Raw genomic sequence first — 54,108 nt, 5'->3', positions numbered from 1 at the left:
AATGGCTGTCTTTCTTTTAACCCTTCCGGGCACTTACCGGCCTCAGCTATCTTTGCCATCTCATACCCACCTGTCCGTGCAGCCTGAATCTTCCCCCCTCCCCCTCATAAACTAGTGAGTCATCCCTTAGATCATAGCATGGGGGGACAGAGAGACATCTGCTGTGATGCTTCACTTCAGGAAAATGTGAGTATATTCTTTTAGTAAAATCTGTATATTTAATATGTATATATGTGTACATTTGTTTACTGTATGTGTCTTGTGTACAGTATGGTTGTATACAGGTATGTATGAGTATGTATAGTATGTTCCCACTCCCCCGCTGTGTGACCCACCTCCAGCGCCCCCCCCCCCCCCCGCCTCGTTGGCTTGCATCCACCGCAGGCCCCATCCACACCATGGTGTCCGCGTACCCCTAGCCCCATCCCTGCACTACCAGCCCCCCGCCTTCCTCGTGTGGCAACGTACTTACCGGGCGCAGCCAAAACAGTGTTCGCGCGGCCGTCCAGTAAGGCTGCTTGTCTGTCACTGTCCCAAGTAAGGCTGCATGTCGGCTCCTCTCCGAAGAGTGCGTGGGCAGCCATTTTCTTCTGGCTGCAGTTGGGCCATTAGCTCCTCCCACACAGCAGCGGCAGCTAATCGGGGAAGAGTTGAAGGGCCTGGGATGACGTCAATTCAGGTCCTTCAGTTTAGGGGAACAGCAATTCGGCGGTTGTGGTGGCGAACTCCGGCCTTGTAGCGGCAAAGTAATCCGTTCAGCCGTTTTCCCGTGATTGAGGAACAAACATCCAAACACACAAACTTTCACATTTATAATATTAGTAGGATAGGAAGGATAGGATAGGATTAGTAGCATGTATGAGTGTGTACAATCCCATCCACACATTGCAGAAAAATACACGCAGCGGACACACTGCAATTTCCAAAACTGTTTTCGGTTTTGGAAATCGCAGCATGTCACTTATACCTACACAGACATCGGCGGTTTCCCTATAGGTATAATGGAAGCAGAAAAGTCCTCAGAGGAATTCACATGAATCCCATCCTCTTTGCAAGTACTGTAAAATGCCGCGATTTTTCCCATGGTGTTTCCGGCCGTGAGGCCCTGGCCTAAAGAGGGTTTTGATGACCAGTCCATCTTTTACTGTTCCATGATCCAATTCTGATGGAAATGTTTGATGATGGACAGAAGACATTATGGTCAGTATGATCAGGCTCTCCTCATAGATAAGGTACGATTCAGGGTAAATGTGCACCAGGTCATAGCTGCCATACTTTCTCCCCATCATTTACGCCAGATTTTGGGTGTAAATGATGGTAAATCTGACAGTGTCTCTTTGGAGAAGTGGCACAGGCAGCCCAGAAACAAATTTTAAAATATATTTTTTTTGTGCAAATTGCCTTTTTGCACAAATGGCTGCGACTTTTATGCCATGTATACCAGAAAACTGCCACAACTGTGTTTAACTGAAACAGGCAACATGGTGTGAATGCAGCCCAGCCGACAGACACTTTATAGCAGCTTGTGCTCCAGTGGTTTTTCTCTGCAGTCAGACCAGGCAGGCGAGCCTTCACTCTTCACATGCATTGATGAGCTTTAGGTTCCCATGACCCTGTTGCTGGTTCATCACAAAGTGGGAAATTATCAACCCCTTGTGCTTATGGCCAAAAAAGTCACAAACCTTGGATTTGCAATATTTTTTTAAACAGTTTTTGCGCAAGTAGCCTCTTTTACGCCACTATTGGCACTTTCTGAAAAGGAGGCAGGGTGTGGCTAGGTCATCAATATTATAGCAGCTGGCCCGCTCACATATCAACGATATGACACCGGGCCCCCCTGACATATCGGCGGTAAGACAACGAGCCCTCCTCACATGTTGGTGGTATGACACCGGGCCCCTTTCACATATCGGATAATCACATCAATCACGTGGCCTGGTTACAGTTCACTCTTACTCAAGTGACTGAGGCTGAGCTGCAATTCCAAGAACAGCCTGGACATATTAAAATGCGAGGCGAAGTGACAGAAAAACAGCATTTCTGCTATAGAGTTTTTGCTTTTTCTATGGCAGTCATCTTACTGTATAAATAACATTACATTTACAATCTAGTGGACTAAAAGACTTGTTCACTTGTTGCAGATTTCGAGCGGTTTTCTGAGCAAAAACCAAGAGTAGCTACAGAAGGAATGTTAAATATATAATCTGCAACAAAAAAAGTTATGTTTCCGCAATGTGGGGCCTTAGCCTAAGAATCTTAGTTGATTAAAGGGCCAGCATCTTCTGAGCACTTGAACAGGGTTTATCAACTACCCCCAAGGATCAGTTCCAATTGGCAACAAAATAAGGAGATCGGGATGTATGTGGGGTATCCAAAAGATTGTATATCTCTTCTGGGAGTCTCCCAGACATTCCTGGGAGAGATGACAAGTATTACAATGAGGCACACTTAAAGGGATCCTATCATTAAAACTCAATTGTTTGTCCCTAACTCATAGGAATAGCTTTAAGAAAGGCTATTCGTCTCCTACCTTTAGATGTCTTCTCTGAGCCACCATTCAGTATAAATCCCGGTTGGTATAAATCCCATTGGTATGCAAATGAGTTCTCCTGCAGCACGGGGGGCGGTCCCCAGCGCTCAAACAGCACTGGGGGCATCCCCAATGCTGCGAGAGAACTCTCCAGCTCTGCCTCCATCTTCTTCAGGAACGGGGTTGGCTTCAAACATCTAGGTCTCGGGCCTAGGGCAAAGCCGACTGCGCATACCCGCCGGCCACAAGAAAATGACCGCTTACACAGTATTGTAAGTGGCCATTTTCTTATGGCTGGCGGGCATGCGCAGTCAGCTTTGCCCTAGGCCGAGATGTTTGAAGCCAGCACCGGAAGAAGACTCCATTCCTGAAGTTTGAGCGCTGGGACCCGTCCCCAGTGCTGCGAGAGAACTCATTTGCATACCAGTGAAAATCGGGATTATACCGAACAGCGGCACGGAGAAGACATCTAAAGGTAGGAGACGAGTAGCCTTTCTTAAGGCTATTCCGATGTGTTAGTTAGAAAAAAATTAGTTTGAAAGATGGGATCGCTTTAACCAGACTTATGTTATGTCGGTCCATGTGTGACATTCGCTTTAGCCTGACTGACCGCACCTCATCTGAACTAAACTTACTTACGTCACAGGGCCTGTAAAATGGAAGCGGTTTTAGCGAGAGTCACTGCAGCTTCACACTCTTAATCAAAGCCCCATGGAGTTTAAATTAATCAGATAAGTCATCAATAAAAAGCACCAAGAACATGAAAAGCGCTTTGGAATACACTGGCGCTATCAAAAAATATAAATAAAGGAAAATAAACCATTTAAATGACACTTCTGTAATTGTATTTAGTTTATCAAACAGACTAAATCCTACTGGGCAGAGGGACCTGGTCCTTGTGCTCAAAACTATGTACATGTAGTTCGGCAGAGGGACTGCTCCTTCAGCCCAATAGGATTTAGGCTCAACCGTTCTGTTCCCTCTGCACCTCCCCTCCCGCTCAGAACAGTCACGTGGTGTATCGTATCCCCCCCTCCTTTGGTCACCTGTTAGACTCCGCCCTTGTTGAGTTAGTGGGGGAGGAGGAGGAGGGCGTGGTTGCGTCTGCGCATTGCAGCGGAGCGGAGTAGGCGCGCTGAGAGAAGATGGCGGCGGCGGGGGAAGCGGCATGAGCGGCCTCACTCATTGAAAGTGTGCAGCATGGCGTCCCCGGGCGCGCAGGTATGAAAGAGGCAGCCAGCGGCCGAAAAGCAGGCTGGGAGCAGCCGGGGCCTCCAACACTGCAGGCATGAAGAGCTGGGGGCTGGTGACTCTAGGCCCGGCCTCATTTCTGCAGCCTCATCGGGGCCCGGGGCTCCGGATCACACGTGGGGCCTGGAACTGGAGGCCATGTCCTGAGCACCAGGCCAGACCTTGGCCTATACCTTCCCATGGTCAGTGCAGCCTCGGGGGAGGGGGTGTCATGTACACTGGTTGGGTGTGGGGAGTATGAGGGAGGTGACTGCAGGTTAGTGCGTGCTCTATAGGAGAGGTGATGGGGAGAAGTATGGAGGATTGTGCGGGCAAACAGGAGAGTATGTGGGATGGTAGGGACTCCTTGTAATATATCATGGGGTGGGGAATCCTAAGATTTCAGGAGGGTATAGGGTGCTTTCTGTATAGGAGGATGATCTGTTTCACGTGGTGCTCTGTTCCTTCACATCGGGGGTTATACCTTCTGTGGGATGATTGGGGGAGGGGATTATAGTTAAGGTACACATGACAAGTGAATATATATATATATATATATATATATATATATGGGCTCAGAAATTTCTGTGAACTGATCATAGTCTGACCAAGGTCTCGCTGCTGATCCAGTAAAGATCTGAAGTATCACTACCTGTGGATCACTGTGGTGTCCATGTTTGCACTTTGGTATAATAGTGATACATTTTATTTATATAGGACCATCATATTCTGCAGCAATGTACAATGTGTAGGGTTCAAGTGCAAACAAAAAGATACATTTCAGAAGGGTTTACGTTGTATGGTGTTCAGTTTTTTGTTTTTTTTTTTCTAAATTTCACACACTAACCTGCCCTCAGCTATTTTTTTGGCTGGAATCCCCCTTTTAAGTTGTGTGTTTAATCCAGCGATGCAGCGTTTTGGCTAAATACAGGCTGTATTTAGCCAATATGTCGTGTCAGTACATTACACACAGGACTTGTTCTACTGGATACATGTGCTGCTTTTCTTTAAATACTGTGTGAACATGGGAAGCAGGGACTAGGCCCATCAGTAGGTGAGCAACATGATTTTACTAATCGGGCAGAAGTACCGCCCTATTAATTTTGAGCCATTTTGGGTTGACAGATGCAGGCTGTAGGGCATGAGAGTACAATCTGTTTCTCCCAGTTAGTAAGGGTTCACATGGTATATTTATCTATCAAAGCATCTTAAAGGGGTTGTTCAGGAATGATAGTTTAATGCAGTGAAGCCAGGGAAGATGAATACTCGCCTGTCCCTGGCTTTCTGGTGTCCCCGTTGATATCTGATCCGCTGGCACCCCCAGGGCTTCTTCCCGGGAAGTCCTTAACCACAATGGTCACATGCTGTGTTCAGGGGCTCAAGGAAAGAATACAGGGCATCACATATTCGTTACTTGTGACGTCCCATGTCTTCTTATTGGCCTCTGATCACATGTGGTGAGGACTTCCACTGGACCGGACTGCGGTGAAAGATGCCTACCTCCCCCGGTGTCCTTGTGGAACACTGTATTTCCGGGACAACCCCTTTAAAGCTGTGTACCAACATAGACGCAGCTTTAAATGTGTTACTGTCAAAAATGGCATGGATTATTCAGATAAATGCCTGCATAATGGTGCGATAATTGATGGCCACACGTGGACAGTTTTCTCTGCATGTTCTAGGCAGCCTAAGAACCATGAAACTGCATTAATAACTAGCACTTTTCAGCTGTAAGTCCACGACAACTTATGAAAAACAGGTTTTTTTTAATGTACTTTGGGATTCCTTCGGCTGAAAATGCAACAATGTCAGATTTTTTGGCTAGCCAGAAATATCAGTGTCTGTCATTATTGGCTGAATATCAGTCAGCTTGCTCAGGCGTTTTCAACTTTTTTCTTGTACACCAGAAAACTGATTGATCAGACTTTTTTTTAATGTCGATTGTGAGCCCCATATAGGGATCACAATGTCCATTTTTATTTTTCTTCCTATCAGTATATCTTTGTAGAATGGGAGGAAATCTACGCAAGAACATACAAACTCCTTGCAGATGTTGTTCCTGGCGGGATTCGAACCCAGGACACCAGTGCTGCAAGGCTGCAGTGCTAACCACCGTGTTGTCCCTGATTGATCAGACTTTTGAATGGTGGCCCTCTAAGTTCTAATGTGTGTGGCAGACTCTGGTGCCCATTATTTGGCTCGACTGTCGAGCTCACACGCGCTGATCGATAATATAACTCAGCCACTAGCACAGGCTGGTACAAAGAACATGGGGGGTGGGGGGGGGAGAGAATAATTGCTACGGTGATTGGTCTGTGACTTATCAGCCTCGTATCCCTGTTTACATAAGGCAATGTGCTGCCGATAATCTTGCATCTTTATAGGTTGCCTAAAATATGTGATCCGCTGACAAATTACAGTTAAACAGCCCATTTGTTGGGACTGGTTGTGCCTGTAAATGCTTGTGACATTTTTGGGCCCTGTGTGTGTGGCGAATACAACTCATTGCTCCTTATTAGTTAATTCAGGCTACTTTGTTTCATGCGTGTCCAGTGCTGAGAACTTCAAGTCTTGGTTCCATTTATATGTGACCAAATCAGCTACCTCTCTTACCACACACCAGCAGGAGTCCAGGGCTTGTTGGGTGCAGGCTGGGCCCTTAAAGGGATTCTGTCATTGCGATTTTATGATTTTAGCTTAAGTAGCCATTAGAAAGGCTATTGTAGGCACAGCTTTTATTTATTTGGCCGTAAAATCCATATTATTGTTATGCAAATTAGCTTTCTCAGAACACGGGGGCGTTCCCTCTGTGCTCCGAGCACATCCATGTCATCAGCAGGATCTGCATCACCCCGTCCCCTTCTTGATAGAAGTTGACTCCTTCTGCTTCTCTTAGCTTCCTTCTCCTCAGCATGACCGAAATCTAGTGCGGCTAAGCATACAGCGCATAGAGTGTGAGATATTATTCACACCAATGGGAGGAAGAAGCTAAGAAAAGGAGCAGAAAGTCAACTTCTATCAAGAAGGGGGCGGGGTGATACAGGACTTGCTGATGACGTGGGTGTGCTCGGAGCACAAAGGGAATAATGCCCCCTGTACTCTGAGAAGGCTAATTTACATAGCAATAGTCCAGATTGTTCAGGCAAACCTCTGCAACAATCTGCAAATAAAAGGTCAGTAGACTTTCTACTTGAGTATAAGCTTAGTTAAAATGGTAAAATCGGAATGATAGAATCCCTTTAAGGCTAAGTTCACGCGGGGTATTTTGGTCAGGATTTTGAGGCTGTATCCACCTCAAAATCCTGACCAAAAAGACGGCTTCCATTGAAATCAATGGGAGTCTATCAGTTCTTTTTTCTGGGAGCCGTTTGTTCTGGCTCCTGGGAAAAAGAAGCAATGTGCTCATTCTTCAGGCGGATTCGCTTCGTAACATCCGACTTAAGACACTCCCTCCCGATTAGGCCCATTCATTTGGGCCTAATCTGGAGTGGGGTGCACGACTGGATGCCGGTGCAGTGCAACAGCATCCAGTCGCAGCTACCCGTATTTTGGTCCAGAACCTGAGACGCCCTCCGCCTCAGGTTCTGGGCCAAAAAAACACCAGGTGAGCTCAGCCTAAAGAGGTTGTCTGGGCAAAAATTTTCCCCCCCAAATAGTAGGTGGGAAAAAGAAAGAAAAAAAAAAAATCATACTCTCCTTTCCAAGTGTCTGGTCCTGCTGCTCCAGTGTCTTCTCATAGTGAGACTGCTCACCGACTGATGTCCTTGATCTCTTCTGCTGATTGGCCTCAGTTGTCATGTGACCAATCATTGGCCTCAGGAAGATACCACTGGTCACAGGTGGTGGTGTCATGTGTCCTTCACTGAGGCTGCTGATTGGACTTAGCAGTCTCACATGGAGGGGACTTCTGCCGGAAGACAACAGACTGGGAGGACTGAACTGCGCTGGAAGGCCTGAGGGACAGGTGACTTTTTTTTTTTTTCTCTTTTCTCCACCCCTGGCTCAATTAACAACCACTTTAACTGGATTTAAAGGGGCTCTATAACTGGGAAAAGTCATTTTTAACTAATCACATCCTTGCATAGGCTTTAGAAAGGCTACTTCACACCTACCTATAGTATGTAGATTGCCTCAGTGGTTTCTGAATAAGTCCGTTTTTATTCATATGCTAATGAGCTTCCAGCCAGTACAGGAAGTTCACAGCAGCACTTGTCTCTCCTATTATCTCCTATGTGTGTCAGGCAAACAGGAAGCTGAGTCATCATCACCAGCCTGTACATACGAAACAACAGGAGAGGAGTGCAGGATGTATCGTGCACCAGTCTAATTAGCATATGAATAAAAACGGACTTATTCAGAGACCACTGAGGCAATCTACATACTAAAGGTAGGTGTAGAATAGCCTTTCTAAAGGCTATGCAAAGATGTGATTAGTTAAAAATGACACTTCCTAGTGATAAAGCCCCTTTAACTTTCTTTGTGCTATTGAACTGTTTATAGAAGTCAAAGATGCTGATATCACTGGCTGGAGCCATACTGGCAAAGTAGTCGGAAGTGTCTGTGTATTCACATTCTACAAGATAAGACCCCATGTTACGGAAAAGCTTTTTTGTTTTGCAGATTTAATTGGGATTTTTTTTTTTTTTTTTTTTTTTTTTTAATGCAAACTTGCATAAAAAAAAGTGGCTAACAAATGAATGGGATATACAAAGGGAACGCCTTGGCTCAAAAAAGTCAGCAAAATCTGCAACAGAAGAAAATGCTTGCAAGTTTTATAGGATCTTTTTCTATATACTAGGGGAACCATTTTTTTTTTTAACCAAAAGTGGCACATTCTTTGGTGCGTGGACGTTTTCTCCAAAAATGCTGCACTTTGTTTTTCTGACCAGAGAAAAATGGGTGGCGTGAGGTGGCGACACCTCAATCTGACAGTGAAAATGCACGAGACCTCCTGAGATGTCACTGAGAAGTTGGAGCCTCTTAATTCTGCTGATTGGCATAGGAGACAATTCTCTCCACCCCCACCCCCCACTTAAATATAAACCTGCTACATTGTCTGAGTGATAGTAAAGAGTGTTCATGAAGAAAACTGCTGGATTCCTTATCACCAATAATGGAATGGGTAATTTCTGCCTGTATCATTATTTACTTTAGGGCTGTTGCTAGGTAACAGTGACTCTTATAGCTGGCAATATGGATTTGCTTGCTTAAAATGCCCCCCCCCCCCCCCCCAGTCATGTCACCTCTTTCTGAATTAATGATCCTGAGAATTTAATGCAGCTTGGTATCTTACATCTGTACACACAGGGAAAGTGAAGAGTAATTAATTTTCTTTTTTCGTCCGTGGTCTACCTACAATGGGATTCCATTGAAGGCGCAATGGCACCCAGTCACAGCTTTTCGCTGTTGGTTAGGCCATTATGAATAGGCCTTATCAACAGCGAGTCTTTAGCCACAGAAAGATCCGCAGCAAGATCGAGCAGAATGCTTTTTTTTTTTTTTTTTTTTTTTTTTCAGCATCCTGCTGTTTGACCTCTGCATCCCATTGAAAACGCCCCCAAATCCACAGCAAATTCCTCTGTGTGAACTTTTATGGCTGCATACATAGGGCTTTTTTACATGACCAAGGCTCAGGATGCGGAGAGACAGATCTCTACTGTTCTAGTGATCTATCATGCTAGTAGTTCCTGTGAAATGCAGATAATGGTAGGGTGCTCCTTGAATACTGCTCAGGTTGGTAATCTGACATACACAGAGTTTTATGGCTGAGACTTGGTCATGTTAATTAAGCTAAAAGTCTCTCAGTAGCAAAAAAAAAAAAGTTCTTAAATTAGTATCTTTGTAGTTCTCCGAGCCGCGGACACAGCGCTATAATCTGTTTGTAGAATGGCCACTTAATTTTGATGAAAATCAACTAAATGCATGGGAGGAGTGTTCTGGGCAGCTCAGCATCACGACAAGATCTTCCTCTTGGGGGGAGGCGGGGAACGCTCCAAGTACGTCAGTGTTGCTGAGGAGGGTGTTGAATGGGAGTAATAACTTGCTGCGGTGCCCAGCTTCTGTAGACCCCCCCCCCCCCCATGCACTCTTAGCTCATTTGCAAAGGGTTGAAAAGCGTCAAGTAGTCATTCTACTAACTGTAGTCACTATAAAGGTGCTGGGGTTGGATTAATAATGTTTGTGCTGGTAAACGCCTTTAAAAATGCATTGCAAGAAATGGCACACAATTTGTAGATTTTGAGCAGTTTCTGAATTCCAAACGTGAAACCCTTTTAACTTACTTTACCTGCAAAATCAAAAAAACTGCACCATAATAAGTCAGGCACCTTGTAAGTGTACTCCAAGTCACCATTACTATTCATCAGAAGTGCAAGTCACAGTGATTCATGCGGATGGATTAATTCACCTTCTGTAAGAATTTATCCCCTGCCAGGGACTGCCCATTCTTCATATTGGCTGTGGTTTAACCCTTGTACTGCTGGGAGGTCGCCATCTTCTGCGTCACTCATTACTAGTTTGCATTGAATGGGCAATCTACCCGATTGAAATCACTATTGAGTCTCAGCTGCGGTCCATATATATGCATTGTGTTGTATACAATCTTGTGTTTTAAAGCTGACACAAATTTCAGAAAAAATCTGTATTCACCAATAAAGTTGGTCCGTTCTCCACATTTTTCAGAGGGTGACTGGACTTACAACCTTGTGTAAACCTCACTAATTCTGAGATGCGTGTGGTGACATGGTGAGATCACACTGTCTATAGACTGTTCTTTAGCTTGCTCTTCATCTTTCTTGCTTGTGTTGTGCCCAAGCGGTTTACTGCTATGTAGAATTTCAGGGTTTTATTCAAAGACGGAGAAAATGATCCCAAACATATTACAGTCTTGTAGGCATTATTGACTTGCGTTAGTTTCAGTGCAACTATTGGGTCCTTGACTGCAGATGGGTAAGGATTAGAGATGAGCGAATACTATTCGAAACGGCAGTTTCGAATAGCACGCTCCCATAGGAATGAATGGACGCAGCCGGCGTCTGGCCGCTTAACCTCTTGTGTGCGCCGGCCGCTCCTATTCATTCCTATGCCGTTTCGAATAGTATTCCCTCATCTCTAGTAAGGATAAATCCCAGTATACAAACTAAGGCCAGTTTCACGGACCATACAGAGTATTATGTCATCTTAATTGCCCGCATGGGACAATAGAATCAGCTTAAAAAGCAGATACCTGAGGACCTCATAGACTATAATGGGGTCTGCTAGTTTTCGCCTGATTTTTTTCCCCCAAATAAGATAAATCTTGCTTGCAAGCAGAATGGGGGACGGAATCCCCCAATGGAAACCAGGCAACGGTGTGAACCCCGTCATATTTAGTCCATGACATACGGACCATTATTTAGGCGCCATGTTTTGACATGCCTGTATCTGCTGTGTGTGCGCTTCCTGATGGTGTGTGCCAACAGCTCTGGCAGTGAAGCAGCCACACACTTAACCCTCTACCTCCCTCCTTGGCTCCCAGCTACCTTGTACCATGGGTGTAATATTATCTAGCCCCTTCTTCCTTTCCTGCATTTGTCAGTGGGAATAGAAATCTCAAACTTTGTTTCTGTGATAAGATGAGGATCATGGGATCACCTGTATCACAATATTGTCCTATCCTGATGAAAGGCTGGTAATTATACAATCCAGAACTTACAATAGTCATCTGTTTATTTTTATTTTACAACTGTAAGGCCGGGACCCCACGGGACGTAAACGCCGCAATTCGCCCGCAGCTGAAACGCTGCGGGAAAAATCGCGGCGTTTTACAGTGCAAGCAAAAGGGATGGGATTCATGGGAATCCCATGCCTACTTTGCGGAAAAAAACCGCTGTGCAGACACACTTCGATTTTCAAAACCGTTGCGGTTTTGTAAATCACAGCATGTCAATTATATCCACGGAAATGCCGGCGGCTTTCCCATAGATATAATTGTAACAAAGTCCGCGGATAAAAACTCTGCAAACTTCCTGTTGAAAGCGTTGCGGAAAGAATTGTGATGCGTTCATGCCGCAGTTCTTTCTGCAGCACTTTAGCGCTGCAATTACAGCTCGTGGGGCCTTAGCCTAAAGGTTAATAATCCAGAAATAATGCAATACAGATCAGTCACTGTTGCATACTGTCCTCGTAGCATTGTATGATCAGTAAGGACAAGATGGCGTGGATAGAAATCTGGTTACAAATACAAAAGGCTTTATTGGCATAACCGAAAACACAATTGGCCAAAGCAAAGAGTGGTTGTGGTGGGTGGTTTGGGGGAGTAGTCTTTGGGGTCTCTTCATTCGGGTTTGGTACTTGTGGGTATGGGTGGGCGTAGGGTGGGTGGTCAGGTGACGATAAAGGGTTTTAATAGTCTTTTGGGGTCTCATCTTCCCCTCAGTTGGTGGCAGGCGGACATGTATTGGGCAGCGATCTCCACAGTGGCCTCCTCTTCTCCCAGTAGGATGTAGAGTTTCTTCTTCTCGTCTGCAGATGTGAAGTCTGGGATGTGGGCAGAGAGTCTTTGGTAGTAGACGGCCCTCACAGCTGAGTATTTGGTGCAGTGTAGCAGGAAGTGGGTCTCGTCTTCTAGGACTCCTTGGTGATAGTGTTGGCACAGTCTGTTCTCCCGTGGCTTGTACGACTACCTGTGTCGCCCTGTCTCCATCTCCAGGCTTTGGGCGCTCAGTCTGTACCGGCTCAGGGTCTGTCTGTGTTTGGGGTGGGGTATTCTCTCCAGGTAGGTGGCCATGGTGTAGTTCCTTTGCAGTGACTGGTATATGGTGAGTGAGACAAGTAACATGCTTTCTGTAATCTACTATCTGTGGGACCTGGTGGATTATAAGGACAGTCATGTAACTACAGATTGCTCTCTGTACATGCATAGACACCATACACACTTGGTACCAGGGAAACCTACTTTGAAGGGCCATCAGGTTTGCAGAAAGTGGTCAGGCACCAGTGGAAGTGTACAGCCATCTGTGTAGTAGTAAGACGTGTTGCTCTTGTGGACCTCTTGAGTTATATATTTCTGGTTTACATGGCACATGTAATAAAGCTTTGCATTGAGCTGAGATCAGGGGAGCGGTGTGTATGGGTTGTCCATTTATGCTATCACTGCTATGACCATAGTTTGGACCTTTACTCAATGTAACAGATCCCAGAAAGGTCTGTCTGTTGTAATAGGATTTGCTGGCGCTGGGCCTGTGGATTACGGTCGTTTGTATGTGAACACGTCTATTGCTGAAATGGCATTACTGTAACAAAGAGCCCTCCATGCTGCGGTTGCACTTTTCTCTGGATGTTTGGAGCGGGTTACCATCTCAGGATTAGATTACATTGTACAGGACAAAGTTGCTTCCATACAAAATCGCCACTGAACTCAGGGGGAGAAGTGGGGGATGGTGTGAGCCATTGTTTTTGTAGAACTTTGATCTGTCCTTTATGGCACACAGCACACACAAACCTGACATACTTGGTGGAGGAGGGGCGAGTTCTCTTAACAGAAGATGTGCTGCCTTGAAGGGGGATTCTTGGACATTTACGGAAATACTCCTTTAAGGCTTCCTCCTCAGTGTGCAAAATCTAAACTTTTACAAGCATTCTCAGACTTGTTTTGGTTTGTTCCTATTCATAGTAAGGGCAAGCAGAGAATCCAGAAATAGAGATGGCTTGAAGCAGAGGGGCATGTAGTATGGCGGTCGTAATACTTAGCTGCATCGGGATTAAGAGGTGTACAGCTCTTAATTATTTTGGCAAACCTTTGGTCTTTGGAAACCATTAATATAATTATCATCTTCTGTGAATAAATAGTGTATTTAGGGTTTTTCTTTCACTGAGTTTACTGTGCACTTGAAAGGACTGTTCCCGACATGTTGTTGTTTGAGTCAGCACACACCATACTGATACCGAATTTCTATAGTTCATTTTTTAATACGTTTCATATTTTTTGTTTTATAATATTACAAAAATCTAAAAATTATTTTTTTTCTGACCTTTAACTTCTTTCTGTGGTGATGTGTAAGGCTATGTTCACATCTGCGCCGGAGCCTCCATTGGAGACTCAATGCAATGTCTGCAGAAGATAAAGTCCTGCGCAAAGGACACTTTAGGCTGGTCTTACACGTCCGTAATGATTTTACGGTCCGCAAGTTGCTGATCAGCAACATAGACGCCCGTGCAGTGTTGTGAATTCACGGCCATTACGGACCTGCTCTATAAATCGTGGACCTCGGTTGTGGCCCGACACAGAGGGCTTTATTTTTATGGTTTTTATTTTTGAATGTGTTTAAACTTTTTGTTTATATCCACGAAAATATAAACAGAACAGGAGGGAAATTGTCTGGTTTTCACTTTTTAAAAAAAATAAATAAAAAATAACACAATGTGCTACTGAAAAACCATATAAAAAAATAGTTTTTCCTCTCCGTTATGGTAACTTATTTTGTATGGTGCCATCGGGGGTGGGGCTATAACCTTTAATAACTGTTTTTATTGTCATATTTTTTAAATGATTTTATTTACATTTAAAAAACATTTATTTATTTTTCTTCAGATTGTCTCATAAGATACCTTTGGGGATATCTGATCACTTTTTTCTTTTAGGGAAGCTGATTTCCCCTGCAACTGAGGCTGATTACATTTAGCCCCATTTGCAAGAGGAATACAGCTGTTCTTTAGACTTACAGAGCTGATCTGGGTCCTGTAGGACCCAGCAGCTCTTGCAAGACACTGAGCCTGGCGGATCACGAGTCCGCCGGGTTAGAGGGCGGCCGCATCATGGCAGTGCCCATAGCGGTGTACACAGGGCTCATTAAGCGCTGTATACACAGCGATAGAGAAGGCAGGGACGGTAGTAAACCTTCTCTCTGGGAGCTCCAGCTGAAGTTACAGCCGGCTCCCAGTTTCAGCAGGTGCATGATCTCGTGCAGCTGCTGTGTTCTGATTGGACGTTCCGGTACGTCCTGTCAGAACAAGGCAACTGCTTTCCGGACGTAAATAATCTATGGGTGGTCTGGAAGTGGTTAAATAAAAAAAAAAAAAAAAAAACCCACACTATCGTTTATCTTTTTTTTTTTTTTTTTATGACCTGGGAGCCGTCACATTGGCATCTTACAGTGAAGAAAGACAGGCTAGATCTGCATGTGTCAGAGTCTTTAATTATACTTAATGCCCATGGACACTGATTGTGGACCTTAGTGCCAGGTCTTCCAGTGTGTAAAAGGAGGCGTAAAGACCCAACCATCTGCTGTAACTGTATTGTGGATCTCAGTAAGAGGTGATTACAGAACGATAACCTGTTCTTTGCTATTGGTGAGGAACAGGTTACCAGATGCTGTAATTGATTAACTCCCGTGTACAGCAGTGTCTGGTCCCTGCTGGTGACAGAGCTGCTGGGGTTTAGGTGTTCAAATACTGGGAAAAGCATTAAGCATATTTAATACACATGATATTTTTTCATAGAAGTCTGCGTCTACAGGTAATGTTGCAACCTCTGTCTATACCACTGGAATACCAGGAGGAAAGGCGACAACCTGCATATAGCCAAGGGAGAATAGATGTACGAGTCCTTGCTGTCTTGGTTGGCAGTCGTCACTAGTCAACATGCTATATACTTTTTTAATTCTGACTCACACTTTTTTTCCTTTTTCTTTCAGTACATTTTTGGGGAGTTCAGTGATGATGAATTCCGGCAGTTCTTCATCAGTGCTCGCTGCACTGTAGAGGTGAGATATTGAAGTATAGAGCATGTTAATTCAATGTCTTTGTTTTTAATGAGGATAAAGTTCTAAGCTGTTACTGGTATATAGCAGTGATGGTGAACCTTTTAGGGATCGAGTGCCCAAACTGCAACCCAAAACTGAATAATTTATCAGTGTCATCACGACAATTTAAGCTTAATACTCTGCCGATCCTGAATTGTGGACAGTTATGGACCCATAAAATACGCTTGTGTGACTGGGGCTTTACAGAGCTTTCAATAATACAAACAACTTTGTACTGAAAGACAGTAGTTTGCATTTGACATAATTTTAAACAATGACTGTTCACTATTAACATTGTACAGGAACTGTTTTGTAGTGGCCGTGCAATGTTATGGCCTGTAATAGTATCACGTCTGCTATAAAACAGATACTGTGTAATATAAATAGTGAAGGGCCCCCACACAGTACCATCTGCTCCACAGTGACCCCCACACAGTAATATCTATTCCTCAGATGATGAGTGACCACAGAGAGGGCTCTTGAGTGCCACCTCTGGCGCGTGTGCTATAGGTTCGCCACCATGGGTGTATAGGCATCTGGAAGGTTTAAGGTATGTTGAAATGGTGGTGTTTTGTTCAGTTTTTGGATTTAGTGTTTTGCTAAAAACTGGACTGTACTGAAATCTAGAGCGAAAGATTTCTGTGTTTTGGTCTTTCTAGTCTTTGGCTCTCAAATACGGATAGAAAATTCTGAATAAATATTGTGTGATTGAACCACTATAGACTTCTCTCTGGGATTCTGATATAGATTATCAAATACCCCTGTTCCTTTGATGGCATCGTAAAATAAAATAATACGAATACGCAAATAACTAAAAACTATATTTATTTTTTTGTAGTATTTTAGACTTAGGAAAAAGGTTGAAGATTTCATAGGAATGTGATTAGGCAGAAGCAGCAGAGTTTCTGAGCTTTGTTTGTATCTTGGGGTAGATGCCTAAGAACTCCTGTATACCTTGCAGGAAGACTTCATTCCACCTGCCCTTGAGTTTAAGAAATCCCCTGTTGTGGTGTGTGTGTTTTGTTTTGTTTTTATTTGGTGGATTTCAGCCTGATGTTAGTATATCTTAATTTTTTTTTGCAGTTGCCTCCTTTTAATGAAAGCGTTATATATGGACCCCAATCTTCAAGTGATCTTCAGGATGGTAAGTTCTGATGTTGTGTGTATTCATAGATATACTATATCTGTTAATGTAGTCTAGTGCAGTGGTACCAGGCAGAATCTTCCCCCAAAATCTCCTACCAACTCTGTGGGAGGTATAGATTTTTTTTTTTCCAGCTAAAGGAGTAAGAAAAAGGTCTTGATCTATCTTCAGGCAGATTCAGTCTTGCACAGCCTACTACTAGCGTTTGTTCTGCCTTCCATTAATTTCAATTGAGTTTGTAAGACAGCTAGAGGAAAAAAAGTCTGCTGCTGACTTCCAATGAAATGAATGGGAGTGTTAGGAGGCGCTTTGAGGCAGATTCTGCCGGCAATAAAACTGTTTGAGCTTACCCTATTGTATCTTTGTTGAGACTGTCCAGTTTTCTGGTGAGATTTATAGTAAATCTGTTCAGCTGCGCTGCCCCACCTGCCTTGATCTCTGCCTGGTCAGTCAGTCAGGATTTTTGCATAAAAGAACCTATATTAGTAAGCCTCTCTTCCTCTGCACCTAATATCTTTATTTAGTGTGAAGACATGGTAAAGTGGTAACAAAAACAGCAATTGTAGCATTGTTTCTCTTTTGTTTATGGCTTTGGCTGTGTGGAATAAGTAATGCTTTATATTTACATTATAGGTCACTATGGTTGTGGTGACGCCGCTTCTTACGCTAGGTTCACACTACCACTGGCTCTCTGTTCAGGACTTTCCTCCACCGACTTTTGGTAGACTCTGCAATGTAGACTCTGCCGCAGATGTGAACCTAGCCTTAAAGGGGTTGTCCACTTTCAGACCAATATTGAGAGACAAATGTTATGGTTTGTATAATAAAAACCTGTACAATTTTCCAATATACTTTCTGTATCAATTCCTCACGGTTTTCTAGATTTCGGCTTGCTGTCATTCATTCTGTTACTTCTAGTGGATAAAAGTCTGACCATGGTCATGTGATTTACGGTCCATGGTCATGTGATGAGTACACACAGGTGCCGTTCGTTATCATTACAGCACAATAATCAGACATCTGCCTGGTAACGAGCGGCACCTGTGTGCTCATCACATGACCATGGACTGTAAATCACATGACCATTGTCAGAGTTTTATCCACTAGAAGTAACAGAATGAATGACAGCAAGAAGAGATCTAGAAAACTGTGGGGAATTGATACAGAAAGTATATTGGAAAATTGTATATCTTTATATTGTACAAACAATAACATTTGTTTCTCAATGTTGGTCTGGAAGTGGCCAACTCCTTTAAGCATTTGTGGATTTATTTATCAAGTCTTTTGGGAATGGGTGATGGGGGGAAAAAGCTTGTTTATACCAGTTGTGACCTCTTCTGTGGATAGTGCCAGAAATCCATAGCATACATGTAGATCACTTGGTTCTAAATAGTGCCAGCACTGTATATGTACGATGGTTGTCACCAAGTCATTGAGTGCTGGGAATGGTGGATGTCTACACGTAGAACTTCTGCCATATTTTGGTTCTGTATTGTGCTGTTACTTTAAGGCTTTTTGTTTTTCTTTCTCAGGTGATGAGTATCAGAGAATAGAGTTTGGGGTCAGTGAAGTGATTGGCCCCGATGCTGCTCAACTCAGCAACTCGGATTACAGTATTTCCAGCACGTTAAATCCCCAGGCTCCGGAGTTCATCCTCTCCTGTAGCCCAACACAGAAAACTCCAGACGACCTCCTCCATGCAAACAACTGCGACGCCATTGATGGTCAATACAATGAAACTGTTGTCCCCGACAGCAGCGGCAATGCAGACAGTGATGGTACATCTGGACAGAGAGAACGGAAAAAGAAGAAAAAACGACCCCCGGGGTATTACAATTACTTAGAAAGTGTTGCCGATGGTAGTGTCCCTGCAGAGACCCTTGTGAATGGGCATGCCACCTCTGCTGGACTTCACAGTATAAGCACAGATGAGCCTGAGCTTGCAGAAGATGTTCGGGCATCTTCAGCCTCTCCTAGGACTTGTTACAGCCCAGAGCCCTCTGTGGACTTCAGTAATGAGGCTGTCACTGATGACAACACTTCTGTACCTAATGCACTAGACAATGGCAGGACTGCTGGTCAGCCTGAGGAATGCATGGCTTCAGACACTGGGCGGGAGAGCCCGCTAAGGACAGCTGAGGAGCAGCCATCGGCTGTCTCTGATACTACTGAAAAGCTTGGTGTAACTAATGGACAAACACTTGAAGCCACAGAGAGCGCTCTGGCCTCCAATGGGATGGATTTACAACTTGAGGCCGAGCAAGTAAAGCCAGAGGATACATCCCTGTCTCAGGCTGTGAACCAGGCTTCTTCTTTGGCTCCTGGAAATGCACCAGCTAAGTCTTGGGCTAGCCTCTTTCATAATTCCAAGCCGTCAACAACCCCTCTGGTGGCTTATGTCGAAACTAAACCTGCCCCTCCTTCTGCAGCCCCTCTGGCCCCCGAGAAGCAGGTTGACATAAAGGAGGGCCCCGTTCCTGTGTCAGAGGACCCTGTAGCCATAAAGATTGCAGGTATATTATATTCACCAGAGTCTACCGGGAAGCATTTATGACTGATGGTTTTTCTCAAGCTGATATAGTCTTGTCATATTGTTGTTCATGGTATGCCACAAGGGGGCAGCACAGACATCCTGAGTGAAAGCAATTTGTAACTGTTACATCTAGATTTATTTGGAGTGCATTATTCCTCTAGGTTGTATTGCCACCAGATGGCGCTCAAAGCTTGGAGTAAGGGCCAGACCTACTTTTGTTCTAGTGGAATGATCCTATTTATTACGATCAGGGTAAAGCACTGGCAGTGCTCAGGAGCAAGTACTATTGTAGAAAGGTCAAAAATGTCATTGGAATGATTTCCTAAACATTTCCTAATAGAAGGAATTTCAGTGTTTTCTTAAAAATATTCCAGATTTCAGCTTTGCTTACTATGATTTTCTTTCCATTGTGCTTTCTGCTGAATTGAATTAATAGCAGGGACATACATATAGCTGCTGGATTCTCTGTATGGAACCATAAAAATGCTGTAGACTCCTCTCTTGTGGCGCTGTATGTAGCAGACACTTTCATTCTGTAATTTTCTGTGGTGATGAGCCGGTAATTCACTTCGGGGATCACTCGGTCTGCTCAAGTCTGTCTTGTCTTTATTGAACCTGTAAATGTTGCTGCACCACTCAACCCAGTAGATCTAGAATGACATGGACTTCTTACTTCTCCTGTCCTAGTACAGAGGTACATCCTGCATTTATTATACTCCAGAGTTGTGCTCTTTATTCCGCTGGTGGAGAAGTATTTTTAGCTGCTGAGGGTATGAAATTTGTAGTCTTGCAAATAATTTTGAAGCGTGAATATTGCTAAGCGGAAACAATTACTGTCCTCCATAAATGGTGAATAGCTGAAATCCCATTCACACGCAGCCGCCAATGATTCCTCAGTTGTACATCATAATCATGTAGCTATTGATGGCTGTGTATGTGGGAAGCTTCAGGCACATATGGCTATTACTCTGTGACCATGCACCCTTAGTTATTCAGCTTGGCAGATTCTGTGACCATTCACCCTCAGTGGTAAAGTACGGAGTCAGACTGGGGCACAGTCCAATATAGTGTATCTGACTCTACTTTATTACTGGGTATAGTGTGAACCGGTCACAGAGGGGGAATAAAACAATTAGTACATTATACTTAAGATCAATTCCTTGTAAATTTGTGCCAGATTAAGTTATTTTCAATGTGGCTGACTATGGGATTCTGCCACAGCCGCACCCTATCATTCACAGTGACTTTGATTATAGCGTCTGTTAACCTGTTCCTCGCCATTGGCAGGGAAGAGGTCAGCAGATGATGTAGTGATTAAAGGTTCAGGCTTCATAGGCACCAGGACAGATGACAGTGTGAACTGGTGCCAGTGGACGGGACTTACTTGCTACTTTTGCAAGTGTTATTGTGACCACTCCATATGTTGCATCACTCATGCAGGCTGCAACTTTTTTTTTTTTTTTTTTTTTTTACATGGACCCCAAAAAGTTCACAAAGGCTAATCATAAACATTATATGCACCCCAAAACGGTGGGAATTGAAAGTACAGCTCATCACACAAAGAATAAGCAGTGACTTAGTTATATCGACAGAAAAAAAAAGTTGAGTTTTGGAAGGCAGGGAAGGAAAATATGTAAAGTCACCGAGCATTAATGTTTCAACTACACAGCATCCTTAAAGGCGTTGTCCCACGTCACATACTTGCTAGTCTTCGCTGCAGTAAATTCTTCTGTCTTCCGGCTTTGTTGTGTCTTTGGTGGGTGGGGTTACATATGCAAAGCCAGCGGCGAGAAGTCGTCGCTTTTATGCCGCTGGCCCTGCGTGTGCGCTGCCGATGCACTAGGCATCGGACATACAGCCTTCACAATGTAGTACAGACCCGGCATCCTCTGTAACAGAGAGGCGGATGCTGGGGAGAGTAGACGCCAGCACAGGTGAAGCCAGCAGCGGCAGGACCGATGCTGCTATTCCGCTCCCCTTTAAAGGGTTATATCAAGTGGGAAAATGTATAAGCTTAATGGGAAGATGCTCCCTAACTTCTTTGCTGTGACGCTATAAAGTGTGGGGCAGAAGTTTTCACTGGTTTAACTACATCAGATGACTGTATAGCATGTGGTATATCAGAACAAGCTCTGCAGATCCTGTGCATGCAGGAAATTGCAAATAACAAACTGTACCATACTTTTCCCCCTTGCCAATTTTCGGCAGATAAACGTTCCTTCTGCTTCTAGCGTTAGGGTTTCTGTTCTTTGAGTTCGCTTGGGAACCCAAAAAAACAGAAACTGTATCCGATTTAAAAAGTGGTTACCGGACGGCCCCGTAGACATCCGGAATTTAATACTGCGAAATGGGGGACATAGTCCCCCGACCGCTTGTATGAGCGAACCTTGATTGTACTTTGGGGGAAATCTACAGCAGAATCAAACACATTTTATCTGTTGCATGTTATTTCAATGTAATGGGAGGAATGGACATCTGTGTGCTCGGGATGAAACTATGGCAGAGTTTGCTTGTGTTGGGCAACCTGCTTAATTTTGATAATGTTTGATATAACTTCTGTCCTCAGGAGGGTCTTATAATGATTGTCACCCTCCTTGTGTAATGACCTTGTTGTTCTCTTTACAGAACTCCTAGAAGGTGTCAAGCTCATCCATAAACCTGTGTCGTTGCAGCCACGAGGACTCATCAACAAAGGAAACTGGTGCTATATCAATGCTGTATCCTTCATAATGACTGAGATAGGCAGCAGTAATTGTAACTTGGATGAGTCCGAAACCTAAAAGGGATTTCCCATTGCTATGTAATTGAAGCCTAGAGGTTTTCCAAAGCTTATATAGTGATGATATCTTGGCCCCCCTTGTTCACATGGCCATCATTTATCTAGGCTGGAAATATAGTAACAAACCAAAGTCCAGTGAATGAGCGAATTGGCTTTGAGAGTAAGTTCTGTACAGATTTTTATCTTAATAGAAAGTTTTTACAAAGTTTCAGAAATTTTCATTACGCTATAATTAAAGATTGGATACTAGACCCTCTAAACGTGTGCGTTAGTGATTTCTAGGTGTTTGGTTTTTTTTTCTTAACCCATCCTGTAGACCCTACAAGCTCTGGTGGCCTGTCCACCGATGTATCATCTAATGAAGTGCATTCCAATGTACACTAAGCTTCAGAGACCGTGTACATCAACTCCAATGATTGACAGCTTGTAAGTAGATAAGCTATGTGTACAGAGCTCCCACCTACTGCGTAACCACAATCTAGGTTTATGGGCAAAATAGTATTAATGGCCATTTCCAGCATATAGGTAGTGCATTCAGTATTAAGGTTTTCTCTTTCCTGTTGAGTCATATCAAAATCCTGGAGAGGCTGCAACTGACCCTTTCCTCTGCAGCAGTCATAATCTTACACGGTAGCTGTCAAAATCCATCTGCTAAATATTGGTCGCAGACCCCTGGACCTCCACACTGCGAGTTGTTCCTCCTGGGAACCTAATTGAGGGGAAAGGAAGCCTTTACATCTTAGTGAACCATTTTTCAATAATTCTCCTTTGTTTAGTACAATTTTAATATAATATCTTAATTTCTTCTATGAAAGCAAATCTTCCCTTTATGCATTCACAACTTGTAGCCATGTTCTGTTGCCTGCTTACGCTGCCAATGAGCTTGTTACAGTGAGAATGGACAATGGTAGTGGTCTCCTCTGCCCTCTTTGTAGTCCCCTATGAAGAATCGTAACGCCTGCTATTAGCCTCTTGAATTCTTGTAAAAAAAATTTTTTCCTTACCCGATGATTCTTCTCTGCTCTAAAGTTTTCCATCCATTTCTTTCAGTGTTCGCCTGATGAATGAATTTACAAACATGCCAGTTATTCCGAAGGCAAAGCAAGGTGAGGACTGCAATGAGCCAGTTAGGGGCTTGAAGGATCTCCATGATTCCTTAATAGGGTGATAGTCTCTTCTGAGAAGGACCCCAGGCTGCTGATTTCTCAGTATAAGACATAACGCTGTTATAGTAATGGGTTAGTCAGATTGGTGTATGACTTTTTTTTTTTTGTTTTGTTTTGTTGCAGCTGCAACTGGTGACAAGATTGTTCGTGACATTCGCCCTGGACCAGCGTTTGAACCCACATACATATACCGGTTGCTGACACTTTCCAAGTCCAGTCTTTCAGAGAAGGTAAAATGAGGTTTAGGATGCAACCCAATGGCGGAAAGGGTAGATGAAGACCTTTTGACCTGATAGAATGAGAGTCACATACACAAAGAAAACAACCATACCCACAAGTAACTATAAAATATAAATCTTTATTGCTATCCAAACATTAAAAATCACATGGACACATAGTAATACACTACAAAAGTATACAAAAGTGACAGGGACAACCATAAGGTTAGAAGTGCCAGCAAGCCAAAGTGATGTTTGATTCTATAGAATTGTGTGTATTATCTCACAATGTTTTTGCCATGGACAGGGTGGCCAGCAATCCAAATGAAATACATATTATATACACATATGCCACATCAAGAGGTAACAGATTGTGCCATTTAAGTACGCCCACTCATTAGAGGCATAATGATTTGAAAATACCAAATGTCCATGGTCACCCATTCACTTATGTCCTGGAAAACCCAAAATCTCACAAGTATGTGTATCAGATCACCTTAACATCATATAGACACGTGTCCTGGCCACCCTGTCCATGGCAAAAACATTGATTCTATAGAATTGGGTGTATTACCTCACAAACATCACTTTGGCTTGCTGGCACTTCTAACCTTATGGTTGTCCCTGTCACTTTTGTAAATGTATATTTTATAGTTACTTGTGGGTATGGTTGTTTTCTTTGTGTATGTGAGTTAAGTCCCATACTACATTATGCATTATTGGCCTCTTTATGCATTTATACTGATAGAATGAGAAGGAGACAAAAAACATGAACTGAAATGGGGAGGGGAGGACAAACGTTACTTCCACACTTGGGTTTTCCTTGTCTAAATTTAAAGAATAACTAAACTTTTGGACAACTTTTGATTTTTATGACAGCATTTGTGGCATTTAATCAATTTTGTAATATACTTTATTAAGAAATGTTGTTTGATATTTTACATAGGGACGGCAGGAGGATGCGGAGGAATACTTGGGCTTCGTGCTGAATGGATTGCATGAAGAAATGTTATCTCTGAAGAAGCTCCTGTACCCACAGAATGACAGTACGATCATGTTTCTTGGTTTAACGCAGGTTTAGTTCCAGCCTTATCCAGGCAGTGATGTCGCTGTGGCCTTGGCATTGTTTAGCAATGGTTTCTTATAATTCCTGATTGCAGAGCAGTAATATTATACATGTTATCTGCTTTATGTTCTTCTTCACTCACTTCTAAGAAAAAGTAGAGTGGAATGCACCAGTCTGGTCCTCAGAGCAAAGATGTCTGTGCATACTGAGTGAGTGGAGGTCACAATCCTCATTTCTTGCATCATTTTGTATTGAGTCAGTGTAGGCAGTTCCTTTGCTGTTGAAATACTTCCCCAAAGAGTTTTTCAGTGCGCCAGGAAGTTCTTCCAAAATACACCTCTGATGGATGCCACTGTATAGGCATTCAGATACATCTTACGCCCATTGGCATAATGAAACTTATGCACCAAATTTATTTTTTGATAGCTTAGTCTGCCGCTCTGCTCCATAAAAAATAAATGTTCACACATAATCACCTTGTCTGAGTGGCGATCCATAGGTACAATTGGTAAATGCACTGGGAATTTTCCTGTCGAATATAGCAAATCTCCATTGCCATTTCAGTGTGAATGTGGCTTGCAGTGTATTAGTAGACTGAGGACTCATAAGCCGTATTTTTTTTTTAACTGCTGTCACAAGGCAGCATCAAATTCAGTATATGTAAATTTGTTTTTGTTTTTTTAAATATATTATAATCCAGTTGCTGCTTGAATAAAAATGGCCGAGAAACATGTCCCTTTTTCATGGCCTGTTTGTCCATTGGTCATGTGAATGTAGTGCTGGACTATATTCACACAACTGAATTCCATCTAAGATAGGTTCTGTAAAAACAAACAAAAAAACCCCAGCTTGCACATGGATCACAACACTGTGACTGTAACTCACTACATCATAGTGAGTTATGATGGTGAACTCCTGAATAGCCAGATCACTGCAGTACTGAACTGGAAACTGTAGTGAAGCCGTGCCTCTAGTCTGTATAGGAGACCAATTCATCTGGATGAGTGTGAATTCAGTTTATCCCTAGCAATGACCGGTACATGGTGAATCTGCTTCTCAAAGAATTTTATCATATAAACTTAAGGAAACTACAACAAAAACCAATGCAATTCCTTGCACTAGATAAATTTACTAATGTATATTTTGGTAGGAGGTCAACCCCATTTATAGTTTGCAGAATGCAGTGACGTGTATCTTTGTCTTTTATGTTACTCCTGAGTAGAGCGTGGCCAGTCACGTGTCCAAGACTCATAGGTACGAGGCTTCTGCCCTCCACCCTGCTGCACTCCGCAAAGCTAACAATGGGGGCAACAGTAGACCTGTGTAGGGAAGTTTTCTAGTGCAGGAAAAGCACTGCCCTTACAAAATATAAAAATTCTTCCCTACACATTAATGAAAAAAGCACTTTAATTTGGACAGTGATTTTTTTTTTTAACAGTTTTGTGTGTTTTCTGATTATTTGAACTTATTTGTAAATTTATTTGATTAGTTATAGAATCCATCTTGAGCCTAGTGAGTCAGATACATTATTCTACAGGGACATAGGTGTATTTTTTCAGCTTGACAGCTCTATTTCTGTCCAGTATTTCTCGCCCTGTCATTGTGGTATTCTGGTATAGTGGTTGATGTTGTTGTTCCCCCAGTTCCGGCACTTTGGTGCTACGTTGTAATCTCTGCTGGTGACTGACCAGGAAGCTGCCTGCCTACTCTACATACCAGTAGACTTCCTTTACCAAGCAACCCACTTGGAGAATTAAACACAAATATGAATACCCACGTATAGCCCACAACCTGTCCCATTTCTGTGTCCTCAGATCTGGGTCACATCAGGCAGGGTTTTTTTTTTCTTTAAAAATAGTTTATTTCTATATAAAATAATTGTTGTGGATGTAGTATTCATTCACTTATTAATTGGTTTTAAGACTGTAGTTTGCATCTTGCAGCTCCTCTGCTGTTGAAAATGATCTCCCACCATGCCTTGATAGCTGCTGGAAATTTGTGTTTTATCAGAGAGCCACAATTCGCACATCTCTGTTGTAAATTTTCATCTAACGGTATACATTTCCTGTCCTCCTATAAAGAAATTTCAAATGGACCTGAAACACAGCCAGTGAATGACGAAGATGAGACAAACCAACATGGAGACCAAGGGGAAGGCAGTGATGAAGAGTGGGAGCAGGTGGGACCCAGAAACAAGTCCTCCGTCACTCGGCAGGCAGACTTTGTGCAGACTCCCATTACGGATATCTTCGGAGGACACATGAGGTCAGATGCTGTTTTATTGTCTTGTTTTATAGATCCTAAAGTCTCATTTCATAAAACTTAACAATTGGAGAGGTTTGGTCCAAAGGACAGCAAAGCAGAAAATCAATCAGTTTAGTAGTGCCACTCTGTAATCCTACTCATCTTGGTTGTAGATGAGTCACTGATGACTTCACTGAGAATGTGGCAGTGACATCAGACATGTAGTTTCCTTATTGTTTAACTTGCACTGCAGTACTTAGATCCTGAAACTGCTGCTCCATGTGGATGCTTCTCCACAGCGCTGTGGTAGGCTCTGGATTCTCAGACTGCACATTCTGCAGGATCCTGTGTAACATCTGTTGTCTGCGGAGGACGGGGTGTGGTGTAAGGATGTAATGTAAAACACTTCCTCTTACCACAAGTGCTTGCACTTCATGCCATGTGGTTAGCATGGACTTCTTGTTCCTTAACAGTCGTTAATGTGCCGCCATGTCAGGTCTCGGGGGTTTTGGTAAGACAAGATTGTAGTTTTGGTTTTTGAGATTTGGCAAAGTATTTTTCTTGCCTGGTTGAGCCAAGTCTTAAAATTATTCATGGGGAAGAGTATTTTAGCAACACCACAGAGCTCCTGGTCTCCTGTGCTACCTACACTTTTGCCATTTAATGAAGAGTTTCCCTTTTGAAACGAGTATTACTCAAAAATCCCAATTTTTATTTTATCAGTTGGTGATATAATCTCTCCTTCCCTTTCTTGGTTCCACCTTACAGCTCCCTTCTGGTTATCACACAGATTTTTCTAGGGTCTTCAATGGCGCTGTATAGAAACTTCTAGAACTGTACCCCTACTTGTTAGTATTGAGAACTAGCTGTGTAACCTGTTACTTTGTACACCATGTATCTGTGTTCAGTGCTTTACAATGTATTCATGCAGTTGTTGTGCATCTTAGTGTTTTAGTGCTCGTGTCATCTGCTTAGGATTCTGCTGGCTTTCTTGCAGGTCTGTCGTTTACCAGCAAAGTTCCAAGGAGTCAGCAACCCTACAGCCGTTTTTCACGCTTCAACTGGACATTCAATCTGAAAAGATCCGCACCGTCCAAGATGCACTGGAGAGTCTTGTAGCCAGAGAGTCTGTCCAGGGTTACACCACCAAAACCAAGCAAGAGGTATGTCCTCATCTGCAGCACTTACACCACAGTCATGTACTCCTCCATAGTCTTCTGTGTCAAAAGTGCCAAAGTGCTGTTTTGTTTTTTTTTTTGTTTTTTTTTGCGGTTTGATCAAAGCAATAGACCTTTCCCAAACTGCTATAACTAAAAAGTACGGTTTTCCCCACAAAAAAACACCCTACGCATCTCTGTCCACAGAAATATAAAAAAGTTATGGGTGTCAGAATATGGCAACTTTGGGGGAAAAAAATTTTCTTTGGATTTTTGTTGATGGGTTAAAATGTAAATAAAACTATAGAAATCTGCAATCGTACTGAAAAATTGGCTACAGGTGACACCTCACAAATACACTTTCGCCTATTTCACCCCATTCTGATTTTTCTTTTTTTTCTTTTTTTTTTATCCAGCTTTCCAATACGTTGTACAGAATAATAAATTTCAGCATTATGACGAACAATTTGTCCCGCAGACATGAAGCCCTCATATGGCTATGTGAACAGAGAAATTAAAAATTTTGGGGATTAGAAGCAAGGAGTCAAAAACAAAATGCCACCTGCGGGAAGGGGTTGAAAATAGTGTGTGAACAGTGTTTGTGGCAATTTAAACCAATGATTTCCTGGTGCTTTTCCTATAGAGATGCTTATATTATGCTAAAAATTTCTACACGCCTATATACTTATAAACACACTTTCCTAAAAAAACCTACTCTCTGTAGTACAATTGACAGCAACCAGAGATCTTCAGAAGTGGGAAGAATTGAAACTATAGGTTTGACAACTGGAGAACTTTTGCATTATACATTGTTGGGCTTCATTTTGAGCAGCCCTTGGGGGTATGCAGCCTCCTGAGTTGTGTAGGGGTTAAGCAGCACTCTGAGCTCCGCCGCGGTCTCTGACTTCCAGCCGTTTGAAGGTCGCTGTTCATCGCCAAGCGGCTTGTGATTTTAGCTTGTACAGTTTTGGTGGGTAACCCATCATTTCTGGTCTTCACAGAGCGACCACTGTTCAATTAAGGGTTTAGGAGGAATGGGCGTTCAGTTTACGTTCTGGTGGCTCCGTCTGGTTTTTATTTTGATGTCTAGGCTGGAAATAAAATTCATGCATGATAATTAGCTCGAGACAGAGCAAAGCCATGCAGAAACCGTTCTGACATTTAGACACTCACTTTCTAAAGGGGAATTTTCCAAGCATCGCAGTTGTGTAAAGAGCTGATATTTTAGGGTGTTTGTTTCTCACAGGTTTACGTTTTGCAGGTAAATAGCTGTCGTTTACATTTTGTGTATTGGCTGGAAAGTATACACCCCCTCCACTGCAGCACGTTATATTATCATATGGCTAGGGATTAACATCAGAACTTTTATGGTCCTAATCCTGAGCAAATATCCAGTAGACCAGTGCTCAGAATATACTGCACAGAAAAATCTTACACCTGGCATTAACTGCCCCTGGTACATGCCAGGTGACTGGATGGAGATATTACTGTTAACACTTGGTTAGGGGGCATTCACACCGGGCACAAATGTGTGCATTCCGCCGGTTTCCGTCTTCAGCCTTGGCAAAACTGGACAGGGGATGGAAAACCGGCGGTCAGCTTTGAAACCCATTCACTTGAATGGGTTTGTAAAGGTGAATGCTGGTGTCTGCCTGAGGCCTGTCCGTGGGAAAACAGTGTTGTGCAATGTAATTTTTGGCGCAAACCTAGACAGAAAAGTGTTGGACCTCTGTTGATAAATATTCCCCATAATGTCAAACCCTCAACAAAGTGTTAGGTCTGTATGTTTCTTTCAGCATTTACACGTAAAGCAGAATATTCATTCACTTATAGCAAGAGCGGATTTTGAAAATGTTGAAACATTGAAACCTTTTTTTATTTGCCATGATTTAAGTGTGACAGTTGCAGATTTTTACTGCAGATATTGAGATTTGTCCAGCTAAAACCAAGAAGACCTCTACAAGCACTTTAATTCTGTTGGTCAGTGGAAATGGGGCACCAGCTCCTTCACCCTTCTGCCTCCCCAGTGACGCCATCAGACTAAGCATCTTCTTAGTCACTTAATAAATGTTGATACAGTCTCTTAGACGAGCTCTGTGTGCTGATGTTGGCTGATTATTTAGGTTGTGATGCCCTCACATGATACTGTGTGGCGGCTGGCACAATGATAACCAGTTACTTCCACAGATCTGAGCAATTGAGCAGCAAATATATTCAGCCATTAAGTATGTGAGAACACTTCTGACTCTTGGAGCAGTTTCCCCTCCTATGCAGGGTTAGGCTATATGCACACAATGTGGGAAACTGCATGGCTATGAGTGTGCGACCATGTCTTTACAGATGCATTCAGTTCATGTATTGAGCCTGAGCTGAAAAACCTATCCTGAGTTTTTTTTTTTTTTTTTTTTTTTTTTTTTGCTATATTCTGACACCCATTACTTTTTTTTTTTCCTTCAGTGTATGGGGTTGCATAGGGTGTTATACCATTTTGGCGAATGTCTCTTGCTTTGATCGCTTTTCAAATTTTTTTTTTTTTTTTTTTTTTTTCAAGTTTGTTTTTGCTTAGTTTTTTTTTCCCGCTACACTATTAACCATACAAGAAAAAAAATATTTTCATAGGTTTGTAGTCAGCCATATATTACAACAGAGACTTGGCAGCTCAGCTGCAGAGCGGCCACCGTATGTAAATACCCAACATCCACCGTATTATGGTGGATGTCAGGAGAGGGTTAATTAATGAGAATTTTTAATCATAGGTTGAAAACTTGTTTTGACCTACTGTTTGTCACAGCTGAGAGTTTGGTACAGAACATTAGAGGTTATGTTTGTTTGAATATAGTAGATATTTTCCTTTTTCAACTGATACATAAGTGCAATTGCTGTTGTATGGGGCTGCATTGCAGCTACTATTCTATATGGGAAAAATTAAGGATTCCCTTTTTCAGCCCGAGACTGATACATTGTGGTTTTATTGTCCCTGTGTTACATTTAGGATCCCGACTGCTCCACTTATTAACAGTATTGTTATTGTAGCCGTAAGACTTGGCGGACATCCTCACTTCTGCTTCCCGGTCTGCACATTCCTAGTGTCTGTGGCCTTAGCTGAGCATCCCCAGAATCAGCTGAGTGCAGGTTGCAGTTGAGTGTAGTCTGTAATTTAGCATATTGGCAGGACCTTGGAGACTCGATAAAAACTGGATATTTAACTATATTATTACCGGATAATTTACTGATTGAACATCTGTTTCTGGAATTCAGGCTCCATTGCAAAACGCAGTCCGCGTCCTGGAGATTTCTTCACCCTGTATGGGTATAAGCACTGATCGTGTTATGTTCCTTGCTGATGCATGCTGCTTCTCTTTCAGGTGGAGGTCAGCCGAAGAGTAACGCTGGAGGAGCTACCCCCTGTCCTTGTGCTGCACCTCAAACGATTTGTATTTGAAAAGACCGGCGGCTGCCAAAAGCTGGTGAAGAATATTGAATACCCTGTGGATCTGGAAATCAGCAAAGGTGACAAGAGGCTGCTCTTTGTGGGATTGTTGTGTTGGTAGGACTGGTGTGTGATTTGAGAGTTACAGTAACACCTATGGCAGTATTAAAGTGGTTATTCATGGAGAAATAAAGCTTACCAATGAATTCCTGCATCGGATAAGCTTTTTTTATTACTATATAACCAGGTCCCAGAGCACCGATTATTACCTTTGCAGAGCGCAGTAGGGCGCTGAAATTTTCTGCCTGCTGCCTCTTAGAATTCTGTGATACCACTGGCTCTACTCATACTGCAGGTCCATAGAATAGAGTGGAGATGGTCAAGTGATCAAGAGTCAGAGTGTAAGCATGGGAGGCAAAAAGGCAAAGCTCCCGGCCACCCCTGCAGCATTCTGTAAAGGCAAGTATTGCGGCTTCATGGGACCTGGATATATTAGTACTAAAGCTTATCTAGGGCATGGCTTGCACTGTTAAGCTTTTATAGCACCTCACGTAATGCTTAATCCCTGAATTTTTCCCCTTCCCCTAACAACATTTCTCTTTGGGATGTGAATTGGAGGGAACTTTATTTAGGGTGTCAGTGGAGAGAACGTGCTAACAAAGATCCAGTCTCACACAGGAGACTCATTCATCTCAAAAATGGAGAAGTTCTGTTGAATTTGCAGTCTTTAATATTGACAGTTTCCGATGCATCCTATTAATATTATAAATGTGAAATGTTTGTGGGTTTGTGACTTTGGATGTTCGGATGTTTGGCGGTCAATCACGCAAAAAACGCTCCACCGATTTGGCTGAAATTTTCCACAAACATAGTCACTACACTCGATTGCGCAATAGGCTACTTTTCGTCACAATAGCGCACATACGTTTTTCCCAGGACCCCCACAAAACCCAAACTCACATCACTATCTCTGCAATCTCACACACTTTGGACCATAGCAAGCCACAAAATTCATATTACCCTCTACAGCAGAGGTTGGCAACCCCTGGCACACATGCCAAGAGTGGCACTCCTGCCATATTTCACTGGCTCACCAGCAGCACAGGACCTGCAAGAGTTACATGAAGTCCGAGCGTCCCTTCAGTGCTCTGCTAGAGCTGAGGCATAAGGACACTCCCGTTTGAGAGGGGTGCAGGAAACCCAGGGGGTGGAGCTTAATCGCTCAGGTCTCTGCCTGCCTGCTATAGTGATGGCTCCTGCCATCTGCACCCTGCAAACGTTCCCTGAGGAGGACAGGAAGCTGCTAGCAAACTGAAAGTAAGAAACACACAGCTCCCTTCCTTTTAGTTCCTATTCTCATTAATGCCAGCCATTTGGGGTTATTAGTTTAGTGTTAGTAACTCCATGTACCTCACATTAATAGGAATAAACCCCATCATGTCCCTCATATTAACCCCTGTGTGCCTCATATTAATAGGAATAAACCCCATCATGTCCCTCATATTAACCCCTGTGTGTCTCATATAAAGGTTACTAATATGTGAGACATGGAGGTACTAATAAAAGACCTCAGTAATGAAGATACTTAATTATTACCTCCAAGTCTCTCACATATCAGTAACTAGAGATGAGCAAACACTGTTCGGATCAGCCGATCCAAACAGCACGCTCCATAGAAATGAATGGATGCACCTGGTACTTCCGCTTGGACGTAGCCGGCACGCTTAACCCCCTGCGTGACGGCTACGTCCATTCATTTCTATGTGAGCGTGCTGTTCGGATTGGCTGATCCGAATAGTACTCGCTCATCTCTATCAGTAACTCTTACACAAGGGTTAATGTGAGGGACATGATGGGGTTAATTGCTATTAATAAGAGGCACATGGAGTTACTAAACTGTCATGCACAGGGCTAGACTTTATGTTGCTTGCTCAAGGGTATCCTGTGCCCAAAACTTACATGTACTGGCGCAAAATAACAAATCATACAATGTCGTATATCGAAGTATATTAACCTGAAATACCTCTGTCCCAAAGACACTATGTACAGTTTATACCAACACCGTATAGCGGCTGAAATACAAATTACATTCATCACAAAAGTCTCATGTGCTCTCAGAATTACAGCAAAAACAAGATACAAAGTAACATTTTATATCCCATCCCTTATACACAGTACGAAAACCTTACCCGCGCCTGTATATACCCACTTCTACAATCACCGCAGACGAAGTCGCGGGTACCAGCTAGTGTGGTCATAAGAGAGGATTCTTATAGCGAGCCAAACAGCTGGGCCCTGTGAGCAACATGTACTTCCCAAGCCACTGGTATATAGAACAATGGGGCATGGAGGATATAGTTGAAAGAAAACCTTCTGTATCTAGGTTTTTTTTTTTTTCCCACTCTCCATTTGGAGACTCTCTGTAAATCTCATTCACACACAATGCTGACTGTTCTCTTAAGTCTGAGCAAGTTCTAATAACTGTCTTTTGTTTGTTTCCTCTTCTACAGACTTGCTTTCTCCTGGTGTGAGAAGTAAGATTTTTAAAGGCCAAAGAACCTACAGGCTCTTTGCAGGTAAATATTTCTTTAGAGAGATCATTTCTTTGCTGTTCGATTGAGAGCTTGATGGATGAGGGTCTGTCTGCTGTCAGTAAATTGAATTTTGATAGTTTTTGAGTTCAGTTCCTCATTTTCAAGATGGTACAACTGAGATTTGTTACAAGATAAGATGGCGCTCCATCTGTTTTGGAGTCCAGCACTGGAGAAATTTGTGCTCTTTTGCGTTCTATGCTAATATGCGTAACAAACTGTCGGGACCTTGTTCTAATTATAGTTCGTCAGCCTCTGGCTATAAACGATAAAGGTTTCCATTTCCTGACAGTAAGCAGAGACTTTTAGGGGAGAGATTCTTTACCCCCAATGCACATTCAGGCTGAATGTAGGCGTGACTAATTGTAGAATGGGATCGTGGGCGTTAGCCAAGTGCTGTACTTGGGCTGTCTGGCACTCGTACTGAAGTGAATGGGAACGCTGGCCTCCGCCAGTCACCTTCAGCCTGGCTTTAGTTAGGCTAAGGGCCCCTTCACACGGAGTTTATGCTCCGTGTATTCTGTACATTTTACACGTGTCAAATGTAGTTAGCCATTGAGTTCAGTGGCATGTTCGTATATCGCGTATCTTTTTGCACGCGCGTCTACGCTACGTTATATGAATTTGAATGCTATTGAATTGAATGGCTAACTACCTTTTACACGTGTATTTTTACACTTGTAAAAATGTACAGAATACATGGAGTGTAGACAGAATACACGGAGCGTAAACTCCGTGTGAAGGGGGCCCTAAGTGTGCAATGGGGGAGGAAAGGAGAACCCCTGGTCTTGGGATCAGTGGTTAGACCACCACCAGTTTAACCATGGCATAACCTGATTAAACAGTTTAGAACGTAACAAACCTGCTTCATTGTATAATGAGAACTTCTAAGGGCCAGTGTCGACCTCTGGAAATAGTGTGTGTTTGTGCCCACCACTGTATTAGGGTCTCAGTATTTCATGAGCCCTGTGTATCTGATATTTGTCCCTCTTTCAATCATTTGTTTTTGTCTTTTCTCCAATAGTGGTCTATCACCATGGTAACAGCGCTACAGGTGGACATTACACTACAGACGTCTTCCAGATCGGTCTTAATGGCTGGTTACGTATCGATGACCAGACTGTGAAAGTGATCAATCAGTATCAGGTGGTGAAACAGACTGTAGAGCGCACAGCCTACCTCCTGTATTACCGCCGTGTAGACCTGCTGTGAACTGCGCCCCGTGCTGTGTGTTTGCTCGTGCGCAAGATTCCTGCTTCATAGGACACAAATCACCTGTTTCCACTTCCTTTTTAATCCTGGATTTTTTTCCCCCTCTTTTTGAGTGAATTTCTTTTTTGTTCCTTACCTATTGTCCTTGCAGTATTTTTTTTTCTCTTTTCTTTTATTCCCAGTACATTTTTTTTAGATTTAGAGTAGGAGGGTATGTTTAAAAACAACTTCACCTTGCTTCATGAGACTCCACAAACCACCAATGAGGGCGATTGGGGTCAGGAGTAGCTGAAATTGCTGCTCCTTTTTGGGGTATAGACCTTTTTAACCTATGTGATCTGCAAAGGTGAAAATCTTAGTGGATGAGAAAATGTTGTAATCAGCTTAGCAAGATGTTTAATATATTTGATATTTCATCCCTTTGCATTCAAGAACGCCCCATCTTGGAGGCAAAAGGATCAAAAGATAAAACCATCTCTGGGTAGTTAGATTTAGTCTACTGCAGCAGTTAAAACATTTACCATAAAATAACAAACTGCAGCATCAGACTCAATGTGGACCCAGGGAACCGAGGCTTAACCAGTCTAGGGGATGGTTCTTAATACACAGAATAGATTTTTATTATTTTTTTAGCGTCTTGGGTAGAAGTGGCTGCGTCGCCTCTTGGGCACCCGCGCGCTTCGCCAAAGACTCAACGCACCAGCATTAATCAATCTTCACATGAGAACAGTAAAGTTACAGCCCCTTCCTGCAAGCCTCCACCTTTCACTTCTAGCAGAAAAAAAAAAACAAAAAAAACCCTGCCACTCTCCTTCGCTTTCCGGATCACTGATTCAACAGTAAATAAATATATAAAAATCAAATATGTACCAGGCTGCAATTTTCTCAAGAATTTCTCGCATAAATCAGGTTTAAAAAAAAAAGAAAAAAAAAATGAAACTAGCAAAAATTAAAAAAAAAAAAAAAAAAAAAGAATATTACAGAAGGCTTTTTTTTTCAGAGTTGCTGGGTGCCTCGTAGGAGTAATCTGAAGTATTAGTGTTTTAACCCCTTTCCTGCAGGAGAAGTGCAGCGACTGCCCTCCTCTTCAGCAGTAGAAGGCTTTAAAATTTATTGCATAGAAAAGGTATGAACTGAATCAGTGAACCTTTGGCAATGGGAAGTTTGTCTGTATAGAGGACAGTGATTGTAATGAGACACCCGAATAATGATACTCATCTGTGTACAGTGGAGGTCAGAGCCGCTCCGATTCCAGGCAGTCTGCTTCATTTAATTTTTGCTGTCTCGCTCTCCTCTAACATTCAGTTCCTAATTGTACACAGTTCAGTGATATCTAGAAGTATAAAGTCTTCGCCCATCAATAAAATCACAACGTTGGTTTAAGATTTCTTGTACTGGAGTCTTTTTATTGTGCATTATTGAAGAGTTGTAGCGCACACCCCTCTAAATAGTGTGTTCTGCTCTTTTCAGTCATTACTACCAAATCAATAGAATAACTAGAAGTTAGCAGAAGCATCCCAGTCTCCAGGTTGTGAGAGCCCCAGCTCACTGGTATGAAATACTACTGTTGTATAATGTAGTGTCAGAGTCCTGCTGCCCGGAACAGGTTTGAATTGATGTGTGTACATGGAAAAATCATCACTTTCAGCATTTTACATTTTTGGTTTACTGCTAAACTCACTTTGTTTCTGGCTCCACTCTACATAACCACTTACCAGCACTGCCAGGGACTATTTAGCAAAATATAAAATTAATCCCATTTACTGTAAGATGTACGGAGGTTGGAGTCATTCTCTGGCATACACCACTGCGGTGATCACCAAACCTAACAGGAGGAGTCAGCTATTTATAAGAGTCACACTTACGACTTGTCTGCTCAGACTTGTATAACACCAGATCATCTGTTGGGGGGTGGTGAGCATTAGACAATCCATTCACTCGAGAGCATCAGTGACATCACACAGAATGTGGCCTGTCCATTAGAGAGCAGTGGTGATGTAACAGATTGTGACCTGTCAATTCAATAGAGAACAGGGGAGACATGGAGAATATGGCCTGTCCATTCATTAGAAAGCAGTGCTGATATCACTGAGATTGTGGTCTGTCAATTCACTATAGAGAAACTGACATAGCAAAAAATACAGCCTATTCATTCACTAGAGATAGATTGCCAGTGACATCAGAGAATGACATATCTGATGTCACTGTTGCGTTCTATAGAATGGATAAGATGCAAAGCTTTCCAGTTTCATACTTTAACCTTCAAATTCTATCATGGGTAACTCCTATTTGCCTTAAAGGGATTCTACCATTAAAAAACTTTTTTTTTCTAGGTAACACGTCGGAATAGCCTTTAGAAAGGCTATTCGTCTCCTACCTTTGGAAGTGATCTCTGCCGCGCCGTTCGTTCAAAATACCGGTTTGTACCGGTATGCTAATTAGTTCTCTCGCAGCGATGGGGGCGTCCCCACTGCTGCTTGAAAACCGACTCCAGCGCCGCCTCTGTCTTCTTCTGCATCCTCCCTTCCTTCTTCGGCTGGACGTCGGACGCCTGCACAGTACGCTCTGTTCGGCGAACTTTGCTGAACAGAGCCCTATTGTGCAGGCGCCCGACGTCCAGCCGAAGAAGGAAGGGAGGATGAAGAAGAAGACAGAGGCGGCGCTGGAGTCGGTTTTCAAGCAGCAGTGGGGACGCCCCCATCGCTGCGAGAGAACTAATTAGCATACCGGTACAAACCGGTATTTTGAACGAACAGCGCGGCGGAGATCACTTCCAAAGGTAGGAGACGAATAGCCTTTCTAAAGGCTATTCTGACGTGTTACCTAGAAAAAAAAGTTTTTTTTAATGGGTAGAATCCCTTTAATCTGTTGCACACTTTGCTGATCTTTTCAGAAATGTAGTAATTTTTCTCAGTGCTGGTCTCAGTCCAATGGACATGAATTTAGTAAATTGGGAACATGTCCCACGATGTGTCTGTAGTTGTTGAGCGCTGGGTTGTTGTGTAACGCATTGAAGCTTGACGCCATGTGAGTGGATGGCGCCGTAGATCACTCCACTTGACTGAAAACGCTCAACTTGTCCAAAACACAAAGATTGAGACATCAGAGTCTTGAATGTTGTTGATATCTGCATCTGATTATAGAAGAGATTTAGGGGAATATTGTGCAGATGGAGCAATTGGATGAAGGCTCCAGTCCTCAGGACATTTGGGCTGCTGTTGAGTAACGGGTCATTAGTATATTTGTTGCATGTTGTCAGGGCCAGTCACCAGAGTAAGTAAGCTTGTACAAAGACACAGAATTGCTGATGGTTTAGATCTTTTGTAGTCAGTGGGGCCCCCTTATGTGCAGTGTAAGCTTATATGGTCATTATGGTTGTCTGTCGTGTACGGTGAAAGCTGTGGGTTATCTTTTATGAGGAACACTAAGTCATATAGTACCGTATTTTCCGGACTATAAGGCGCACATAAAAACCTACGATTTCCTCAGAAATCGTAAGTGCGGCTTATAGTCCGGTGCGCCTTATATATGGATGGAAGCGGCGGCAAAGTCTGCGTGCCGCTTCCATACATACATAAAAGGCACCGTAAGGGTGCATTCACACTACGGAGCAGGGCTGCCGGACACTTCCTATTCATTTCTATGGGAGCCGGCATGCGGGCGCTCCCCATAGAAATGAATGGACAGACACTTCCCATTCATTTCTATGGGAGCCGGCATGCGAGCACTCCCTATAGAAATGAATGGAAAAAAGCAGTCCATTCATTTCTATGGGGAGCGCTCGCGTGCCGGCTCCCATAGAAATGAATGGGAAGTGTCCGGCAGCCCTGCTGTCACGCCGGCCTGAAACAGAACGTGAAACTTACCGAGCAGGGCAGGCGGGCGGGCATTCAGGCCTCCTCTTCCTCCGATGTTCCGTCCTTCTCCGGCGCTCGCTGATAATGGCCTGGGCGCATGCGCAATATCATAATGCTTCTACTACGGCTACTGCGCATGTGCCCAGGCCATTATCAGTTAGCGAGCGGCGGAGGAGGAGGACGGAACATCGGAGGAAGAGGAGGCCTGAATGCCCGCCCACCCTGCACCGCTTGGTAAGTTTCACATTCTGTTTCAGGCTTTTATTTTAAAACGGGGGGGGGGGGGGGGGGGGTTGTTTAATCTAACTTTTACGGTTGGGCTCTATCAGCATGATTTTGCTGATAGAGCCCCTCCTCGCCTGCCGAGCGCTTCCAATAGAAGCGGCTGGCACGCGGGGGGTTAAGCGGCCGCTGGCAAAGTCTGCCTGCCGCCGCTTTCAATAACATATAATGCGCACCGGACTGCGGCTTATAGTCCGGTGCGCCTTATATATGAACCGAGACGGACTATAAGGCGCTCATGGGCAATGCGGCATATAGTCCAGTGCGCCTTATAGTCCGTAAAATACGGTATATGGATAAATGTTTTGAAACCCCTACACGTTACACCTATAGATAAGGTAATCCTACACACATTGGGGAAATTCAATGTGATACAGCATTATGGATAGTACAGTAGTATACATGCAATCTCATGGCAGAGAGATACTAGGTCTCATAGCAACTGAAATGAAAGAAACTAAAGACAAACTGCAGGATCATTTCGTTCTCTGTGCGAAGCGATGTTGATAATACAGTCCAAGTGTGGTTGGAGAACACGAGGAGGGGGTGGGGGGTGACACAGCATGTAGACATAACAGGCAGAAACCGTTTTTTGCAGAGATGGGGGGACATATGCAGCTATCTGCACGAAGAAGTCTGAAGCCATCCAGCTAGACAGGGTGCTGCTCTCTTGCCATGCGTCCTTAACTCGGGGGAGGAGGGGGGAGATGGTAGGTTCCTAAGCTGTAACATAGTCCCATGTGTCCACAGTAAAAGAAAGAAATGCCAGTTAGCCGACCCTAGGCATCTTCTACACATAAGCCATAAACGTCAAAAACATTTCCTTGAAAGAAGTCCACAATTCCATGCAGCTTTCTTTAGCTCATGGGAGGATGGTAAGGCACATGTACACAGGAAATTCCAGCAGGTATCCTCCAAGCTTAGGCAATAGACACAAAGAAATACCGTATTTTCCGGCGTATAAGACTACCCCCAACTTTTCCAGTTAAAAAAAGTTTAGGATATACTCTCCGTATAAGACTACCCCTCTTTTGTGGGGTACCTCTTTTTAATGCATACTCGCCCCTTGGCATACTCTTTAATGCTTTTTTATTTGCTTTCCAGTCCCGAGTAGGGCTGAGCTCATCTCTAGTCCCGAACCATCTTTTATGTAAAGGAGGGTTCACACTACCGCCGCTGGGATTTCTGTCCTAAACACTGGAGAATCTGGACAGGCAGCGGCTTGCCAGCGGTCTGCTTTACAACCCATTCATTTGAATGGGTTGTAAAGCAAACCGCCGATGTTCGTATGCGGCCTCTCCGCCTGGATAACAGTTTTTGTGGGGTTTGTTTTTTTTGCATGGACAGTCTGGCGGGGCCAGATTTACCGTAGATATACCATTTTGGGGAATGTCTATTACTTAGATCACTTTTTATTTAAATCAGGCAAAACAGTGAAAGAAAAAGGGGGGTTTGGCACTTTTGCTTTTGACGTTCACCATACAGGAAAAATATTTTATAAGTAGACTGGGCATTTTCGGACATAGGGGTAACTAATATTTAAATGTATCACAGTAGTTTTCTGCTTTTATATGTATTCTAGAGAAAGGGGGTGAACATATATATATATATATATATATATATATATATATATATATATATATATATATATATATATATATATAATTTTAAACTTTTTTTTTTCTTTTCTTTTTTTTTTTTTAAACTATCTTTATTAGGCCCCACCTAGGGGGCTTGAACCTGCAATCATTTGATTGCAAGTCCCCATAGACGGCAATACAAATGTATTGCCGTCTATGGGAGATTCTGTACATTACTATCGCAGCTGGTCATAGACTAGCCGCGATAGTAATATTGCTATGACAGGCCTGGAGCCTTCAGAAAGGCTTCCGTCTGTCACCGGAACAGGTTGGCTCCTCTAACCTCGCTGCACAGGAGCCGGCCTGCAACTTTAAAGGTATGGGGCCAGGGGGGACTGGCCCCGGGGTGTGTGTTTACACTTTGTGGACGGGAGGGGGGTTAAGTTTTAGTGCCTGGAATCAGAGTACATTCTGATTGTGAGCATTAGCATCGGGCCTCCGTGTATAGCGGAGACCCGGTTGCTATGGTGACCGCTCTGCAGCAGAGCGGTTGCCATTAGCTTTACATACCCGGTGGATGCTGTGGAGGCCGGGGCTGCAGTATCGCTCCACTCCTGCCGCTGCAGGAAGGTTGCGATCCCACTCCTCCACCCCCTGCCCCACCGTATACCAGGTGTATAAGATGACCCCCAACTTTTCAGAAAAGTTTTGGGGGGTTAGTCATCTTATACGCCGGAAAATACGGTAGTCTGCAGTTGTTCCATTCGATTATAGTTAGCTAATTCATAGTGGTAGTTTGCTTGAGTAGAGGATTCTTGAAGATACAGGCAAAAAGAGTGAAAAGGAAAGCTAAAGATTGCTCTCAGCTTGGAGCTCTGAATGGAGGCTGCCACTCTTGCGGCACCATAGGAGCTTTTTATGATCCATTCTAAATCCATAGAATTTATATGGAGGTGGTCTTTTGTTTCCTCTGTAAACAGCTTCCACTCTTCTGGCAAGGCTTTCTAGAAGATTTTGAAGTGTCCCTGGAGAACATTTGTGAGGTCAGAACCTGTTGTTGGATAAGAGGGCCTAGCTTGCAATCTCCACTCTGGGTGCTCACTATGGTTTAGGTCAGGACTCTGGACAGGCTTGACAAGTTCTTTCCACACCAAATTCTTCCAACCATGCATTCATTGGTAGAGATGAGCGAACAGTGTTCTATCGAACATATGTTCGATCGGATATCAGGCTGTTCGATTCGAATCGAACATCACGTGGCAAACTCCAAAAAAAATTTGATTCCCCTCCCACCTTCCCTGGCGCTTTTTTTGCACCAATAACAGCGCAGGGGAGGTGGGACAGGAACTACGACACCGGAGGCATCGGAAAAAATCGGAAAAAGTCATTGGCTGCCGAAATCAGGTGACCTCCATTTTAGACGAATAGTGGATTTCAAATCCGGGTCATATGAGAATGTGAACTTTGTGACTAAGAGACAGATAGCTGTACAGGCAGGGATAACCTTTATTTAGGTAGGAATGTTATTAAAAATAACTTTTTGGGGCTCTATCGGGTGTGTAATTGTGATTTTTGTGACATAAACTTTTTCCAATAGGAATGCATTGGACAGCGCTGATTGGCCAGAGTACGGAACTCGACCAATCAGCGCTGGCTCTTCTGGAGGAGGCGGAGTCTAAGATCGCTCCACACCAGTCTCCATTCAGGTCCGACCTTAGACTCCGCCTCCTCCGACAGAGCCAGCGCTGATCGGCCGAAGGCTGGCCAATGCATTCCTATGCGAATGCAGAGACTTAGCAGTGCTGAGCCAGTTCTGCTCAACTACACATCTGATGCACACTCGACTCTGCTACATCTGATGCACACTCGGCTCTGCTACATCTGATGTAGCAGAGCCGAGTGTGCACACTGCTACATCTGATGCACACATGATGCTACATCTGATGCACACTCGGCTCTGCTACATCTGATGTAGCAGAGCCGAGGGTGCACTAGAACCCCTGTGCAAACTCAGCTCACGCTAATACAATGCATTGGCCAGCGCTGATTGGCCAATGCATTCTATTAGCCCGATGAAGTAGAGCTGAATGTGTATGCTTAGCTCAACTACTCCACCGGCGTAGTTGAGCTAAGCACACACATTCAGCTCTACTTCATCGGGCTAATAGAATGCATTGGCCAGAGTACGGAATTCGACCAATCAGCGCTGGCTCTGCTGGAGGAGGCGGAGTCTAAGATCGCTCCACACCAGTCTCCATTCAGGTCCGACCTTAGACTCCGCCTCCTGATGTAGCAGAGCCGAGTGTGCATCAGATGTAGCATCATGTGTGCATCAGATGTAGCAGTGTGCACACTCGGCTCTGCTACATCAGATGTAGCAGAGCCGAGTGTGCATCAGATGTAGCAGAGTCGAGTGTGCATCAGATGTGTAGTTGAGCAGAACTGGCTCAGCACTGCTAAGTCTCTGCATTCGCATAGGAATGCATTGGCCAGCCTTCGGCCAATCAGCGCTGGCTCTGCCGGAGGAGGCGGAGTCTAAGCTCGGACCTGAATGGAGACTGGTGTGGAGCGATCTTAGACTCCGCCTCCTCCAGCAGAGCCAGCGCTGATTGGTCGAATTCCGTACTCTGGCCAATCAGCACTGGCCAATGCATTTCTATGGGGAAAAGTTAGCGTGCGAAAATCGCAAGCTGACAGGGATTTCCATGAAATAAAGTGACTTTTATGCCCCCAGACATGCTTCCCCTGCTGTCCCAGTGTCATTCCAGGGTGTTGGTATCATTTCCTGGGGTGTCATAGTGGACTTGGTGACCCTCCAGACACGGATTTGGGTTTCCCCCTTAACGAGTATATGTTCCCCATAGACTATAATGGGGTTCGAAACCCGTTCGAACACTCGAACAGTGAGCGGCTGTTCGAATCGAATTTCGAACCTCGAACATTTTAGTGTTCGCTCATCTCTATTCATGGGTTTTTTTTTTTTTTTTTTATAAAATTGTCCAAAATATCTTAGTCTGCTTAAGGAATAAGACTTCACTGGAATGGAGCTCCAAGTGCTCAATTTTTATGCTGCTAGTGTCAGGGTAGTTCTTAAATGCTATAGTTGAGTCAGCAAAGCATTAGTGATTTTTATGCATTATGCACCCTAGAATTCGGGATTCCGTCTCTGTAACTAGATGCGGCCTGACACTTCTTGGCTTAGTTTCTGTGGTTCCTAAAAGTGTCCACTTTTTAAATACCATTTACAGTTGATCCTGGAATATAGAAGAGGAAACAAGTTGCAGTAGTGGCATCCTGTTTCATTACCATGCTGGAATTTAATGAGCTGCTTTCACAAATATTTGTAAGGGCAGGCTGCAGGGTTAGTTGCTGTATCTTGTACACTTGTGGCGATGGACTGAATGAAATACCTGATTTAAGATGTGTTTTCCAGTACTTTCCTCGATTTTATGTTATTCCTCTTTTCCAACAGTTGATACTGAACGTGTGATAGTCTTTGCACTGACAGGTCATCTATGTACAGTGAAACTTTTTTGAACCAACCACCCAAATTTGCACAGATGAATGTATTATAGATGTGGTCATCTCAGAGAAAAAAAAAATACTAAATGCATTTAAATTGTCAAATTGAGTCAAAAATAATAAGAGACAAATTATGTATTTCTTGCTTATTTCTTTGGGGACACAGTACCATGGGTATAGGCCCGGCCACTCGGAGGCTGATACTAGGAATAACTCCGTCTCTGGGCTGTATCCTCTCCACTGACCCTATGCTAGCCAGTTTTAGCCTAGTGTCCACTGGATGCAGACACAACTAGACTCAGGTCTTCTGTCTTGCATTATTTTTCTTTTTCTTTCAGGTGCAGGTTTTTTTTCAGTATGTATGCCTCACTAGTTGCACCCAGTCCCCACTACTATGTGCAAGGTTCATCAAGGGGGTAATCCTGCGGTGTCAGAAAATGGCGGGATGGGTGTGAATGCATTTTATTTTTTCCTCCCCTCCCTGAAGTACTTTTATTTTTTTTCTTTCTCTCTCCATTCTCTTACTTTTCTTTTCTTCAGCAGCTTACACAAGACCTTTTCTAGCCTGTCCATGGGTTATGCTCCCTTTTGTTATTGCTATTATTATTAGTAGTATAGAAGTTACAGAGTAGGGAATCACTTTCTCTTCCCTCACAGGTGTTCTAAGTGCCAGCCACCCTCCTCCAGCCATTCTTGGCATTTTCATGGCTCTACCTGCTGGGACTCCTGCTCCAAGAAGCCCTCCTACAAGGCCAGACCTGCCTGGCAGTCCTGCAAACAGGCGTCCAGGCTTTCCTCTTCTAAGCTCTCCTCTGTATAAAGAACTTCCCCCAATCAGGGACTCTTGGGTAGGGGCATGGCTGCTCTCCTTTTGGGAGATTTGGTTTGCCAGTGTCGATGATGGCTGGGTCCAAGAGGTGGTGTTGACCAGTTATTCCATCTAGTTCTTCTCCATTCTACAGCGGCAGAGCATCATTATCCTGTTCCTGCTTCAGAGCGTTCCTAAGGTTTTATCCCAAGCCCGTTCTTTTCCCAAGAAGGATAGTTACCTTCACTCTATCCTGGACCTGAAGGGGCTCAACTGTTTTATCATTTTCTGCATGGATTTGGCTGGCTCATCAAGAAAATCTCGTGCCTTTTCAGCACATGGTATTTCTCAGCATGATCCTTGAAACGCACCTGGGCAAGATTCTACTCCCAGAATCCAAGATCCTTACCCCTCCGATCCAGTATCTCTCAAGTTCTGTATGCGGGTCCTGGACACGATGATCTCGACCTTCGAGGCTATCCCTTAGCCCAGTTCCACGCACGTCCTCTACAATTGGCAATTCTGGCCCACTGGGACAAGTCTCTGTCCAGCCTTGACCGCCTGATCCTGCTCCTTCCTTAGGTTTGCTGAGAGCTTCTTTGGTGGCTCTTATCCCCAGTGATCTACAAGGGGAAGTCTCTTCCCCTCTATTTGCAGGTGAGTTCCACTTTCTCCAGTCTTTCCGGTTGGGGAAGGTCTTTCCAGGTCTTTGGTATCTTGAGATCAACCTGCTGGAACTCAGGGCCGTCTTTGCCCTTTCTCATTAGACCTCTCTCCTCCAAGGGCGTCTGGTCAGAAGCTGGATCGACTACTCTACCATGGTCGCCTACTTGAAGCATCAGGGGGCATCAGGAGTTGAGCAGCCACGCAAGAAGCCTCCTGTTCTCTTCTTTGGACAGAGCATCATGTTCCAGCCCGGTCGGTAGTTCACATTCCAGGATTTGACAATTAGGCAGCAGACTAAGCTGAGAAAAGCTCAACCGGGGACGAGTGGTCACTTTACCAGCAGATCTTTCACCAGCTGTGCTGCCGATCGGGAACACTGGACGTTGACCTCTTCACCTCCCTTTTGAGTCACAAAATCCTTCATCATGTGGCTAGGTCCCAGGACCTTTGGGCTGTTGCCACTGGCTCTTGTAATCCCCTAGTCACACTTCTGCCTCTGGTACTTGTTCCCTCCTCTTCTTCCTCTGATTCTTAAGAAATTGAAGACAGAGGGGCTTCTTGCCATCTTGGTGGCTCCAGATTGGCCTTGCAGGGCCCGGTACACACATCTTGTGTTTCTGCTAGTGGACGCTCCTTAGCCTGTTTTTCTGCAAGTTGATCTACTGTCTCAGGGACTGTCTCAGCTGCGTTTAATAGTGTGACTATTGAGGCTGAGGTCCTCCACAGTTTTTTGGAGCCTGTCATCTAGACCATGCTTAAGGCCTAAAAAACGCCAGTCTACTAGGATCTATCATCACGTGGAAATCCTATGTGCAGTGGTGCGAGAGTTATGACTTGCATTCTCTCTCCTTTTCTCTTCCAGGAGGCTGTCTTTTCTACCATCTAGTTTGGACCAGGGACTTGGTCTTTCTTTTGAAGGACAGATTTCTTCCCTTTCCATTCTTTTTCAGAAAATCCCGGCCCTCAGGGCAGTGATGTAGTCAGTGATGCACAAATCTCCCTACCATTCCCCTTGGGACTTCACCTTTATTCTTGATGTGCTTCAGGCTCCTCCCTTCGAACCTTTGCACGGGATCTCCTTTCACCTTCTGTCCTGGAAGGTTGCCTGTGTGGATGTGATCGGGGCGTTCCAGGTCTATTTGTCTTCATGGACTACTTCTGTAATCCTTTCCTACTCCACTGGTGACCTACAAATGTCCTAGTTCAAGATTGCCCCATCATTCTTGGTCCCTAGTTTTGTATCTTTCTAAATGTTTTGTCCCCAATATGTCTTTCCTAATTTTCCTTGTTGCCAGCATTGCTCACTGGTCCATTATGATTTAATGTCCCTCCTGCCCCCAATCAAGTGGCCCCAGCACCATGGGATGTCCTAAAGCAGTCCCAGAGGGTGGGAATTACAAGGCCATGACAGCTATTTACTGCACAGCTGCTTGCAGAACCTTACAACCTCCAGGACAGAAGGCAAAAAGACATCTCACACGATGGCTCAAAAGGGAGATTCTGAAGCACCACAAGAACGAGATTAAGGTTCCACTGTTCCAAGGAAGGATGGTAGGAGTCATTCCCTGCAGGAAAGTCTTCACCTAAGATCAGAAGGCCAGGGTCTTCCAAAAAAGAATTGAAAGGGCAGAAAAAGAACTGCCTTTTAAGAGAAGAAAGACCAAGCCCTTGGTCCACGTCTGACTAGAAAAAAAATCTAGGATCCTAGGAAGACAAAAGGAGTGGATGGAAAATATTACACTCACACCACCATGGGCCTTCCACATGCAATGATCTTTGCAGACTGGGTTTTTCGGACCTAGACCATGGTCCTAGATAACAGACTTTTAAAAACCTCAATGCTTCAGGACCTCGGTTTCAACAACCACGCCGTTAAGCACAGTTGAAGTAAAGTGGGGTGGAACAGCTGTCCTTGAGACAGAAGGTCAACTTGCAGAGGAAGAAGCCAAGATGCATCCGCCAACTAGAACATGAGTGTAGCAGGCCCAATGGAGAGTATGATGGAACCCTCACAATCTTCAGATTCTTCAGAACCCGAGGGAGAAGAGGCAGAGGAGGGAACAGGTATAGAAGCTGGAATTCCAACCAGAGAATCTCAAGAACAGTTGTTGTTGGTGGTGGTCTGGCCACATAACTGGTGTGTCAAGTGGGAGGCGAAGAGGTCTACATCAAGCATGCCTAACCGGAAGCACAGCTGAAGAAAAATCTGGCAAAGACACCACTCTCCGTGGTCAAGATATTCTCTGCTTAGGTAGCCTGCCGTTGAATTGTCCACACCTGGAATGTGGACCGTTGAAGGGCTGGAACAAGATGTTTATAATGTAGAAGGACAAAAAGGCAACAACTATATAAGGACTAAAACAATCAGTAAAGACTGTTATATATGTACATGTACATATTGTTAATGAAGGCTTATTATCTAGTCTAGTGTCTGCCACAGCATTATTAAGCCACCAATTGACCTGTGTTTTATATTAGCATTAAAAGCCCCATAGTACATCTACTAAGTCGGCTAGGCAAAGACAATACTTAGCTGTAAAAGCATGCCTGCTGTTTCCACATATAATACTGATCTAAACCTGTGCTCACTTTTGTCATTTTTGTCTCATGCTCCCCTTAAACAAGTGGTGCACACAGCTACCCATCGGATAACATGAAAAGACTCAACAGAATGGCAAATATGTGAAAGGGTAGTATAAGGAAAATCGCGTCCCCATATAACGCGCTGCCAAGTGCCAAACGCTTTCCCTATCCATTTTAGTGTTCTGCCATTTCGTTATATTTATTATGTACCATAGAGATTAAAGGTTCAGCTTTATAATTTCTGTATTAATGAGTTTATGCATGGAATAGAAAGTAAGATTTGTTTTGGGTCGAACACGTTTGGTACAAATCACACCTTTAAAGGGAGTCTGTCGGCATGAAATTGCCTATAAAGTACACAGTACCCCAGGTTCACAGCCCCACGGACCTATGATAACACACGGGTGTATATTTTTGGCCAAAGAAAAAAATGGGTCATTGTGATAGTGGTGAAAAGACGGCATTAGTGTGCACACAGTCTTAATGTGATGATTATGGGTCGACTTATCCCAACAATGTGCTCTTTCTGCTTCATCCAGATTTGAAGTTGAAGAAACATTCATGAATTTCCCGGTTTCCAATATGTCAGCCTTTCCAAGGAAACCTCTAGGGCTAGGTTAGTGGGACAGTCATACCCTAGTGTTGGAGTCAGTGGACATCTTATCCTAGAACTTCATTAATAAGGACAATATACCACTCCCAGTAGTACTGAATTCTTCTTGACATTTACCACAGATGGAGAAGGAATGTAGACTGACTCGATTATTGTGGTTATTAGAGCCTTGTCCTGAAGATCTGAGGAATCTTTCCTCAGCCTAATTGAACTTATTGTGATCCTTCTGTCTATGGTACGCAGCCTTGTGATTGATAGTGTGGTCCTTCAGATGATCTGCTCTGGCTTTGATCTCAAGTGGGCACAATGTTGCAGACTTACCAGAAATATAATGTGACTGTCAGGAAGAGGTCGGTGCTGACGTCTGGCAGTGATGATACCGCAGATCCAGATGCGAGAGGTCACTCCCCCTTTCCCATACTCACTAGCCTGAGGTGAACCTCACAAATCTTCACTGCGATATGGAGTCTCTGGGAGCGGAGGTCTAGGCTTCTGTAGTTTAAAATACAAAAAATATTTACTTGAAGGCTTCTTTCTACCATGGTTCTTGAATTGTGAACAAGGGCTATGTTTTCAGGATTTGTATTGGAAAAGTGGGGATAAAGTTAATCCAGATCACTCACATCCATCAATAAAATTTCAATGTTTATTCCATATCCAGAATAGCAGTCTCTCAGGTCCAAAATGGCTCTCAGACCAATAATAGAAACTTATCTTTTGGTGGCCACAAACTGATGAAGTAATACAGTGACGATCATCTTTTTATGGATATACAAATCCAAGCCAAGTGCATTGCAAAGGATCCGTTTTGCCACGTTTGCCTACAGGCACTAGCAAACGTTCTGGCTCTTTGGATTGCTGCCCCTTTAGCTGTGAATGGCATTTTTCACCCGTGTAGAGTGATTTGCAGATACATATAGAGATGGTTAATTTCACATTATTTCATTAGTTTGTGTGTTTAATAATGTTCCCACTCCGCAGCATATTATTTACTATCATTGTACAAATAAACAAGAAATTACACGTTCAAGTCCCCCAAAAGGGGCTGTAAAGTTTTGGCTTAAAAAGCTATGGCTTTTTTTCCCCCCCATATATGTGTTTGACTATTTCAGTCTACGTCCCCTTACTAGATGCCCTCTTCTCATGTATATACAGTACAAACCAAAAGTTTGGACACACCTTCTCATTCAAAGAGTTTTCTGTATTTTCATGACTATGAAAATTGTAGATTCACACTGAAGGCATCAAAACTATGAAGTAACACGTGGAATTATATACTTAACAAAAAAGTGTGAAACAACTGAAAATCTGTCTTATATTCTAGGTTCTTCAAAGTAGCCACCTTTTGCTTTGATTACTGCTTTGTACACTCTTGGCATTCTCTTGATGAGCTTCAAGAGGTAGTCACCTGAAATGGTTTTCACTTCACAGGTGGACACAGTCAGGTTTAATAAGTGGGATTTCTTGCCTTATAAATGGGGTTGGGACCATCAGTTGTGTTTTGCAGAAGTCAGTTGGATACACAGCTGACAGTCCTACTGAAGAGACAGTTAGAATTTGTATTATGGCAAGAAAAAAGCAGCTAAGTAAAGAAAAACGAGTGGCCATCATTACTTTAAGAAATGAAGGTCAGTCAGTCCGAAAAATTGGGAAAACTTTGAAAGTGTCCCCAAGTGCAGTTGCCAAAACCATCAAGCGCTACAAAGAAACTGGCTCACATAATACTGTGTAAGAGGCCATTTTCTTTTTTCTTTTTTTTTTTTTTAAAGAAAGAAAGAAGAGAGAGGGGAGAAGGAAGGAAGGAAGAATGAAAGAAGAGAGAGGGGAGAAGGAAGGGAGAGAGGAGAAGGAAGGAAGAGAGAAGGGAGAAAGAGAGGGAAGAGAGAAAGAAGGAAGGAGAAAGAAAGAGGCCATTTTCTTGTGGCCGACGAGCATGCGCAGTCGGATTTGCCCTAGGCCAGAGGCCTAGAAGTTTGAAGCCACCGCTGGAAGAAGACGCAAAGAAGACCCATTCCTGAAGAAAATGGAGGTGGCACTGGAGAGTTCTTTCGCAGCATTGGGGACACCCCCAGTGCTGTTTGAGCGCTGGGGACCGCCCCCAGTGCTGCAAGAGAACTCATACCAAGGAAAACCGGATTATATACTGAATGGCGCGGCGGATAAGACATCTAAAGGTAGGAGAAGAGTAGTCTCTCTTAAGGCTATTCCTACGTGTTAGGAAGAAAAAAATGAGTTTTAATGATAGGATCCCTTTAATGTTATTTCATGTATATTTGTTATAGATCTAGCCAGACGAAGGTCTGACCGAAACGTTGAAGCAAAATTTGATTTTTATCCCCACCTTATTGTTTATAAGGAGTTGTAATTCTCTTGAGGTATCCACATATACGGCATTGTAATTTTCCTGAAGTATCCACTTTTGTTATGGATTATTGTCTCAATAAATGACCACTTTTTTCATCACAAGAAATCTGTGTGTGTGTGCAGCAAATATACATGAAGTACTTTTCTCTCCACATGACTCATGCGGACACTGCGTGGAAAACACACGGACCCCATTACAGTCTATAGGATCTGTGTGCTTTCATTGCTCATCACCTTTTAATGCATTCGGTATTCTGTTCAGGGGGGTGTTCCAAAGCAGACTCCCCGAACGGAATACCTAACACAGATGTGAACCAGGCCTAACACCCACCATGATCACATATAGTGCTATTTGTGACCATTTAACCTCTTAAATGCCATGGTCATTCGCAACTGCAGCATCTAAACCTATATTTATGTAAACGCCAACATCTTGCAACCAATATCCACTGTGATGGCATGAAGGCTCTCAGGCTTGTCATCATAGATCCACAATAATATTACAATATACTGCAATAAAAAAAAAAAAAAAAACAACCACCTATGAGCAATCAAATATTTGGAAGTTCAGACCATCGAAGGCCCAGGGTACTCAACTACTTATAGTAAAGGTAAACTAAAGGTCTGAACCAAATAGTAGCTGAACACGTCCAGCATTTACTGTATTTTTCGGATGATAAGCTGCATCTGACTTTAAAACATACCCCAGGTTTAGACAGCAAAAATTAGGAAAAAATATTCCATATTAATTTAACCTTCCTGGGTGGTCAAATAGAGTATAGGAGCACTAACCAATTTTGTGATAGATCCAGATATACTTCAAATAGAACTTTGGCTATTTCCTCTTTTCAGCTTAAGGCCTGGTTCATAGCTGCGTTCGTAAGTGAAAAGCGGTGAGCACTGAAAGCACATGAACCCCATAGACTATACTGGGGCTTGGTGTATTTTCTGCGCGGTGTCCGCACTAGTCATGTGAAGAGAAAAGTAGTTCATGAAGTACTTTTCTCCCCGCATGACTTGTGCAGACGCCGTGTGAAAAACACACCAACCCGATTATAGTCTATGCGGCCTGTGTGCTTTCATAAGGTCACCGCTTCTCAATGTGTTTGGTATTCCATTCGGGGGGTCCCCAAGTGGACTCCCCGACCAGGATACCGAATGCAGATGTGAACCAGGCCTAAACTTGCTGAAGAAGATATTACAGGAATATCACTTGATGAATATGTGGCATCTTCTTCAGTCAGCGGATCGGGATTTTTCATTTTTTTTCTATGATATATGATTCATATTCAAGAATATATTTAATTTTTACTAATCATCAGTATTTAAACTCCATTTTTGGTGCCAAAACAAACGTACTGTAATTCCTTTTCTGACCATATATTGGTAACAATAATTGTATCTCTCTCCAATGAGGTTCCATATTAACTTCAGTTGAATCTATATACTAGTTTGCTTTCAAAGGCTGAGGTATTAGAAGCTCAAAATTTGTGTAATTTACTTATTCAACAGGAGACCTAGTTGAAGAAGAAGCAATTGGAACCTGTGTCTAACCTTATGGAAGATTATTGAGATGGAATCGATTCGTAAGCATTCAGCAGGTGAGAAAGTCAGGACCTCTTTGCTTCTGAAGACGGAGGAGCTTTAGGTCTTTGTTGATGAGTAATGCCAAAAAATTGCTTTCTAAATGTAGACGTAATATGTATAAATATATGTTAATAAGTGTAGTGGTCTCTGAATATCATATAGCCTTAAACACACAACAAGCTAGTAGGGGACTCTACTAAGAAAATCTCCTCCACATGATATAGCTAAATCTTTTAGAGACTACTATCGAACTTGGATAATGTGAATTGTACTAATCCATTGACTTTAGCACCTGATTTTTGTAAGTGAGAGAGTAGATTGAGAAGTTGGGCCTTCCAGTATTATCGAATGAAGCTATTCAATTGCTAGACGCCATCATTTCCAATCAAGAATTACCCAAAGTAATAAAAACTATGCTGCGATGTAGAATAGTGAAACTGCTATCTTTAGTCATGCGATGGGTGTCACAATTCAGAGTACCACGTAATCCTAGGTCAATGCTCCCACACTGATATAACATCCAAAGACATTTCCATATGTGTGACTTATATGAGCTGCTCTTCTTATTGCAGTCCTGCACTAGATTAAACTACGTAGATGTATTGCCGGAAGTCCTGACGTGGTTTATGATGTCTGGAAAAAGCGTGTCATAAAAGGATATGATATTCCACTTGTAAAATTTGGGAGTTTTTGTAATAGTGAACAGAACAGGGGCATCAACCCTTCTCTCCCCCATATCTGGAAGGCTTGTCTAGACAATTGCCTATAAAAACTGCTGCTTCCTATGTCACAGGATGCATAGAGAGTTATAGAAAAATATATAGGTGTCAGGACAGGGGTGTAGCTTTGAGGGTATAGAAGTTGTAGTTACAGTGGGCCATTGCTTCTAAGTGACCACTCACCCCAATATGGATGTACAAGTATAATGTTAAATAGAACATGTCAGGTGGTTTTACCATCATAAACTGCCCTCATCAAGTGTGGGACCAAGTACTTAGCTTCCCATTGTTGCCCCTCTGAAATCTTTCTGTTGCTGCAAAGTGAAGTAGTAAAGGGCCCGTTCACACGAGCACAGAGCGGGCGGATTATGGGGCGTAATCCATGTCATAATCCGCCCCCTTCACAATGATGGTCTATGAAGTCCGCTAGCGTTCTTTTCTCCGCGG

General features: G+C 43.4%; 1 protein-coding gene across 1 annotated transcript; it reads left to right on the top strand.

Annotated features, from left to right (window-relative positions):
- The first annotated feature begins 3,625 nt into the window (after positions 1 to 3,625).
- Positions 3,626 to 36,465, top strand: USP10 (ubiquitin specific peptidase 10). The gene is made up of 14 exons (XM_075282173.1): positions 3,626 to 3,751; positions 15,433 to 15,501; positions 16,624 to 16,684; positions 18,217 to 19,197; positions 21,843 to 21,934; positions 22,313 to 22,422; positions 23,047 to 23,102; positions 23,286 to 23,392; positions 24,327 to 24,426; positions 26,528 to 26,711; positions 27,688 to 27,853; positions 31,213 to 31,357; positions 33,788 to 33,853; positions 34,893 to 36,465. Exons 1-14 carry the CDS (start codon positions 3,731 to 3,733, stop codon positions 35,078 to 35,080), a joined length of 2,346 nt encoding a protein of 781 aa, XP_075138274.1. The 5' UTR covers positions 3,626 to 3,730; the 3' UTR covers positions 35,081 to 36,465.
- The last annotated feature ends 17,643 nt before the right edge of the window (positions 36,466 to 54,108 follow it).

This window comes from Leptodactylus fuscus, chromosome 7, assembly GCF_031893055.1.
Source record: "Leptodactylus fuscus isolate aLepFus1 chromosome 7, aLepFus1.hap2, whole genome shotgun sequence".
Taxonomy (NCBI): domain Eukaryota; kingdom Metazoa; phylum Chordata; class Amphibia; order Anura; family Leptodactylidae; genus Leptodactylus; species Leptodactylus fuscus.
The sequence above is the reverse complement of the archived record's forward strand: the minus strand, read 5'-3'. Positions and strand labels throughout refer to the sequence as shown.

Excerpts from the sequence above, each read along its gene's own strand:
- USP10 (XM_075282173.1), top strand. The coding sequence starts at position 3,731 with ATGGCGTCCCCGGGCGCGCAG. Across the intron at positions 23,103-23,285 it reads TATTCCGAAGGCAAAGCAAG|CTGCAACTGGTGACAAGATT; the intron begins GTGAGGACTGCA and ends GTTTTGTTGCAG. Across the intron at positions 33,854-34,892 it reads AACCTACAGGCTCTTTGCAG|TGGTCTATCACCATGGTAAC; the intron begins GTAAATATTTCT and ends TTTCTCCAATAG.